Source organism: Colossoma macropomum, unplaced genomic scaffold (assembly GCF_904425465.1).
Source record: "Colossoma macropomum unplaced genomic scaffold, Colossoma_macropomum, whole genome shotgun sequence".
NCBI lineage: Eukaryota > Metazoa > Chordata > Actinopteri > Characiformes > Serrasalmidae > Colossoma > Colossoma macropomum.
Genome location: NW_023494787.1, coordinates 12,601,786 through 12,673,874, shown reverse-complemented (window position 1 = coordinate 12,673,874; position 72,089 = coordinate 12,601,786). Strand labels below are relative to the sequence as shown.

General features: G+C 38.8%; 2 protein-coding genes across 2 annotated transcripts in view; both read left to right on the top strand.

Annotated features, from left to right (window-relative positions):
• The first annotated feature begins 16,850 nt into the window (after nucleotides 1-16,850).
• Nucleotides 16,851-60,594, top strand: sacm1la (SAC1 like phosphatidylinositide phosphatase a). The gene is made up of 20 exons (XM_036566175.1): nucleotides 16,851-16,933; nucleotides 23,294-23,391; nucleotides 25,024-25,098; nucleotides 27,767-27,894; nucleotides 35,050-35,199; nucleotides 39,309-39,368; nucleotides 40,529-40,562; nucleotides 42,140-42,241; nucleotides 42,358-42,443; nucleotides 44,381-44,467; nucleotides 45,772-45,840; nucleotides 45,954-46,033; nucleotides 46,802-46,900; nucleotides 48,206-48,344; nucleotides 50,299-50,368; nucleotides 51,236-51,308; nucleotides 52,547-52,640; nucleotides 52,751-52,846; nucleotides 53,344-53,401; nucleotides 56,698-60,594. Exons 1-20 carry the CDS (start codon nucleotides 16,905-16,907, stop codon nucleotides 56,832-56,834), a joined length of 1,764 nt encoding a protein of 587 aa, XP_036422068.1. The 5' UTR covers nucleotides 16,851-16,904; the 3' UTR covers nucleotides 56,835-60,594.
• Nucleotides 60,595-65,086: 4,492 nt separating this feature from the next.
• The window catches only part of LOC118805405 (zinc finger and BTB domain-containing protein 12-like), a 13,245-nt gene continuing 6,242 nt past the window's right edge, over nucleotides 65,087-72,089 (top strand). The window contains exons 1-2 of the mRNA XM_036566174.1: nucleotides 65,087-65,226; nucleotides 71,279-71,484. Of these exons, the coding sequence (XP_036422067.1) occupies nucleotides 71,281-71,484 (204 nt within the window). The 5' untranslated portion in view covers nucleotides 65,087-65,226; nucleotides 71,279-71,280. The remainder of the gene's footprint in view (nucleotides 65,227-71,278; nucleotides 71,485-72,089) is intronic.

The window sequence follows — 72,089 nt, the reverse complement described above, 5'->3', positions numbered from 1 at the left end:
CCTTTTAAAGGTTTGTAATGTGAAAATTCAAGAACAATTCAAGGGTTGTGCCTAGAACTATTGTTGTGCCTAGAATCTACATTATGTGTAGATACTTTTATGATTTTAAAGTTTTTACAATCATAGTTTTCATTAACAAAAATTGAAAGGTTTTTAGGGAACTAAAAGTGGTTCTGCTTTGGCTATGTGTAAAGAACCCACTGTGGTACCTTTCTGTTTTTTAAATACTGTAGTTGAACTAAAAACAAGCCAAAATATACTAAAACAACTCAACATGTTACAGTTTGTAGTGACTCTTAAAACTTAATGGTTCTAGGCTTGGATGTGCAGTTCTACGCCCTTAAAAAGTGGTTCTGCAAGAGTTCTTTAGTAAAAGCAAAGTATGAAATCCAGTCTATTGTGTCTGTTGTGGAGTCTGTCTGAATTGGCAACTTTACAGGAGAAGGAAAAACATCCTTAACTTTCAATGTAAGTTCATTAAAACCGTTTTGATTCAGAGTAATTTTGGAACATTTCTATTGGTCCGTTCATCATGAAATTTTGCCAAAATGTAAACAGCAACTGTTATTTTCAAACAATGTCGAAAAATGAAAAACGACAAAAAATAGATATACAAGGGTTTTTTTTATGGAAGTCCAGAGAGGCCATGAGGTAGTTACAAATTTCTGGATTGTTATCTTGACATAACAAGTTAATTATTATTATTATTATCTCAAGATGACAAAGTTGTTATCTTGAAATATCAAGTTAGTTATCTTGTTATCTCAAGATAACAAAAGTTGTTTTCTTGAGATAATGAGTTAATAATCTTGTTACATCAAGATAACAAAGTTATCTTGACATAACAAGGTAGTTATCTTGTTATCTTGATATAGCAAAAGTTGTTTTCTTGAGATAACGAATTAGTTATCTTGTTATCTCTAAATAAAGTTTTTATCTTGAGATCACAAGTTAATTAACGTGTTATCTCAAGATAGCAATCCAGAAAACTGTAGCGACAGCTCATGGCCTCTCCGGACATCCATAGTGTGCTTCGACTGCAGCGATATTAGATACCGGCTTGCATTGTAGAGCTCACCGGATGGATTCCCCACTGACGTATAGAGCTCATTCCCTCTGCTGTTAGATGTGATTGTGCTGCTGTGCTTGTTTTATTTCCATGTGTTAATATTTCACATATCCACGAGTCACGAAAGGAAAGCCTGGGGGTACACTTAGTTTCAGGCTCGTTTTCTGACCCTCAGTTTCCTTCCTTCAACTAAAAAAAGCGCCCTAGTGCTAATAGAGCTGTTCCTCACCAACGTGTTGCAATCTGCAGTTTTTTTAAGCTTAAAATACTTCATATCTGATGGCATCTTTTTCACAGCAGTTGACAATAGTGTTGTGTTGTCATCAGGCTCTAGGGACTCTTAGCCTAGTAGACACAGGTAGCTGCGTGGCTTTGAAATACGTTTGGCACGAGTTACAGCTAAAAATAAGTGAAGTAGATCTGAAACAAGGTAAAGGTTTGTGGCGGCTGATGGACTGGAATCTGTGAGACAGCTCAGCGCAGCCAGCTGTATTCACTGGAGTAGACGGGGACAGTAGGAAACCTTCCTAGCATGATAGCAGTGAAATAATCACAGTTTTCACAGTGTTACTGTATTATTGTGGTATTAATAAAACATACTGACGATGCTTAAAAAGCACTAAAACAGAAATCATTTCTCAAACATATGAGTAGACTTTCTATTGAACCTCCTATTTCTTTCTAACACCAATCAACTTGAATTAATCTGATAGTCTGAAATGACCACCAACAGTGCAGTTTATTATTCAGATTATACCTGAAATACTGTGCAAGTCAGAGCACCCATTCATTTGTTTCATTTCCAGTCGAAACAGCCTGATTTTTCTGAGGAGGTGAGATGTCAGATAATCCACTTGCACAAGAGAGGAAGAAAATCAAGGATCAAGAACAGTGGTTTTAAGGTCCAACTGTGCACCTTCAACAAGTTTTTCCAGGTAAAAGTACATATTTGGACCTTTTCATAATGTAATGTTTTAAAACAGAACAGTAAAATAAAAGCCTGGAGACGAGACGGGGTGTGTGGAGTCAGTACAACTTAGAGAATATAATTTCAGTGGATTGTGGTACAGTTATGTTCCCTGACTAAAGGTACTGAGATGTACCCTTGAGGGTCCCACCTCAGTGCTAAGAGGGGAACTGCCCCAGTGACAGTTTTATACCTTTTTGTCTGAGAGTGAACGACTAGCTGCAACACCTGGTAGACACCAAAACTGCCCCCATCAGATAAACAGCACTTAAAGCTTTCATCTCTGAGAGAGAGGAGAAAATCAAGCTGCTTCAGATCTGAAAACATCCACAGGTGTTTCTGTCCATCCTTCCACTGTGAGAAGACGACTCAGCGCTGTGGGTCTGGAAGGATGTGTAGCTGTTCAAGAAGAACCTCACTGAGAAAAATAGACATCAAACAAAGAAGCTGAACAATGGACTGACCACCACTGAGTCCAGACCTCAACACCACTGAATGTGTTTATTACTCAGATGGTGAGAAGCAGAAAAAGCAAAACCAACTTCTAAGACTGAACTCTGGAGGTGCATCCCTGCAGATTTCTTTGAAAAACTGAAAGTAAGTCTCCTGAGAAAAACGGAAGCTGTATCAAAGGTGAGGAGCCGACAGACCAAACACTGAAAAGCTTTTTAAAAGATGGTTATCATAATAATTAAAAACTACTCTGAAACTCCACTCTCAGAAATAAAGGTATGAAACTGTCGCTGGGGCAGTCCCCCTCTTGTCACTGGGGTGGTTCCCTCAAAGGTACATCTCAGTACCTTTAGTCAGGGAACATAACTGTACTATAATCCAGTGAAATTATATTTTCTAAGCTGGACTCCACACACCCCGTCTCGTCTCCAGGCTTTTTATTTTACTGTTCTGTTTTAAAACATTCGGTTATGAAAAGATACAAATATGAAATGGAAACCTGGAAAACTTATTTAAGGTGCACAATTGGACCTTAAAACCACTGTTGTACCTTTGAGGGAACATTTACATTGTTTGTACCTTGATGAATGAAAAATGCACACACCTTTATTTCTAACAGTGCAACTATTTATGATTCTCATTGTGGTTCTCAAAGTAATAACCACCTCATCAATTAACTGACCAACCTTCCCACACATATGAGAAACAGGATTGCTGTGAGAACCAAACCTACAGAATAACAACACACAGGGTGATTAACTGTGACTGATGCAGTTCCTTGTAGCAGTACGTAAATAGCAGGGGAGGAAATGAACGCGTGGTGTTCAGCTCATCAGAGATTCCCGGGTGACCTCAAAATCACATTTACATACGAATGTAATGCCCTTCTCATGACATGACCATGCCATCATTTGACTTCATTCATGCAACAAATGTTGGCATTTGTTCTGACTCTGGTAAGTTTAGGTCTTTATGAGGCCTTTAAAGGAACACTTCACCAAAAAATCAATTTACAGTTTTCCCCCCAAGACCACCAAATGTAGCTGATCAGCCAAGACGTCTCTTGTGTCCAAAATTTGCTTCTTTAGCTTTGCACTGGGGCAATGAGGCTAATATAATAAAAGCCTTCTATATCTCGTTAGCTAAATTAGCCTCATAGTTCCAGCATAAATCTAAAAAAGCCAACAGACATGTTTTGTTCCGCTTTAAGGGGAAGCCCATCTAAATTAGATTTGAATGTGAACCATCCTTTGCCAACATTTGGTACAATTCACTTCCGTTCGTCACTCCATTATTCACATTAGTTAATAATAACTCCATCATTTGGCATTTTTTCTGTGTAGTTGCTGAGAAATAGGCCTATAAATTCATGCCTTATTCTGTACTTCGCACCATGCCCAAATAAGGAACTCTGAATCTAAGCCATTTTTCTCTATGGGAAAAATGAATCATGCTTTCGAGGACTAATGCCCTGTGACAAACAAAAATGTTCCATTTTATGTCATTTTTTTGTGTATTTCTTTCCTTCAAATGTATCTGGAACCTCTGAATTATGAGCTTGTTTAGCAGTTATAATAGAAGTAATGCTACATATTTTCACTGAAATGATGAAAGTAAGTCCACTATTAAACTTCAACACTGTTATACAGCAACACCAGCTTTTGTAACTGTACATACCACTGCCAAAACATCTTACATAGCACATTTCAGAAAGCTCGCTGGTTTGCGGTTTTTGGTGAGGTTGTCAGTCCTATGATGTGCAGCAGTGTTAGCGTTCCTGCAGCAGTGTTCATACTTCAACTCCTTAACAAGCTCCTCATTCGCTACTTTTCAAAAATCACGTCATATTTGCATTTTTGTTATTATATATACAAAAATAACTTCTATAATGTGGATTTAAAGATTACAAACTCTTCACCAGAAGGCATTCTCAGATTTTTTATTGCACATTTTAAGAACAAATTCTGTGAATAAAATGACAATATACTGTAATTTTCCATTTTTTCTAATGTCTAACATTTCTTAATTATTTAGCAGCTTTTTAGCATCCTAATAACTATTTGAAAGCTGTGAAGTTGGATGCAAATTACATATGAGAACCAATCTGCAACCAAATTTGTTATATATTTTTGAAAACATTAATTCCAAACTTTTGAAGTGTAATTCAGAAGATCCAGTGACATTCTGGACAAAATGGATTGGGTTTGGAATATTTTTGTACCGCATGAAGAGAAATAGAGAAATATTTTTTTCCGATTCACTTTGGACTATTTATGTTGGTTCGTTTATCATGAAATTTGACACAACACGAAGGGCAACCGCCTTTTTCAAATTGTGTCAATGATACAAGGTTTGGTCCTGAAAGCAACGATATTGATCTTTCTATAGGAAGAAGCTAATGGGAAGAAAGAAAGAAAGAAAGAAAGAAAGAAAGAAAGAAAGAAAGAAAGAAAGATATGAGGAAAGAAAAAATTGAAGACTTTCTCTGGTTGGTTAACTAACTTCAACAGGTGAGAAGAAAAGATGGAGGCCATGACACACTCCGTGGTTAACAGAGCTGAGATGACAGCACTGTTTCCACATTATTTGAAAGTAGTGAGTTACGCTACAGCTAGTATTTGCAGCCTAATTTGGAACTGGACTTCAGTTCTCCGTAAGGGGGTGTTTAATGTGGCGGCTGTGGCAGGCCCCTATTATACTGTACTTTTTCAACTACAGATAACATCAGACTGAGATAGCCAGTGAAAGAAGTTTTTTCTCTTTTGTTTCTGAGCAGAACTTCATATAAACCAAATGATGCAGTTTGGCCGACCACACAAGAGAGCATGAGTGCGTCCTGTTGGCGGAAAGGGAGGTGGTGGTGTGAAAGAGACGTAAGTTTCAGTAGAAAACTTAGGACCTGAAAGTGGGGCATTTTAAAATGCTACTGTGGATCTGAGCGCTTCTCTGCAAGCGTAGGTGGAGAGTTGTAGTGTAGAATAAGGGGCTGGATGAGGGAGATCCCCAGCTGTTTTACCTCCGAATCACCTTTATCTCTCATTTTCACCTCAACCTGAGTGGAGAAAAACTACACAACATCTTTAAATATGGGCCGGGAAAACACTCCACGCTCACTTTCCATTTTATCAGTTTCACTGACCACATAGGAGCACTTTGTAGTTCTACAATTACAGACTGTGGTCCATCTGTTACTCTGCATGCACCCTTTCACCTGGTTCCTCAGCGGTCAGGACCCCCATGGACCCTCACAGAGCAGGTGCTATTTGGGTGGTGGATCATTCTCAGCACTGCAGTAACACTGATGTGGTGGTGGTGTGTTAGTGTGTGTTGTGTTGGTGCGAGTGGATCAGACACAGCAGTTCTGCTGGAGTCCTTGAACACCTCAGTGTCACTGCTGGACTGAGAATAGTCCACCAACCAAAAATATCCAGCCAACAGCGTCCTGTGGGCAGCGTCCTGTGACCACTAATGAAGGACTAGAGGATGACCAACACAAACTGTGCAGCAACAGATGAGCTATCGTCTCTGACAAGGTGGACTGACAAGATAGGAGTGTCTAATAGAGTGGACAGTGAGGCTAACAAAGTATGCAGAGAAACAGATGGACTACAGTCTGTAATTGTAGAACTACAAAGTGCTCCTGTATGGTCAGTGGAGCTGATAAAATAGACAGGGAACGTAGATACAAGAAGGTGGACTTACAGAAGTGGCTTGTCAGTGTTATATATATGCAATAGTATATGTACAAAGTATATGTAAAAGTTTGGGCACCCCGGTCACTTTACATGTTTACATTTTAATGCACATTTACTGTTTATTCACTGAATTTAACATATTGGGGGAAAAAATGCACAGTTCAGCTGATAGGCCTTCAAAACAGCCGGACATTTATAGCTATTGTTAAACTAAAGACTAAAAAGATTTTTTTTTTTTGTATCTTCTGTTCTTTACATCATACTGCATGCAATATAAGTTATATTAACTATTTTATATGATTCGATTAATTTCAAATTAGAGTTAATTCTACCAGTGGAATAGCCTTTAGCGGCCTGCAGAAGGGAACTACACCAAATAGCTTGTGAATCAAAGATGTAGGTCTATAGATACAAAATATGGAAGTCCGGAGAAGCCATGAGGTAGTTATAATTTTCTGGATTCTTATCTTGAGAAAACGAGTTAATTATCTTGTTATCTTGAAATAACGAGTTAATTATCTTGTTATCTTGAAATAACAAAGTTGTTGTCTTGAGATAATGAGCTCATTATCTTGTGATCTCAAGATAACAAAGTTGTTATCTTGAGATCACAAGATAATTAACTTGTTAGTTGTTATCTTGAGTGCACAACATAATTAACTCGTTATTCTCAAGATAACAATTTAGAAAATTATAGCAAAAGCTCGTGGCCTCTCCGGACTTCCGTAACGAAAAAATACCACATTTAGGCCACAAATTCATTGTTCAGCAAATTCATCCTTTATAATGTTAAAATTCTCACAATTTCTCATGAAAGTTTCTTTTCGTTCGTTTTGAACATCATCGTATATGTTAAACACATGCTGAACCTTTTGATCGTCAGTTCCTTGATTCTCTCTAAAGATTCCCCTGGAGTGAAAACAGTGGCATTTGCATAATGTTTCATGTCCAAGTCAGGTTCATAAAGAGCAGAAGTGAAACTGGGTTTTTGTCCTAAGCGGAAAGGGAAAACAAAAATGATAAAGGCAACACTCAGAATCAGAATCAGCCGTGAGTCAGAACGATCAGCGATTGGAATATATTACTTCATAATCACGATTTAGTTTTTAGTTTAAACTAATTCGATTCTGGAAACAGAGGTGCAGGCCTACAGACATAAAAGGAGCACACGTGTGGGCTACATTCAAAGTGATCTGAGCTACTGCAAGAAAAAAGATACAATGGATAAAGACTCATTTCCATAATCACATTCTGTGGAATCAAATCTAATCACATCCTGATTCTCCACATTCAATAGGGTTCTATAGTATAAAGGTTTCCATCCTTTTCTAGTATGTTAAACTCAGCAAATAGGCAGTAGTAGTGCATTAAATGTGCAGAAGTGTCTTCTCTGTACAGGATGTGCTCACTTATTTTCACTCCACTTAAATTTCAAATCACAAGGTGTAAATTTTCAGTCGCTTATCGTTTTCTTTTTCATTCTTTTGAACTCTTCAGTTCCCATGAAAGATACAACATTTAATGTAATATATCATGCTGAACGCTACTCTAATGAATTTGAGCTACTTCCTCAGTGCTCTTTAATGTCAACCTGAAATCTAAATTGACTGTTGTTAGTTCATATTCCTTCTAATATTAAACACAATTCATCAGAGCATGGCATTTTAATGACAACACACTTATTTCACTATTGCACTATTGAGTTCAAAGGTGATATACTGGAGAGCTGTATATTAAATATTAGTTTTTACAGGTTTGCCACAGTAATCTTACATTTGGGTAGGCTGACACATGTGCCAACCCAAACTCAACGTGCCAGCCATAGATATACATACCTATATATATACAGAGTCCTGACCTCAACCCGATAGAACACCTTTGGGTTGAATTAGAGCAGAGGCTGCAAGCAGGACTGAGGCGTTTATCTGCTCAGTCTACTCAACAATCTGATGGAAAATCTCTGTTTACATGCTCACTACAAGTAATTCCTTCCAAAGTTATTCGCATGCATAGAGTACCACTTAGTGTAGACGTTATCATGACAACGAGCATCTCGTAAGTCTAGTCAGAGTGAGATGAGCAGCAGTGAGCAGTGCTTGTGGTTTTAATTACTTTAAAATGATGTCAGACTCAGGAAAACGTCCTTCACATGTCCTTATTAAAGAAGGGCGAGAGGAAGACGTCGTGTTCTGAGACACATAAGCTGGACGTCCGTCCCACCGCCGTCTTTTAAAGATCAGAGCATAAACTCCGTCTCCTCTGCAGACCAGTTTCTGCTCCGCCATGTTGAACGGTATAAACTTTCACTATGACGTGACGAACATGATCAGAATGGACTTAAACTTTCCGATTGGGAATGTAATCAGATACAGGCGTTTACACGGCTGTTATACTTCTATTTGACAGATTATTTACAGGATTACCCACCTCACTCAATTGGATAGAAAGTGTATTGTAATGGTCTCAATCAGACTAGTCTATTCCGATTGAGGTGTATACATGGATGTATTCTATTCCGATTGAGCTATTAGTTGGATTATTAATCGATTATTAGGCTGCATGTAAACGTGGCTATTGGCTTTTAAATCTTAGAAATATATCTGATTGCCATTTCTACTAACAGAAAATTCAAACGCTGTCTCTAGTGGAAGGGTTGCATTCAGAGCATTTGACAAAATTGATAAAGAGGTGAATTATTTTAATGTTACACTTTTCTGACCAACTGACCAACATTAAAAATGTTTTAGTTACTAAATATTTAACATTACTAAATGTTAATGACTAAAATGTGAGTAAAACTGTAGAACACTTTCCACACAAATGTGCTTTGAGTAAAAGTATTATAATATTTCTATAATTTGTAAATGTTATAATGTTGGAAATTGCTTCATTACACGTAACTGAGTAAACATAACTACTACCCACTTCTGGTGATAACATTGACATTTGTATGACGTTTTATTCCAGATTCCCAATGACCAGCAGAAGTGAAACTGGACTGAGGAAGGAAAAAACAGGAAAAGCATTTAAAGGCAGCAGAGATTACAGTCGTGAGTCAGAACTGCGAGCGTCTCGGCTGTAATATCATAATGATGGTGAAATAAATGCTGTAGAGTTGTTGCTGCCATGTGATCAGTGACTTCCTCTCTGTGGTTTTTTTCATCATGGGATACGAGTGACCGCTCTCCGTGACAGCCTGTGATGTGTGATGTGTGTTGGATGATGGATACTGAGGTGGAGATTTGAGAGAGATAGCTGAGGGGAATTTAAACATCCAGCTAACCTAACTTCCTGTCGTTCTTCAAACCTAACCCCAATCAAAAAAATCCAGGCTCAAAACTCACTTTTCAACTTTATTATTATTATTATTATTGTTGTTGCTGTTGTTGTTGCTGTTGTTGTTGTTGTTGTTGTTGTTTTAGTATTGTATTTGTTATTTTCTATTATTATTGTTATTTTTATTATTATTATCATTATTATTACTGTAAAACATTTTTATTTTTAATGTTAATCATATTATTATTAATAAGGTTTATTTGCTTTTTATTTGTTTTTAATTGCTACTAATTTATTTATTCATGCTATATGTTTATTACTGTCTTTATGTGCACTGCAAACACCCATTGACTTATGTTTCTGAGCAGTTTTAATTATTTCCTACTGTTATTACTATTATTAGTATTATTATTGTTGTTATTGTTGTTTTTATTGTTGTTGTGGGTAAGAAATATATACTTTTATGTTTATAATGCTCATAATAAAAATATTATTAATACAGTTTATTTATTTATTTATTTTTTTATTTCTGTCTATTACATCAAAGCCAGTGTCGTAAGTTTCCATTATCATCATATTTACATCTTAATACCAGATATAACTGTTCCATCATCTAAACTGCATCCTACCTGTGCTTGTGTGTGTGTGTGTGTGTGTGCGTGTGTGGGGCTTGCCCAGCTCTGCTCCTGACCCACACAGGTTTTCAGCAGAGGGGTGCTGTGACCTGAGGAGCCTCAACAGTGCAGTGAGCAATACACAGAAACAAGGAAACTCAGGATGTGGACGAGGTGAGGCTGTGGAGGAGGGTTTCTGTGCTTACTCATACCCTCAATCCTATCACACACTGGCAAGCCCCCCCTGCTTCTTTTTCCCTTTCACAGGGCACTGATAGAGCTACATAAACGCTTTAGGCATCTGAGGCACGTTTTGCTTCAGAAAGGCACTAGATAAATTGTGCTTTTATGTGCATCAGTGTCGTCATGAAGGTATTTTAAACGTCTCCTCAAGCAGGTCCAGTGTTATCTGTAGTCATCACCCAATACCTGGATTGGTTACTCATTGCTTCTTTAGATTTTTTTTTTTAATAAAATGATTTCAAAGTTGGTTCGCCTTCTGGTCCGTACAGTTCTTGAGTGGAAACAAAGTTTTTTGGAAACAGTGTTTTTTTACTTAATTGTTTTTGTGATTTGTCATTGCTCACCTATTCAGCCTACAGCAGTTTAGCTCCTCCCATTCACTCTGATGTTATAAGCAGTGTTTCATCTTGGACAACGTTTTGAATGGGGCAAAATACAGCGCAGCCAATCAGCGCAGAGCTTATTTAAAGATGTCAGTCTCAGAAAGTGGCCTGTGTAATTCTAAGGAATAGAGAGAGGTCAGAAAATGGTCATGTAAAGTGAATTATGACTGTGTGGCATGTACAAAATATAGGATATGGGCCCTTTAACTCAGGAATGCTGATTTAGGAGTGCTGAACAAACCCATGAGATGACTGGGGGCATCGATTTACCACATTAATGTTTGGTTGTATGTTAAAAGGCGTTCTTACAATCATAATTACACATACTGCTCAGACTTTTGCACAGTTCTGTGCATTTAGAAGAGGAATCTATCAGCAGACAGGTGGAGCTGACAATGCGGCGCTTTATCTGGATCCAGCGAATTAAGGAGGGTACTTTCAAACATGTACAAGTCATCGGTGACTGCTCTGCCTAGCCTCTGTCTATGCATGCATGTATGAGTCTGACTCACACACCTTTCTTTACCTTTAGGTGGAGCTGTAGGCGGAAGCACATCAGGTTGGGGGTTGGAACGAGAGAGTGCACTGAAACTCCTTCAGACTCGGAGTTTCCCTGTGTGTGTGTATGTGTGATAGGGTGCTCTCTGTTGCCTAATTACACGAAGACAAGCTCCTTTCCCCATCACTCAGTGAATTTCCATCCACATTTAGAAGGGACGTATGATTTGTCATTAGATTAGTATAGCTAGGACTTTTTCCTAGCAGTGCTCCTGTCTGTGAATGTCAAAGAACTGATGAAAACCTTCAAAATGGAGTTCAGTGATGTAAAATGATCATTTTCAAGATGTTTCACAACACACAGTATGTCACAGTTGGAACAGTAGTGCCACATTTTAAAAATACCATCAAAAACTACAAATCCAATGATTGTACTAAACCTTTTACATACTGTGCTTGACTAAATCCAGTTAAACGGGACAAATGATGTTCTATTTTTAATCAAACATGCATTTGATAAGTGTTTTTTAAGTACTGACAATACCCACAACATTCTCAGAAAGGTATACTGTGACACAATGTAACATATTGTGATGTAATTTATCACAATAACTATAAATATTGTTATATTACTCAGCCCTAATACAAAATCTGCACGTCAGCCAGTGCTTCACCTGTCAGACCTCCAAATTCTCAGATGTAATACTGTAAACTTCTGTTAAACTGATGCTATATGTTCTGTAGATTTTTAAAAATTGATTTGATTTATTTGAAATAGTGGCCAAGCCGCTTATTTTATGGTCAAATTAGAGTATTTATCAAAGGATAAATCATGCATCAGATATGTCCTTATTATTTACACTTGAAAACAAAAACTATGTTTAACATTATGATTGTTAAAGGTCCCATATCATGAAAAACTGAATGTTCCTTGCTTTTGTTAAATAAAAGAGTTTCATATACAAAAACTAAGCTGCCAAAAACCATTTTGAATTCATTCTTTTTGTCATGTTGCAAAAAACAACTCATGTCCAGAAATCCACTCATCAGACCTACAGTAGTTTAGCCCCGCCCATTTACACTGAAAAAGAAAAGGAGTATTTAATTACAAATTTCAAATTTAGAAATAAAAAATGAATAAATGTTAGATGTGTCTAGAACGACCAAAAGAGCTGTGGATGTTTCTAAAATGCAGATAAGTTAATGAGAAAATCTTATAATTAGATATTTACAGTGCCTTCATTATCTGTGGAAAACCTCTTGTTGTACTATGGGCAAATGGAGTTCCACAAGGTTCGGTATTTGGCCCGCAGGAGTTTTTGCTCTGGGATAAGTACAAGCCCCTCAAGCTAATCATTAGAGATCATCACTTCTCGTGCCATTGCTACAGGGACGAGAGCCAGCTATTTACTTTTCTCCAGAGTTAGGAATTAATTAATTTCAGCATCTTTGCATGTCTCAACAACATTCATCGTTTCTGGATGACAAAATATCACCTTGAGCTTAAACATGACATGAGAGAATTCATTTATCTGTCAATCAAAAAGTCCCAATGCCAGTCCTTCTCCGTTACCTCCAGACATCTCTCAAATACTCTGCAATGATATTTTTCCAGCTGTGATTTATCTTGAATGACAATCAGTCATTAGGAATCGCTATCTGTCACTATCTGTTCCGCTTCTCACAACATATTGAGCACAGACCTGCTACAAACCACAATCAGTTTCTCTTCAAATTTGCCAGAATTTCAGGTTGATTTCATGTGCGTGAGCAAAATGAAACTACGTAATAGTTAATTCACTTAATGTCCTAGTATTTGATTTTGTATCACTCAGATCAGTATGTTGTGTAAGGATGCAAAAAGTATGATATTTTGAACTTGCAATCAATTAAAAGTGTACTTTAGAGATGACACATAAACAGCAATTAATAATGTCAATCATAAAGGCATCATACACACTGTAGAGTTACAGCAGATAAGGCAAAAGGCCTGGTAAACAGAAAATAACTGATGCATGCTAGACTGTTTAGGTCATAACATATAGGAGATAAATCCTGCTGTTAGAGATGTACTCTGTGTGTATATATATATATATATATATATATATATATATATATATTTATGTGTGTATGTGTGTGTGTATATATATATATATAAATTGTATACTCCATAATGTTGGTCCAAATAGCATTATTGAAGTCTAGGCACTTGTAAAGGGAGAATGCTAGTCATTTAGTTGTGTTGTTCCCAAATTGCTGCAAATCTGGCAACGACTCAGGACGGTAGAACAGTGGCTACTTCCCCATCAAAAATACCACTGAAGTTCCCAAAGGCCAATATGTTAAGCTTTATGCCATATAATCTTTGTTATTCTAGATTTCCAGGTAAAGTACTGGTGACCACTGGGGTTCATATCCACTGGCAGCGTTGCCAGCCATCCAGCATTTTTGGTTGTCTATCCAGGAAAGAATGAATTCCATTCCTGGACACAAAAATGTGCACTGTTGGTGACATTTAGGCACAAGGCAGCACTACATTCAAATAACTGAGAAGATTAAAGGGCCCATATCTTACATCTTTCTTGTATATTATATTTTTACCCTGAGGTCCACTTATAACATTTTTCCTAATTCATAAAAAGTCATAATTTTTTACATGACCATTCTGCAACCTCTCTTAGTTAGGCCTTAAAGGGCTGTCGGGACTGAAACACTCCTCATAACTTAAGTGTGAATGGGTGGAGCTAAACTGCTGTAGGCTGAATAGGTTTCTAATGACCTCACAATTTTGCAGTGAAATTCAAGTTGTGCTGTTTTTGCAGCTTAGTTTCTGTATATGGGCTGTATGTAATGTTTTCTTTCTATATAATTTAAAATAGTGAGGTAAATTTGGATTTCCATGATACAGGCTCTTTAACCCCTTAAAAGGCCACACCCCAAAGTTTTATTACACACCTCTATAACCTAAGAATATCTTAACCAGTTTGCATTGAAGTCCCTGTAGTTACTGAATAATAAGCCTTAGTATACAATAAGCCTGAGATTTTAAGGGGTTAAATTGTTTAGCTGATCTGACATCTATTTACATTAGAGTGCATTGTAAGAATAGCTACCCATCTACTGAATTTAATAATACATCAAACCACTGTGACAACACACACAGAGGCGGTGTGACTTCATTAGTCCACTATCTTTACATGGAAAATAGTTGTTTGTTGTTATATTAATGTTTAAAATGTCATACATAGAGCCTTTAACATCACATGCAAAAAGAGTTAAAAAGGTTATATATTTATAAGCTTGATATTTAAGTCTCAAATCCTGCAAAATCAACATTATACTGATGAAGATTACATTAGACATTAGATAATGTACTCACATTCTCAGAAAACACATCCTTCACCAAGAGTTCTCTTTGAATTGTCTGTCAAAACACTCATCAGTCATCAGATTCATCTGCTTGAGTGGGGGCTCTGAAACACAACACACGTCAGAGAAGGCTCTTCTGCCTGTTGCATGCAATTACACATGTCCACCAGAGAGGTCTCCAAATCCCAAAACTAACATAGTGCAGCTTTACAGATCTTAGAATTTAAAGGATTCAGTGATATTCAAGCCAGGCGGCACAGTGGCGCAGTGGGTAGCACTGTCGCCTCACAGCAAGAAGGGCCTGCTTCGCTTTCCGGGGTCCTTTCTGTGTGGAGTTTGCATGTTCTCCCTGTGTCTGCGTGGGTTTCCTCTGGGTGCCCTGGTTTCCTCCCACAGTCCAAAGACATGCAGTCAGGCTAACTGGACATGCTAAATTGCCCCTAAGTGTGGGTGTGAATGTATATGAATGTCTGTCTGCCCTGCGATGGACTGGTGACCTGTCCAGGGTGTATCCTGCCTTCCACCCAATGACTGCTGGGATAGGCTCCAGCTCCCTCCATGACCCAGAAGGATAAGCAGCTTAGAAGATATGTGTGTGTGTGTGTGTGTGTGTGTGTGTGTGTGTGTGTGATATTCAAGAGAAGAATGCAAATAGAGCAGAACGTAGCAGTTTTGGAACATTTTAATTTTCCACAGGTTGTGATACAGACAATTTTCAAAAAAAAGCTTAGACCCGCCGTGCCGCTGACTACAACAAAATGCTGCATAGCCTCAGAGGTCTGTGGAGGTGGGCAGTGAAATATAGGAAAGGTAAGTTAAGCAGAAGTCTGTTGAGAAAACAGTGCATCTGATTCTGTCGAGAGAATCAGTGTCCCAGCAGGCAGCATTTTTGTGTGAAGGTTGTTCTAAAAAGGAATTTCATTTGAGTTCCCAAGGCAGCGATGGCACAGCGTTGCCAAGAGACTGACAGTGCCGAAGACAACAGAGCAAATATTCAGTGCCTACACTGCCTGTTTCTCAGTAGAACAATTCTTAATTTAAAATGATTAAAACATTGCACTTAGGCTCTAACTGATGTCTCTTGTCTGTGTTGCTGCCAGGGCCTTCACTCGCCATCGTTTACACCTACAGGCTGCACACGATTGTGAGACGTCTTGGCCGAGGAAAAGCTACATCTAGACTGTCTTCAAAAATGGGACTTGGCGCTTGGTTAGATGGCCTCAGTCCCTTCTCAGTAGACAGACCTGTTGCCAGCTCCTCTATCAGCAGTGTGCTGACCAAATTCTTTGCACATTGTAAGGTTTACAGGTATTACTCTGTGTGTGTGTGTGTGTGTGTGTGTGTGTGGGTGAGGTAGGTAGGAATGCATGTTTTATTTTATTTTGTTATTTTATTTTATTTTATTCACTACATGTCTGTCTGGTACTGTGCACCATGAGCTCCTGTAACCAAAACCAATTTCATTGCATGTGTAATCATACCTGGCCAATAAAGCTTGATTCTTAAATCAAATAAAGACTCAAAATCATTTTAGCAGGACCTCAGAAGGGGCCTTGTTGCATTTGTAGTAATGTTTCTTCTGATGATTCATGATGAAAATGGGTAAAAGTTTCTGACTAAATACATCATACACTTATTTTTAAAGAAGGTCACAGATTTGGCATGAGCCTTTTTATTACTATCTAAGGTAAATTCGCATTCATAATTGTAGAAGGGCAAAGTAGGCAATTCATAACTGAAACAGAATTGTATAAAAGGGCACACATTATAATTGTAAAGCTGTTTACTTAATTTAAATAGTTTACATTATATTTATAACGGGCAATATACAGTTTGCCCATCTGTAGATAGTTTTCTGTTTCGCTCTTTTAATTGTCTGTAATTTTGGTAACTTTGTACTTTTTGTTTGTCAACATCCATTTAAAAAGCAAATAAATAATTGCGTTCATTTGCTTATTTTTCTTCCTTTTTATTTTTTTTACTAATGTGTTTATATATAGAATGAAAGAATCTGCAAGCCTGCCAATGTACATCAAAAATATTACCCCAAAATAAATAAATAAATAAATAAAAATAAAAGTGATCAGAAATGCAATAAGAAGCCAAAAACAGCACAGCCATCTTAGCGACAATTAGAAATGATATAGTTTTACTTAATTTAAGAAAATAAGGGTAACACATATTTTAATCAGCATTCAAATAAAATTAATGTATATTAATTTTAAATGTGTATGTATATTTAAACCTAGTCGTAAACCTTCGGAGGCCTCCGAGCTCTGACGTCTTACGTCACGTTCGGCAACGTCACTGGAGGTCTGTGCAGTGCAGGAAGTGAAGATGGCGACCGCCTACGAGAGATTCAACCTGTGAGTTTGAACTGAATTTGACTTTTTCTCAGACCGAGACATCCTCAGATAGCCTGTCGTGTTCGCTCTACATATGACCCGCTGCGTGTCTTTTAGCTGAAGCGCTGCTTTGTGCTGTTTCTTTAGCTGTAGGTCTGCCTGGGTGAGGGCTGTTACTCAGCTGATCAGTGCTGAGACCCTTAAAGACGTTTGGTCTCTTCATTTCACAAACATTCCTCACATTTCCACTTTTCTGGACTCCAATCTGAACAGATATTATCAGTCTCTGGCTTGTCAGGCTACGAGACTGAAATTGGCTGTCTCACCGCCAGCTTCTTGTTCGAATTTTTCCGTTCCACCTTAAGCAGTGCAGACACACGGTGCAGCCTCAGGCGCCAGAATGGAACTGCTGCGCCATTTAAGGTGGAACGGGAAAATTCGAAGAAGCTGACTTCAGCTTTATTTCCAGGCTGGATGCTAACAGTGGCGGTCAGTGTGGTTGTGCACGGTTTTGCTGCTGCGGTCAGCTGGACGGGAAACCAGGCCTGCGTTTGTGTTTCCTGTATCTTTTTTTATTGATCTATGTTCACTTGATAGAGTGATTCAGATCAGTGTTTCTCAACCCTGATGCTGGAGGCCTCCAGTATTAAGATTGAGAAACACTGCTTTAGACTGTAGAATATAAGTAACACTAGGGGAATCAGATAACAAGGTAACAGTATAATAGTATTTCACAAAAAGTAACACAATTCAAGCACATAAACATGTAAACAAGACAGACATCATGTCTTGCATGAGATCAATTCCAGATGACTTTAAACAAATTTAAATTTTGTTAATACTTTTCTCAGTTTAGCTGCTTTTTTGCAATACGTATGTTGAACTGGGCAGACATAGTTGTAAATCTTTTTAAAGTGAGTTGAGGGTTTTATTTGTAAGTTTCATTTTATGGATGAAATATTTACCAAGAAAAATTAATATATTAATTAAATAACAAGTATCCTTATTGCAGTCTGTGTTCCCGTACTTTTATACTGGATTTATACACACATCCCTTCTATCTGTCACCCATATGTATCTATTATGTATTACACTATTGCACTATTCCAGATTTTCGTAAGTGCTGACTGTTTGGTCATTTCTGAAGCATGACATTAGACATGTGGTCATTACTGTTGCTGCACTGTGTAATAGAGTTGTCACCCCCTTTGCCTCCCACTCAGAGTGGATGGCCAAAGCCTGTAGTCATCAAACTGTTGCGTGCCTTCAAATTGTCATATCAGGCTGATATCAGCAGAAAATGCTGGATGGGATATCAGAGGGGAAAAAGAATGAATGTGACCCAGTCCTGTAACAAATCTGTCCTGAAATAGCTCTCGCTCACACTTTGTGATGTAATGCTGTGAGCTGTGGAGTGAGAAAATCTCAGATCTGTAGTGGTATTGCCTGATACTCAAAGTTTTAATATCAGTATTAGAGAAGGACAGAGTGGTATTGTGTCATCTGTAGATATAAAAATACACATTTTCAGGTTCGATGGGATTTTTTTTTTTTTTTGAGATTAGGGTTTGATTTGATTTTCAATATTTTATGTGTTAAAAATATCTGAGCTCTGATTATATACTGCACAGATTGGCTTGGTAAATAAAGTTTCCCACACACAGGCTATACTTGGTATATTTTGCTCTCTTTTACCAAATTTCAAAATATTTTATATTGTTATGAATAGTCAAGGGGGCAATTTGTATAAACTGAAACAGTGAAAGAGCTGCAGTTCTGTGGTTCAGTGCAGCACGCTCTGTAAAAACTTACATAACAGAATTTCATGATGGTGCACGACTTGTTTCTTTTTTAATTCCAAACCATATGTCTTATTTGAATACCCATTTAAATACAAAAGAAAAACTGAAATATTGGATATATATTGGATGGCCATATAAATGACAGTAACACAAGTCCTCAAATAAAACGTTTTCAACACCTTGCATGCTGTCCTCTAACAAAATACGCCCCAAAAAACCCAAATTCTCTTAAATTTATAAGCGACTGAGGAAAAAAAAAAGGTCCATTCCAAGTGACACACCAAGATGTCTAGTTTTAATAATCAACAATAGTTTACACAAAAAAACAACTGGGGCTGTTTGATTCCTGATTCTGAGTCACGAGAATCATTCTCAAGAGTTGATTCCATTTTGATTCAATTTTCTCTGTTCTGAAAACTGAAGCACAGGGAAGGAGATCTGGCAACATGAAAAGTAAATTAATCAAGTACATCATACATTTTATAGTGGTATGAATGACATACCACTTGCATTAACTAGATCCTAGTAAGGCAGTTTGGAGATCTAATCTAACTCTAGCCAGATTATTTGCTTGACTGGCTGCCTTGGCTGACTGTCAGAGGGCTAGCTAAACTGTATCTGATTCCTCTGTCAACTCCCTTGAACAGGTAGGTACATTTTCAGCGCCTGCAGGTTTGTTGTAAGCCACAGTGCAGTTCAGTTCAAACTTTGTTAAAAGCAAAATATAGCTAACAGATATGTGAGTTCTGGAAGGATGCATTTTTCAGGCATGCTGTTTATACAGTCACGGTAGAATGTCTCACACTCTGCTTGCACCATTTTGGGCAAACATGACCATCACTGTGGTCACTATTGAGTCCAAAGCTTTTTAGTCGACTCCCAATTTCCGAAAATTCCTCAATCAGAGAATCATCTCTTTTTGGGACCAACTCCCAACTCTGCAGTAAATGAGAGACACCTGGGTGAGGCAGAGGGGAGTATCAGCAATATGGTTCAAAATGGAAATGCAATTTTTTTAGATTTAATATACTGTGTTGAAATTATTTGGCTATTACTAGTCATCACTAGTCATGCTACATTGTGTAGTAAAGGGTTTTCCAGTGCTCCCCCATCGGTGTAATTAAATTAAATTAAGAAGTTTATTTCTGAGGCATGTCAGAAATTGGTCAAATTTTAGTGCTGATATATTGCAGGCTTTAACTTGTGGTCCTCAAACTAATGTGTGCATTTAAACGGCCCAAAAACGGCAAAAATGTTTGTTTTTTTTTTATTTGTTCGTTTTCAAAACTGTAAGCATTTAATGTGGTATGTAAACATTGTTAAGGTTTAAAATGCATGGCATACTTCAGAGTCCGTGCAGGCCATATGTGGGAAACAGCCTCTTTCGAATATTTTGTTTTTGTGACGTCACAAAGATCATCACATTTGTACACGTCCCCCTATTCAGCCTACAGCAGTTGAGCCGCTATTCACACTGAGCCTGCATGGCCTGTTTCATCCCAGACTGCACAACACAAGGCAGACAGAGATCATTTACTTATACAGTCATATGCAAAAGCTTGGGTGCTCAAGATCAACTGACTGTTGATTTTCTAAGTGAAAATAACTTAAGACATCCTAATTCACCTCTGCACATTTTAATGCTCAATTACTGTTTATTTGCTCATTGTAACATATTTTGTGGGGGGGTGGGGGGCTGTATAAATAAAGATAAAATGTGGAATATGCAAACTTTATTTTCTGTTGCTTGAAATATTATGATGTTTTATTTAATGTCATTTGAATGGGAGGTGTTCAGACTTTTGCATACCACTGTGTCAGACTTAAAGGCATGGTAACGAGCGCAGCCTGTTCAGTTCTAAGGGATAAAGAGAGGTTGGAAAATTGTCATGTAAAAATGAATTATAACTGTTTTTGTTGCATAAAACAAGCCGAATGTTTCTAAGTGTCTTCAGGGGAAGAAAATATAGGATATGTAGCCCTTGCCGAGGATGTCTCTTGCATAGGGAGCATATTGCTTCTCACTGCAGTGCTGGTGATATGTGTATTCTTGAGGCAAGGTGGGATGTGATTGATCTACACTCGATCCGTCAGCCAAAAGATATTAGAATTTTTTAAATAGCTGCAAGTTATGTGTTGTCAAGCCAGAGAAAAGACACAGATTTTGACCTATAATATTAGGTTTCAGCCATTTAATCACTATAAAGACAATTTTCCCTTCTTAGGCCTGTATGCATTTTATTTGAGGTCATGTAATCCTTAAACAGTGGTCCTTTGTGTGACTGTCATAAGCATGTAGAACAGCACTAGGCCAATACTAGTATCACAAGGGAAGGATTGGCTCATGTTTATTATGTAGGCTAATGCTGAAGCAGGGGGTATGCTTGCACTTCTTTTTGAGTGTAGGTTGTGGTCAGGAGCGATTTTAAGTGAACAGGAAATGTGCTGATCAGCACTTTCGCAAGGAAGGAAGACTTAACCAGATGTGGCCCATGCAGTCGGTTTGGCGGTATCAGTGTAGCTCTGCTCTGCTGTGTGTTTGACATGTTTAAATATGTTTGACCTTGAGAAGTATTGATTTAAAGCCTCGGTCAGGACTGAATCAGTCTCTCTGAGAGTTCACCGAAGGCAACCAGCCAAGGTAATGATCAGCCACAAATAAGCGTGGGCGATTTGACATAATGTGACATCACTTGAACACCTGTTCATCCTACGTATCATCACCGTATGTAGGTTTTCTTAAAACAAACTGGAACAGACAAAGTAAAACACTGGACAGTATTGCTACAGTTTTAAACATTTTATTTGGTGGACCTCCAACATTGAAAAGCTATTTTTATTTTATTTACTTTTTTTTAAATACATTACATCAGAGGTGTGGAGCTGAGGGCCAGAGTCCAGCACAGTTTCCCACCCCTACGTAATGGGAGGGAAGTGCAGGGAGATCCCCACGCCTTCGTTGCGTAAACAGCATTCCAAAACGTACCATTCACTCCACAACCGAGATGCAGTACATTAAAACAGTAAAATTAAACAGCCTTTTGAAATGAATTGTTTTTATGATGTCGTGTTAAACTTGAGATGTGTACAACACAATTATAGTCATTTTATTTACTACCCTAAACCACCAGTGAACCTAATTGTGTCCTCTGAGCTTTTGTTTGTAATGTTGATGATGGTAAAATAGTGGTGGATCTGGGGGGAAAACATTGCTATTTTGCTGTATATCACGCTGCATTTAACACTGAACCATGAAATGCTTTTAAAATTTGTTTAGTCCCTCAACATTCCAGGTTTATTTCATACAAAGGCTTATTATTTAGCAACTAAAGGGGCTTCATTGCAAACTAACTGAGCTTTTCTCAGGTTATAGAAGTGTGTAATAAAACTTTACACACTTCTATAAAACTTCACCACCGGCCCTTGGCTTTTTAGGGGTTTAAAACAGAAGGTTTTTAAAAACTGTTGTGAAACAAGGCCCTAGGAGTGGTTACATATCTGTTATCATTCAAAGCTTATGTCAAAACTACCATAAAACAATGTCTGAGACCTCAGACAGGGCATTAGTAATCATTTCATGTAAGAACTTTCTGTGAGGGAGCTTTTAGAGGCTTTAAACTCTTTAGATGTCTAGTTCTTATCACCATCAGTGTGAACAATTCTGACTCACAAAGTTTCTCTAGAACACAGCATTTCACACCAAAGCACTCAGAATGACTTTGTTTACATCTTAAAGATTTAATTATGCTGAAGTCTTGAATAGTTGGTGGAATTTCCCTTTAAATTCAAAGTAACATAAATAAAGTTTAATTCTGATGCATAAAGAGAGGTTAGAAATGATCATGTAAAAGATAATCATAACTGTTTTTGCTACATAAACCAACACAAATGATATAAGTGAACCTTGGGAGAAGAAAAATACAAGAAAAATGTAGGATATGGGCCCTTTAATCCAGTGTTTGCAGGAGTAAACTGTTTAAGAAGCCACAGGAGGAAACATTAAACAACTGGTAAAAATAAATTGAATAAAATTAAGATGATGGCATGAAGAGTTGACATCCAGTGCAGTTGCTGTACACTAGATGCTGTTGTTTACATGCTCCCCATAATTGGTCTAATGTAGGAATTGTGTAATTGTGGGAGAATTATAATTATATTGTACAGTGAGGTAGAAAAACTGATCATAACCATCATATAGTCAGAAAACAGCATTGTGACGTAGTTTCCCACAACAATAACATACTGCCACATTGCCCGACTCTTTATCTACAAGTTCCCCAAAGCTACTTTTCATTATTACTGTGCAAAAGCTTCTGCTATTGCAGTTCCAAAATCAGAGCTGCCAGCTGCAGCAGTTTCTGCTTCTCAGAATGCAAGTGATGCAAGGAAGTTCAGTTCTGCAAGCGCTTAGATTGACCACACTGAGAATTGAGGCACTATATACAGATTTAATTAGCCGGAACGGAAATGGTTAGCATATCAAATATCTCACAGAATAGTTCTGAAATCCTTTCAGGGCAGTTTTTGCATGTCAGAGATGCAGATTCACATTTGCATCCTCTCTGTTTCCCTTCCATAGGCATGCAACCCCTGAAAAGTTCTACATCGAGGCCTGCGATGATGGATCTAATGACGTCCTGGTCATCGACCGGGTTTCCACAGAGATGACTCTTACAGGTGGGTCCTGAGAACAGAACCAGGGAAAGATTCTGCTGATTTGTGTTCAGAGGTGGTGCACAGAATGGGCTTTGTTTTGAAAGCAAACTGAGCTGCACATATAAGCCTATAAACAAAGAGAGAACGTACAGCACTGTGCACCAGTCTTAGGCACCAGAGCAAGTTGTTTAAACCTGTTTATCTGGACAATGACAGTGTTTTTGCTTGTAAAAACACCATATATATTAGAATAAATACAAGCAGATATTAATGCAGTAAAAAAAGAATTTCTTGTTTTCAGAAAAGTAGCTGATATCCTCCTGAGCTCAGTGACCCCAGCCATCACATAGTATTGTTCAAATCGACCATCAGCTGACCTTATTTAATTCAACCACATGCCCTGCCCACCCGCATGCCTATAGTCCATATCCACTCCCACCTGTTTGCCCTCATCCTGCTCCGTTGTTGTAGGGGATGTCCACCCAACCCCCGCGACACTGTGGAACAGCCTCCAGACCCATTGTACCTCCGCACACCCAGCCGCAAAAATAACAGTTTCGGTGTTGCTCAACAGAAGGAAGCATTTTGTGTTTTTTATAGGTTAAACAAAGCCGTGGGAAATTGCACAATGATTGTTCAAGCCCATCCCACCCCAGCCAGCCATAACGCCCCAATGCACAAGCCCACAACCTGTTGGCTGTTTACCTGTAATGACTGTGATACCTCAAAATGAATCCTGTCCAAATATTATTTCACGCACAGGTGAACACGCCTTGTGCAGACCTCTATCCTTAACTTAATACAGTCATATGCAAAAGTTTGGCCACCTCCTCTACAAAGAACACAATTCTGCACATTTTTTCCCCCAGTTTTCTCCCCAATTTGGTCATATCCAGTTCCACCCAATAGTTAGGACTCTCCCCAGTCACACGTACCACCAGTGGTAGAAGGGCGAAGGCTAGCACGGCCGTCCTCCGAGACCTGTGAAGTGCCACCGCATCTTTTCGAACTGCTGCTCATGCAGAACACTAACCGCCAGTTCTGTTATGTCAGCTAACAAACGCCTGCACTGGCTGGCATCGCGCTGAGTGATGGGGGAGAGGCGGGGGGGCCGCCCTACCCGCTCAGAAAGCAAGGCCAATTGTGCTCTCTTTGACTCCTGGCCATAGATGGCTGTAGCATCACCAGGGATCGAACTCGCATTTTCGTAATGTTTGTTTACTGAATGTGACATTTTTTTATGCATTTTTATGCATTTAGTTCTTTTTATTCCAGTGAATTTTGTGGCGTTTTTTATTTGGAGTTCTAAGATATGACAGTGACAATATGAATGTCTGGTGATTAGTAGTCAGTGACCTGCTCTCATAATAGCCTCTTTAAAAAGTTTTTTATTTCCTCTGCTTGTGTGACATTTGATGAACAGTTGTGTGAAGGTGGCAGTTTTCAGTATTTTCTATAGCATAAGTGTAGCTAGATATATTTAGCAGTGGCTCCATCAAGTTTGTGAATTTTTAGCATTTTCTTTTACTTATTAACAAAAAAAGCCGTGCTACTCTCGGCCTTAGGCATAGCGAGTTATATTTAATGAGACTAAAGGCTGCAAGATTGGCTGCTTTCATTTGAAACGTACTGACATGTCTTTATCTTCCAAAGGCATTAAGGACATTCCTCCATCAGGAGTAACCAGACCGATCTGTGGGATCATGGGAACCATTCGCCTGGTGGCTGGTAGGTCCCACACCGTTGTTGTAGAAGGAGGTTCAGAGGTTCCTCTGGAGTGTAATTCCAACCCTAATCTCATGAAATTTATCCAGGTTATCAGGAGTATAAATGAATAGTAAAACAATAGTTTGACAGAAATCAAATTTGGGTCGTTCTCACGAAACCACTTCAGAACATGTTTATAAATCTTTGATTGTTATAAGCATCGCACAGATTAACATTTATTCATATCATTTATTGAGTCATTTGGAGTTCTATATGGTACAGAAAAAAATGTAGTTTATTTTTCTTTATTATTTATTATTTATTTATTATTATTTATTTAATTATTATTATTATAATTATTTAATTATTTATTTATTATTTATTATTTTAGTGTTTTTTTTATCCCATTTCTCATTACCATGTATGTATGAATGTATGTATATGTTTATGTATCTGTCTATCTATATATATGTATATACACACTGCTGTGAAAAAATATCTGCCCCCTTCTCAACTTTTTTTATTTTGGCATATTTGTCACACTTGAATGTTTCACATCAAACTACTTCTGATATTAGGCAAAGATGACCCAAATAAACACAAAATGCTGTTTTTAAATGATTTCCTTTGTTGAAGGAAAAATGCTGTTCAGTCCTATCTGGCCCTGTGTGAAAAAGCAATTGCCCCCTTATCTACTAAATCAACCAGTTAACCAAATTCAATTAACTGTTGAGTTCAATTTTACCAGCCACACCCACGCATGATCACTGCCAGTCCTCTTGAATCTGCTTGAATAGAACCTGTCTGGTAATGTGAAGCAGGCTAGTAGGTCTCAAAAAGCAGCACATGATGCCACGTCCTAAAGAGATTCAAATACAGATATGAAACAAAGCGATTGAAATCTGTCAGTCTGGAAAGGGTTACAAAGCCATTGATTGCTAAGGCTCTGGGACTCCAGCGAACCTCAGTGAGAGCCGTTATCAACAAATGGAGAAAACTTGGTACAGTAGTGAACCTTCCCAGGAGGGGCCGGCCTAATAAAATTTCACCAAGAGTGCATCGACGTCTCGTCCAGGAGGTCACAGGAGAACCCAGACAAACATCTAAAGAACTGCAGGCCTCACTTGCCTCAGTTAAGGTCAGTGTACATGATTCCGCTAAAAGAAAGACACTGGGCAAAAATAGCATCCATGGGAGAGCTGCAAGGCTCAAAGCACTGCTGACCAAAAAGAACAAGAAGGCTCGTCTCGCATTTGCCAAAAAAGATCTAGGTGGCCCCCAAGACTTTTGGGATAATATTCTGTGGACTGATTAGTTGAAAGTGAAACTTTTTGGAAGACCTGGGTCATGTTACATCTGGTGTAAAGATCATACCAGCCGTCAGACATGGTGGTGGTAGTGTGATGGTCTGGGGCTGCTTTGCTTCTGCAGGACCTGGACGACTTGTCATAACTGATGTAACCATGAGTTCTGCTCTCCATCAGAAAATCCTGAAGGAGAATATCTGGCCATCAGTTTGTGACCTGAAGCTCAAGCGCAATTGGGTTATGCAGCAGGACAATGATCCGAAGCACACAAGCAAGTCCACCTCTGAATGGCTCAAAAGAAACAAAATTAAGATTTTGGAGTGGCCGAGTCAAAGTCCTGACTTAAATCCCATTGAGATGCTGTGGCAAGACCCTAAACGGGCAGTTCATGCTCAAAAGACCTCCAGTGTACCTGAATTAAAACAACTCTGCAAAGAAGAGTGGGTCAAAATTCCTACACAGTGATGTAAAAGACTCATCGCAAGTCTTCACGAATGTTTGAATGCAGTTGTTACTGCCAAGGTGGCACAATCAGTTATTAGGTTTAGGGGGGCAGTTGCTTTTTCACATGGGTGATAGAGGTTTTGAATCAATCTTTATCTTCAATAAATGGAACGATCATTTAAAAGCCTCCTTTAAGTTTACTTGTGATGTCTTAAAATTAGCTGGATGATCTGAAACATTTCAATGTGACAATTTAGTAAAAAGGAAGAAATTGGGTGGGGGGCAAATACTTGTTCGTAGCGCTATATTAATTGAAAAATGTCACGAAAAATTAATTTAAAGTCATTGAAATCATTTGGGTTTATTTTTAACTATTCAACGATTGTTTGTATAACAAAAAAAAGAACATTACATTTTAGTCATTTTACTTCTTTTCTAGTTGGGTCCCAGTATTTACTATGTTTGTGAGAATAACCCATTTACACAGTTTCTCCCTGACACCACAATGCAGTCGATTAGCCTAGACTTGTTTAGTGTCTGAAATTTCCTTTGTCACTGTTGCACTAGAGCTATAAGGCTAATGTAGCTAAGTATATAGCCTTATAGCTCTAGTGCAGCTAAGAGATTAATACAATATAGCCCCACCAATTAGCACTGTGTAAACTTACATGTCTAAATCATCCCACACTGACCTCAGACCACATTGTGTTGTTAAGTATACATCTGATACAGATTAGCTTATGTGGTTTCTGGCTCTGTATCACTGTTATCTATTAAAAAGGACACACATTTCTTGGTTGATTAAATACATTTGGTGTAAAGGGGGAAACTGCATATACTAGATTTTTCACCAGGCTATCAGTTTAAGTCCAGGTACATAAGATGGTTGGTATAAAACTGTTCCATTGTGGTGCACTGACTTGCTTCTGTGTGTGCAGGGATGTACCTCATAGTCATCACTAGGAAGAGGAAAGTGGGTAGCCTGTTCGGTCACACAGTGTGGAAGGCAGTGGAGTTTGACATGATCTCCTACAAGAAGACCATATTACACCTCACAGACAGCCAGGTAAACATTTTACTTCTATCAGTGTAGAACCACAGATGATGCACAGCACTAGGGAGTGGCATTTTAACCATTTTTGCTCTTCAGATGTTTGACGAACGATGTTTGAATAACGCAGTGAGAAAATATCTATGTATATAATATATTTCCTGTATGGACAAAAGTATTAGGACACCTGCACATTACACCCACAGCAGATTTTATGACGTCCCATTCTAAATCCATAGGCATTAATATGGAGTTGGTCCCCCCTTACAGCAATAACAGCTTCCACTCTTCTGGAAGCTTTCTACAAGATGTTGGAGAGTGTCTGTGGGTATTTCTGGTCATTCATCCAAAAGAGCGTTTGTGAGGTCAGACAATGATGTTGAACGAGAGGGCCTGGCTTGCAATCTCCGTTCTGAATCATCCCAAAGGTGTTTGATGGGGTTGAGGTCAGGGCTCTGTGAGGGCCAGTCAAGTTGTTCCACACCAAACTCACCCAGCCATGACTTTATGGACCTTGCTTTGTGCACTGGGGCTCAGTCATGCTGGAACTGAAAAGGTTCTTCCCCAAACTGTTCCTACAAAGTTGGAAGCATACAGTTGTGCAAAATGTCTTGGTCTGCTGAAGCATTACAGTTGGCACAATGCAGCCAGGCAGGTAACGTTCTCCTGGCATTCGTCCGAGACTCGTCTATCAGACTGCCAGATAGAGAAATGTGATTCTCTTCTCCTCAGAATACGTTTCCACTGCTCTAGAGTCCAGTGTTGTCATGCTTTACACCACTCTATCTGGCCCTTGGCATTGTAATTGGTGATGTAAGGCTTGCATGCAGCTGCTCAGCCATGGAAACCCATACCATCAAGCTCCTGGCACACATTTTTTGTGATGATGTTAATGCCAGACGAGCTCTGCGGTTATTGAGTCAGCAGAGTGTTTTGGCAAATTTTATGCACCATATACCTCAGCGCTCAGTGACCCACTCTGTAACTTTAAGAACCACAGCCACATAAACACCTCCATGTTTCAGTAATACCACTCACAGTTGCTCATGGAATATCTAGGTGGTAAGAAATTTCGTGAACTGGCTTGCAATGATGGCATCCTATTACATTACCATGCTCGAATTTACTGAGCTCTTTAAAACGACCCGTTCATTCACAAATGTTTGTAAAGGCAGGCTGCATGGCTAAGAGATTTTAGACACCTGTGGCAATAGGACTGAATAAAACACCTGAATTCAATGATTAAGAGATGTCCCAATACTTTTGTCAATATAGTGTGTGTGTATTTACATAGATGGAAGGATACATGGATGGATAGATGGTAGATATGTGTATATATACACATAGATGTACAGATGTTTAGATATCTCTTCTATTTAGAATGAGTTTATTACTTTTTGTTATATAGCTGTAAGTTATTATTTATATATGCCAATAATGAAGTGATAGTTATAATTTTATTTTGGCTGTTTGTTAATTTGTTGGATTTTTCTACACGTCTCCCTCCTGCACTGAGCTGGTTAAATGAATGCTCCTGAAAATTCACCCAGTGCCGCAAGATACTGTGGTTGGTCCTGCAGGCCCTGCGGTACAACTGGTATCCCCGGTACCCCTAGTACTGCAGTGGTAATGCAGACCTGTAATGCAGCAGCAGGATTTCAGAAAAGATAGCCATCATTACCATCATTAGTGTTTCAAGCTCAGCACACGGTGGTGCCGGTGTTGAGTAAGTTCCAACTTTTGCTGATGTTGCTTTCGATGAGTCGTGTGCACCACAGTTCAGAAGTTTCAAGTAATATAAAAGTTTGGTTGCAGATTATTGTACGAATAGTTTCTAATGTAGTCTTTCTGGTTCAGATAATTATTAGGAAGTTGTTAAAACCACTTTTAGATGTGTCCATGAAAGCATAACAGATCTGTAGAAGATTCTAAAATTACTGAGAAAGCTGTATAACACTGAGAATGAATAATAAAATTAATCAGAATGCCTCGTATTTCAGAAGTGGCGATCAAATCTTGGTTAAATTGACTAAAAATTTGTGTTAACTGAAAATTACTAGTGGTGTCAAAGTTACATGAACATGATTGATTAATAGATTTTTTTAAAAAACTTTGTTAACGCATTAATTTAATCATCCAGCCCGGCAGCCCACTTGATTGCATGCTGTGTTTTTCATTTTGTTTATTTCCCACCGCACCGTTGCTATGACTTAGTCACTAGTCGTCTCATTCAGATACAGCTTTTATATGGCAAGTTCCATTATGGCTCTCTTGATATGAGTAAGTGAAGTTATTAAGTTGTAAGTTATTTCCAGCTACTGCCACACCGTGAATGTCTATCACTTACAAGCAGGGCACACCACTGATGCCAGCAGTATCAGGAACCCTGTTGGCTGCACCGAACAGTGCTCTCGGTAGAGAAACTAGCAAAAGCAACAAAGCAAAAGCAAAGAGAGAGACTATAATTAGGGTAGTGTTGAGCCATTGTCTGTATATATCATACATATGACATTCACTCATTTGTTGGAACATGCAGACACTGTTGCTCTGACAAGACATCATGATCAAATTAGAACATTGTCATGTTCACCCTGCATTCATGTGTTTTACTTGTTCAGGTTCATGTGAACATTTTTCAGTTAAGCAATAGAACACGAGAGGGAGTGTGATCGTCACAGCCGTGATGTTATAGTGATAACGTGACCTCGTGTTCTGTTGCTTTTATACAACAGTTAAATAAATAAAGTAAGAAATTAATAAACTGGGCCGTGAACGCAGCGTTTAATATGTTTTAATGTTCGCAGCTCCTTCCACCAAATTATAGTTTCTTAACAAGCAGCTTGTTGCTGCTTCAGAGTAACGGACTCTTCTCACTCACTGCACAGCCGGCAGTTCGTTCTCCAGCTCCACACAGACAAACTGACAGTTTGGGAATTTAGTGTAGTCTGTAATCTTCTGAGTCTGACCAAATCGACTGTTGGTCAAATGTGATCTTAAAAGTATCTATTTTCTGTTTGTGGCAGTGTAAGAAGTAAAAACGTTCAAATGGCTTGAGTGTCTCTTACAGCTGTCAAAGTCGTTGCTTAGCAACAGCGTCTCAGCAGAGTGACAGTGTTTGCGAAAAACCTGTGATGTTATGGCAAAATAACAGCACGGTTAGAACGCCTCTCAACCAATCAGCTTGCGCGGGTGGAACTAACTGTTGTATAATATCTGTTTTATAACATTTAAATCTGGATTGTTACTGTAGAATATAAAATGACAAAAATTATTCATATGAGAAATGATTCCAAACTTTTGAAAGCTAGTGTAAAAAAAAAAACCCAGCTCCATTCAAACAAATGAACAACATACTCACAAATCCTTTTACTGTGATGATGTGAACACTGCTTCACATTGTCTTTGTGAGTGTATGAGCCTTGTAGGTCAGCAGATTAATAGTCCAAATGTTACGACTGAGCGTTTCACTGTTGTATAATCTAAACGCTGAAGAGTTTTCTGCTTTCCACTTTACGTCTGTTTTGCTTAGCAGTCTTGTTTTTAGATGTGTGCATTGCTGGAGGAAGATGCAGCAGTAGCACACTTTTATTGGAGCCCATGACAACCATATCTCATTACAGTCAAGCAGACGTGGTGCATTATTTATCAAACCAAAGGCTTTAATTGAAATGCCAGCTATGGCTGCAGTGAGTTGAGTGAAAGGGTGTTTCTCCCACAGGAGCTGAAGAGTGGGGCCTGGCTCCAGACAGACCGGCAAAGCCAAAGGGTTCAGTGTAAGGGCATGAAGGAGAAGTGTTAATGACCACTGTGTGAAGCTTGACTAATCAGCAGGGTGTATATCCTGACCTCATAACAATGCGGTTTGATTATGATTGCCTCGGAAATGCTTCAGTGCATGAATCATTGATTAGATTTAAATCTGTTTGAATTGAAATTAAACAGAATTATTTAAAAAAGATACATTGTCTGTATAAATGTTGCTGGAGAAACCACACAGTACTAAAATGTAGACAATAATACACTTTTGTCATTTATTTTTATATATATTTTTTTCGTTTTTTACAAGTGAAAATAGTGGTTGGCTGCTCCCTAGTGGTGCAATGGTTGGGAGGTCACAACTTCAATTCCCTGGCAATGACGTAGTCATCCATAGCCAGGAGACCAAGAGAGCATAATCCTCTGTCTTTCTGGGTGGGCAGTGTGGTCCTCCCTCGCCCCTATCACTCAGCGCGATGTTAGCCAATGCCAGCATCTGTTAGCTGACGTAACAGAATTAGAAGTTAGTGCCCTCTTCCAGGCATGCTGGTCTTCCGTGACGTTGCGTTGGCAGCGTTTTGAAAAGTTGTGGTGAGACTCATGTGTCTCAGATGTGCTAATCTAATGTGACTCAGATAGTAGCAACTTGTAGTAGTTCGGGGATCCACCTTCTGGGTGGGAATTGGCTACGACTAAACTCTGGGTGGTCATGCGGGAGACCAAGGTTCACTTCCCCAGCCAGGCAAAACGCACCACCCTATACCAATAAGAGTCCTTGGGCAAGACTCTTAATGCTACATGTAACACAATTAGCCTGTCTGTTGCTATGTATAAGGTGGGGTCGGCATCCCAAATGTTAAGAAGAGCTATTTTGTCCTTTCAACAAAAATCAATCCACCTTGGGAGCCACAATATTTTATGTCCATTTTAAGTAATGTTTTACCATCTTTGCTGTAAATATGTCTCAGTATGTGCTAATGGCAGACTTACTTTGCTCTGCTTTAAGCTTTAGCTCAGCTATAGCTGCTTTTCTCACATCTCTGGCAGGAAACTTTTCCACAAAAGTAGAACAGTTTCTTGTAAAACATCTCTTAATGTTCGACTTCTTATGAGGCTGAGGACTGCTGCAGCATTGAAATGAAATTTGAGACAAGAATCTGGTGAACGAGAAACTGACTTCAGCTTCGTGACTTTTTAGTGTTGGACAGTTTCTCATTGGAGATTAAGTGTATCAGGACACCAGCTGGAGTGATTATAAATGCAAATAAGTCGTCTATAAATGATCAATGTTCGTCTTAAATCTCTCTCTTTGCCGTTTTGTTAGCTACTAGCTAGGTGAGATTGTTGTCTGAGTTGCTATGGTGACCAGCACTCTGCGCGCCAACCTTCAGGGTTAAAGGGTGAATTAGCAGTTCTACATTAAATTCAGAATTTAAGACCATTTATTGTTAAAACTGTGTTGAACGACCAGCAGAGCTTTATTTTACTGCAAAGGAGGATTATTTTATTTTTACCTGAAAATCTGATTCTGCTGTGGAGCCGCAACAGGGCGGTAAAAGAGCCGCATGTTGCCGACCCCTGGTACAAGGGTATCTGCTAAGTGCCATGACAATTTTTATCTTGGCCAAAAAGTGAGCATACATTTTATTGAATATTGATGCATCGATACATTTTAAACCCCTTGTAATAAGCCATTTGCGTTGTGGTCTAAGATGCACCAATGATAATGTGATCTAATGGTCATTTTGACTGAAAATGAAATAAAGAATGGGTGCTGACTTTTGCACTGTACTGCATAAGTTTGAAATACTGGTCAAATCTAAACATCTGTCCTATGCTGATTCTTATTGTATCTTTCAATACCAGTATGATTCCGATATCATTGCATCGGCGCACCCTTATTGTGGTATTTCGAGTTTAGCTTAATTCCATCTGTGCCTCCCCACACTGTGTAGTGAACTGATAAACATTTAACAAAACGCTCCTGCTTGCATTATGAATTGTGTGGCTGCTGCAACATGTTAGCAAGAGATGGGCCACAGCTGTTGTTGAGTGGAGCGAGTAGCGTTGAGTGCTCTGTGCATGCTGTGAATGGCCGTCCTGTCAGGTCTGTACAGCCTCTCTCATCTCTCAGAGCTAACTAGCTTAGCGTTTAGATCCTCTTACCTCAGACAGAGGAGAGGTCCCCAGGGCCTGCTGGTATTGGTTGGAGGGATTAGCTGTCAGGCTGCTAAATGCATGGGCTGGTTCCTCTTTGTCCAGAGTGAATCGGAGATATTTTAGAGCAGGATTAGCATGTGAATGTTTTTTATGATGTATTTGATTGGGTCTCATCGTGCACCTACAAAGCCCTTACCTCAACATGACCTTTCTGTCTTGTGTTTCAAAACAGTTGCCTCTACATACAGATACCTGCTACGTTCCTGGTGTGTCGTGCATGAGTTTGTATTGTACACTGCCCGTCAAAAGTTTGGGAGCACCTCGTGTTAATGCTTTAATTTTACTATTCATTTATTAGTGTAGTAATGAAGGAAACGTTACTGTAAGGTGGCGTTCAGGCTGCACCGTTTCAGACTCTCTGAAGTGTGCTTATTTTCATTGTAGTATATGGAGAAACATAGGCACTCCCTTAACCGTGTGTTTAATTTGAAAAACCATCCACTTTTCTGCTGGGGGGCATGAAAAAGCACTATACAAGATCCACAGCTGGTCAGTCAAAATCAATAATGCCCTCTCTCTCTAGTCCCCAACAGAGAAAAGGCTAGTTTTGGCTATTTTACAACACCCAGAGCTGCACAAAACTCTGCACAAAGATCAACACCATCCGAACATGAGAAAAGTAGTTTTCTATTATGTTGCACTTTATTGATCCTACAAGGGAAATTGGTCATTTTGCTGCCTAACTGTGCCCAGTCTGGGAGCAGCACAGCGTCACCAACAGGGCAGCATTGCCAGCGGCGGGGGGGGGGAGTTAGGTGCCTTTCCCAAGCACACAACCAGGTTTACCCAGTCAGTCTTGGTATTTGAACCTGCAGACATCTGGTTAATGACTCACCTCTCCTGCCACTAGGCTGCCAGACACCTCATTTGATGATGCAGAATTATTTTTAAGCCTCTGAAATTCCCTATGAAGCATGGCAATAATCTGTTACTGATTTGGGGTCATAGCAAGCATTTAAAGTGGGATCTATTATTCCCAACGTAGCATGATTACTAATATTTACATGTTTGATAAATAAAATAACACTGAGCAGTCCTTTAATATGTTTACTCATTGCAAACCAGCAATTAAAACATACTCATTTGTAAACAGTATTTTAGCTAGGTGTCCCCAAAGTTTTGATGGCCATTGTATGTTCTTTTACTACAGTTATGCTAGTATTTATAACTTCACTATTATTTATTTTTACACAGATGCAGGACAACAAAACATTCCTGTCGATGATCAACAGCGTTCTGAACACAGACGGCTTCTACTTCTGCACCGACTATGACCTGACTCACACCCAGCAGCGGCTCGCAAACACCAGCCCTGACTTCCAGGAGATGAGCCTGCTCGAGAGGGTGAGAGACAGACGGGAAGGGGACGGGGACAGGGAGAGAAGATATGAATATTAGAGAAGAATGAATATCACAATCAGAATTCAATTTTTTTGTAAATCAAGTACATCTTCTCATAGAAAGGAATTTGTTCTGAGAGGTGCTCACACTTGACGTTGTGTATTAAAATGACCCCTAACGGATAACAAATTTAGGCTGTTTCACTCTGTGTAATACAACGCATTTGACAGGGAATCACAGATTGGCTTAGTGAATCTACGGCTTAGGTGCGCTTAAATTAGCCCAATTAGCTCATCTTACAAAAACACATGTACTTCCTCTCTAACCCATTAAAGTATCTTTAAGGGGAACTCCAGCAATTTTTCAGAATTTATTTAAAGTGGTGGTGATAGAAACCAGGAGTCGTTTTATTTGCCGTCCATAACAACCAGTAAACCTATATATATGTACAGTGTGTATATGTGTACATGTTTGTGTATATAACATACTTTAAATGTTAGTCAATGGGACTTTTTCAAGTTATTCTGGGCCACTTCTTTTGGTCTATTCATTGTGAAATTAACACACTATGTAAGGAAAAACAAGCATTTTCAATTTGTTTGAAAAAGTGAACAACAGCGAAAAATGGAGATGCAAGGTTTTGTTCCGACAGCAGCGAGATATATATATATATATATGTGTGTGTGTGTGTGTGTGTGTGTGTATATATATATATATAACGAAAAGAAGGAAAAAAAGCTTTCTTAAATGAACATCCAATATAATTTTAATAATATTACACAATATAAAAGGCAACTGACATTTTCAAGTAGTGTAAAAATAAATAAAAAAAAACCTGAAAACAATGGAGTTTTCTTATAACAGGACCTTTATTATGATGTGTTCAGACGCTGCCTGCTGTGTTCTGCTTTGTGTAAGAATAAGAAAGGTGATGGTTATCTTGCGAGGAATCTTGCACCCTGCACCAAAACCTCAAACACATTTTCTAACATCGTCTCTTCATCCTTTTATCTTCCTTCCCTTAACCCTTCCTTTGTCTCTCGCTGTCTAAGTCTTTAGCCCTCTCTCTGTTTCCTGGTCTTTTTCTTTCTGTCTCTGTGTGTTGTGCAGTGTTAAGACATCAAAACTCCTCTCCAGTTCTGCTCTGGGGCTTTTTATTTCTTCTCTCGTGGTTTGTTTCTGTACTATAACCTTGTTGAAATTTGTCTGCTGTGTCAGTTGTTTGGTGGTTATCAGGTGGTAGATATGACCTTATAACCTTTAACACCTCTACCACCATTTTTTTTTTTCACCTTTCTTTAATTCCCCCATTTCTATTTCTGTTTATCTGTCTATCTATTACTCATCTCCCGCTCTTGTTCTTTTTGTTGCACATTCTCTGTTGCTACATCTCCCTTTTCTTTTCCTTTGTCTTTACCCATGTGAAGTCCCTTAGTGTGGTGGACCGGTTTGGTCAGGACGAAACACCTGTTTAGTTGAGTTGTTAACATCATAAGCTTTTAATGTATTTTAAGTGAGAAAAGCATTTAATAAGGCAAAAAGCCCCAGGAAGTTGTGTGTTACAATAGTTTGTGGTAAATCCACCGTAACTCACAGCCTCAAGTGGCTGATTGTTTTTATAAAACAGTGACAGAATGCAATACGTTAGAATACAGTAACGGTAAATGAATAATTTTATTTATCACTAAAACATTATTACTAATATTTTACCACAGTTAGTTCCGACCACACGATCGGAGGTGGTGAGGAGCGTTCTGTCATTTGTGATGTTTTTTCCCCCGATAACTGTATCAAACCACTGAGCACCGGTTGCCAAGTAACTCGCTTGATGCTGCAGATATGTTACCAGGTTTCTACTTCAGCAAATACAAAAACAGAAAGTGGTTACATTAGATAACATCTGCAAGATAGTATTTGATCTGCAGACTGTTTGGTCAAATTCTGAAGAAGAGAGAGATGACAGGAGTATGTCAAATTTCCACAGGGGAACCCTCAGGGCCTTCAGGGCCCTCAGAGAAGGCCTAATGTTTTCTGAGAACTAAAAAAAATTCACACGTATAATTTATTAACTGTTTTTCAGTTTGCATTTAAACATGTAGCATTACAATACTATTCTTGTGTCATTGTTAAATTTTGGGTAGAAGCGAAAAGATAAAATTCTTCAAAATTGGCCTCTCAGGAATTGTTTTTCTCAGCGGTATCTGTATTATCTAACTGGTGTCTAGCTGAAGAGAAGGCCTAATGCGTGAGATCAACCACCAGCATAATTAGGAAGTGGCAGAGGAATCAACCACTCACGTTTTTGATAACATCACTCTAGACCTTCTAGAAGCCCTAGATACGTCACTAACTGTGCCAGCGGCAGACCATTTTTAAAAAAAAAAAAGCGTAAACGGAAAACAGTGGCAGCTATGCCAGGCCTCTCTACTGAAAGAGTGCATGTAAAACTGATACAAGGTCAAATTTATGCAAACACGTGCCACAAACTTCAGAAAACAGAAAGTCTTTTAAAAACTTTAAATGTCTGTGTTTAATCTGCTAAAAATTGTTCATGTGTGTAGCTTAGCGCTAGATTCCCATAGGGATGCTCGCGTTATTGTAGAAGTGGGCTTTTTCCTTATGTTTTTACATTAATGGCCTGGATTCAACGGGCTAGAGGTTTCAGTTCATCACTGAATGAGGCATATCTTACCTGAACGTCTGTTACAAACAGATATAAGCTTCAAATGTCCGTGTTTTAAGCTTTAAAGGTTTGTGTACAGCTGCTATTGCACTCCTGTTAACCTATAAAGTGCCTTTTGGAAATTAGCATTGTTGCAGTGGTGTAAATCAAATAAATACAGGCTTCTGTGCTAAACATTGCCATGTAATGACGTTCACAGTTTGACTGTGTCTGACTCTGTGTAAACAAACTATTTTACAAGCCTCAGTATCCACACAACTAGTACTGACTAAAGCCTGTGACAAGGGGGAGCTGGACATCATTGGCTTTAAAAAATGATCCCAAGCGGATAACAAATTCAGGGTGCTTTTCACTTGTAATACTTTGCAACGCGCTTCACATGGAGTCACAGGTTGGCTGAGTGAATCTACAGCTTGGGCGAGCTAAAATCAAGCCAAGCTTAGACAGTTCATACTTTTCTTAAGACCTTTTGGTGTTGCTGCAGTTCTTGGGTCTACAGAGGTCCAAAATAATAAGCTTCTAGTCATTTATTGGCAGCAGATAAAACAACATGGATGTCGAAAATGAAACCTTATTTTGATGCTTTTTTTCCCCCATTGAAAGAGAGGGAGCATTTAGGTGCTAGCAGAGCTGGTTTATGAGGAGCGTGGTCTCTTCCTATTTCCCCTGTTATATCAAAAACAGGACTGCTAAACAGCAGAGGGTGCCCGCGAGCGAGTCCTCAATGAATGGGGGAGAATGGAGCTAAACGGCTAAAAACAAAAAGTTAAAATAGTTTCTAATCACTCGCCCAGAACTTTCCTTTAATTTTAGAAAGTAGAAGGATGTATTTTACTAAATAAGCAAAGAAAACTTCCCTGTATGTTTCCTTTTTCTACAGCAAACTGTAAAAAACTTCTATGACTCGAGTTTGAAAGCACTTGAAAATATAACAGCGGTGTCAAAATGTTTTATGGTATTCTGTGTTCAGGATATGAATGCATTCTTTTATTTTAAAATGTTTAAGCATTTTACTCAAACGCTGCATCTTAACCCATTCATTTTGGACTCGCTTTGCTTTACTTTTATCTCTTATTTTGCAGAACTGTTGCATAAAAGCAATAGAACACTCACGATTGTGTGTTACTGCAAATAACGTCCTGTAATGATCCACTGAAGACGCCTTCGTCTCATTGCCCGCGACTAAATCACAGTCGTGATGTTACTCACAGGAACACACTACCGTATATATTCTAAATAAACAAATCTGCTGACACTGTTCGCCAACATTGGGCCATACTTGCCTACAAACACAAGATTTTTCAGTGAACAACACAGTGCTCTATAATACCTTGGTGCATCAATACAGTCATATTTTAGAACCAGCGTTAAACTGTTTTCATACTTAGTGAGGAAGATGTCTTCACTGTTTGGTTTCTTCTCCTTACAGGCAGATCAGAGGTTTGTGTGGAATGGATATCTTTTGAGGGATTTCTTTGCACAACCAGAGGTGAGCAGATTTGCGCTTGACTTTACTATAACATATGTCATACACTATGAGTTTAAGCGCCACAAATACAGATTCACTACACGGCCAAAAGTATGTGGACACCTGACCGCCACACCTGTGTGAAATTGTTGGACATCTTTTTCCAAAACCATGGGCTTTATTATAGAGTTGCCTGCCTTTGTGGGCATAATAGCCTCCACTCTTCTGGGAAGCTTTCCGCAAGATTTTGGAGTGTGTCTTTGTAAATTTCTGCCCCTTCAGTCAAAAGAGCATTTGTAAGGTCCGGCATTGATGTTGAATGACAAGGTCTGGCTCACAGTTCAAGTTCCAATTCATTCCAAAGGTGTTCCAAAGGTCTTCCCCAAACTGTTCCCACAAAGTTGGAGGCATATAATTGTCTAAAATGTTTGCTGTAGTATTAATATTAGCCTTCACTGGAACTGAGGGACCCAAAGCCTGAAAAACAGCCCCAGACCATTATCCCTCCTCCACCAAACTTTACTCTTGGCACTATGCATTCCGGTAGGTAGCGTTCTCCTGGCATATGGTAAACCCAGATTCATCCATCAGACTGGCGGATAATGAAGTGTGATTCATCACTCCAGAAAACATGATTCTACTGCTCCAGTGTCCGTTGGCGACATGCTTCACACCACTCCAGCCGACACTTGGCATTGTGCATAGTGATCTTGGGCTTGTGTCCAGTTTCTTGTGCTGATGTTGCTTCCAGAGGCGGTTTGGAACGTGGGTGATGCAGTAGAAGATAGGCGATTTTTATGTTCTGTGCACTTTAGCATTCGGCGTCCCTCTCTGTGAGTTGGTGTGGTCTACCGCTTTGTGGCAGAGCTGTTGTTCCCCTAGATGCTTCCATTTCACAATAATAGCACTTGCAGTTGATCGGGGCAGATCTAGAAGGGCAGACATTTCACAGACTGACTTGTGGAGAAGGTGGCTTCCCATGATGTGCAACGTTTAGTCAGCTCTTTGTACGACCCATTCTACTGCCAGTGTTTGTCTATGGAGATTGCATGACTATGTGCTTGATTTTATACACCTGGTAGCAATGGGTGTGGCCGACACACCTGAATTCAATAATTAGGAGGGGTGTCCACATACTTTTGGCCATGTACATTATAACTTGTATGTTTTCTCTCTTTTAGCTTCAGAAGTTCGCTTTTCCGGTAGTCCATGGCTGTATCCTTTGAGTCTGCTGTGTAGGTTTATTTGCCAGGTTTGAGGACACTTGGTAATCTTCAGTAATGTGATTATACATTAGGGGGCAGCACTGAGCTGTTAAATGTGTTTCTCAGTGTCCGTTATCAAGACTGAGAATTGTGTGGTCGATCGGGATGGGTGATATACCAGTGTGATATGGTTATTATGATAAATTACCTCATAGTAACCTGTGGGTATGTTTTCTTATTCATATTGAGGGAATCTTCTTTGAAAAATGCTCACCGACTAACTGAGTGTCATTAAAGTGATTTAGCCAGGCATTTTTAAGATGTGTAAGGTTTCTCTCTTTTGTCAGATCACGTGTTTGAATATGAGCCTGTTAGCTGGCTAATAACGTTGCTGATAATGCATTGATAATTACAGATGCTTCTCGATTTGAACTCATGATCTCTTGACGAAAGGCTGAAGCCTTAGACAGATGTGCCACTTCGGAAAACACTATCTTGATTCTAATAACAAAAACATGTGAAGTATATCCAGACCTTTACTGTGTGAATAACATATTAAAAAAATGTTGAAAGAACAGGTGAAAGTAAGATGTCAGCAGAAACCAAAACCACGAAGAAATCTGGGTAGATTCCCAGTGTTGCAATATTTGTGCTATTTAAGAATATGACTTTCTGTAGTGTGTGTATATAAATGTGTATAGCATTGTTGTCAGAACAAAACCTCGTATCTCCAAAATGGTAACTTTACAGGAGAAGGAAAAAACCTACTTTACTTTTTTGGGTAGTTTCTTTTCGTCCATTCATCATGAAACTTACATATGATGTGAAGGGTAACAGGTATTTTCAAATTATGTCAAAAACTCAAAAATAGTGATACGAGGTTTTCCTCTGACATCAGCGATATATATGTATATATGTATATATTTGTGTGAGTGTGTGTGTGTATTTGTATTGTTATACTTGTGAGGACCCCATGTCCTTACTATGATAGGACTACATGAAATTTTTGCTCAAGTGAGGACATTTCACTGGTCCTCACTTGAGCATGTGTTGTTTTCACCACAATTACTTTTTTTATTTGAAAACTAAAAGAGCAAATTCCTTTTGGAGATTGAGGTTAAGGTTAGGGTTAGGTTTAGGTGTAGTATTATTAGCTACAGTAACACAAAAATCAAAACCTTTGTATGTCCTCATATGTATAGCAAGACAAACGTGTGTGTGTGTGTGTGTGTATGTGTGTGTGTGTGTGTGTGTGTGTATGTATATATATATTTTTTCGCTTTAATTGGGAACTGACAATCGTATTGGTCAGCAAGGCTTTGTGTAACTAAATGAACTTTAATTATAAGTTGCCTGTCTAATGTCCCTCCATAGAAGGGTACGTTTTTGATGGGCATTTTTAAATGTGGCACTATTTGGTGCATTGTATGTTTTCCAACTCATCAAGCCTCAGAAAAAGTGAAACATAATGATGCATATAGTGATGTTATATTTTTGCCCCTAGTTCTGCTGTAAGTTATATAGAAGGTGTATAAGGTGTAAGTTGTTAGTGAGTGGGTGGTGTTGAGCCTTAACCGTGGTGAACAGTTATTGCGATGAAGCCTTGCTGTATCAATGGGAAGATATTTGAGTGGATCCTCATCTCCAGGAGAAGCTGTTTCAGAGCTGGGGTACGATACTACGTCCGAGGTAAGCTGATACCTCCTGAGTATCTCCCACACAAATATACACACAGTCTTATGTGTATAGTTATGGTTTGAATAACATCTTCTTTTCATTATCTTTTTTTTACCTTTTTCCCCAAGGGATTGACTCAGAAGGACATGCTGCTAACTTTGTCGAAACAGAGCAGATAGTTCAGTATAATAACTCCAGAGCCGCCTTCGTGCAGGTTGGTAGAACTGAGTGTGGATCAATGTACTAAGCCTCCGAAACATCTAGAATAGGGTTTTACATGATTCCAGAAGGTTTTTCGCCTAGAAGGATAGAAGTGCTTCTGGAGCTGTTTTAAATGTATGTGTAGTGGAGTTCCTGACACATTACTGTAGAGCTAAATAAAGGGACCCTTTCAAAAGCATAGTTGCATAGTTCTGGATGAAAGAACCTCTTATAAGAGTAACCCCTTACTGTAGGTTAGTGCTCATAAGACTGCACGACACCTACATAAGCTTGTCATGATAAATGACACAAACCTACATAAACATTTTCTAAAGTCTATAGATGTCTGTAGATGTCACACTGCAAAAAATGATATCTTAACAAGAGAAGTCATCTTAAATGTAAATATCTAATATTTAGACTAGATTTGTTATCTAATAACATTGTACAAATGTTATAAGATTATGTAACTACTTTCTAGATGTTTTTACTTGTTTAAAGTAATTTTATTAAGTAAAGTTATCTCACTATTTTGGCAGGTAAGTTTGCTTGTATATATATATATATATATTGTATTTAAATTCTATAGGGGGGCTACGCACCTAAGATTCACTCACTTTCCACCTGTGTAAATGTGATGTGACAATAAACATGATTTTGATTTGAAATAAGTTGAACAATCTTATAAGCTGACAAAAATATTAACATGAGGTATTTAGATATGTCAGATAGATTTAAGACAAGGTGCAACCTTGCCAAGGTACCATTTTTTACAGTGCATCTGACATAAAGGCTGCTTTTGTTAGTTTAGATGCCAAGTTTTTGGATCACTTTTTTGGTGAAATGACATAGCATGTTATAATAATTGATTTTGTAGCTTAGTGTATATCAGACATATAATTCTGATTGTATGAAGCTGTGGCATCACTTACATTATATACATGGAACAATAACTTTCCTTGAGGGCCACAGAAAATGCTCACTTTTCTTCAACCAGCCTGACTTGACAAGCGATATCAGTATTGTACAGTATGACATACACTAAACAACAAATCTGTCATTTCACCTCAGAAAGTGTCATCGCAACATAATGTCAGCAAAAAGTGTCACCTGATCACCGTCGTTTGTAGACACCTGCGCTTCATTTCTTCTGAAATAAAGGGTATTTATTACATAGCTTGTTCCCCCGTTTGCTGCATTAACAGCCTCTACTCTTCTGGGAAGGCTTTACACTAGATGTTGAACATTGCTGTGAGGATTTGATTGCATTCAGCCGCAAGAGCATTAGTGAGGTCAGCTACTGATGTTGGATGATATAGAGAACATAGTTCTACTGCTCCACAGCCTAATGGTTTTATGGCTTTATACCCTTCAGGCCAACACATATGGTGACCTTAGGCTCATGTGTGTCTGCTTCGCATTCTATTTTTGGTCAATGCTTTTTCTATGGAGATTATATAAGCTGTGTGTTCAGTTGAACGCCTGAGTCATCAATAAGTGCACTTTAATAGCTGTATTCACTAATGAGAAGGGCTGTCTGGATACTTTTGGACATATAGCATAGGTGTTATGTCAGTTTGACTCCAGTGTTGGCCAACCTTCTTGACAAATCACACCTATAGGCATAAGTACACATGCTTATGTAGGTCTGTGTCAGTTGTCATGAAGGGCTTATGTAGGTGTCATGTAGCTTTATATATACTTCCCTACAGTAAAGTGTTACTCTTATAAGCACCCAAGGAAACATACTTTATTTGTATTGCTTTTAAGTTTTATATATTATTATGTATTATGAAGGCTTTTTAAGGTTCCTCTGAGATTTAAGAACATTTTGTTATTACAGGTTGGACAAAACTGGCTTAAATTTGCAGTCTGGTTTCAACACTGTGTTTCATATTTAGGGAGCTTTGATTAAACTCCCTCTGACTCTTTCTCCATCTCTTCTAACAGACTCGAGGCTCCATGCCGTTCTTCTGGTCTCAGAGACCCAACCTGAAGTATAAGCCAAAGCCACAGATCAGTAGCACCACCAATCATGTGAGCCTTTGATTCTGCAAACAGTGTTTGATAAAATTACATTTTGTCGTCCTCTACAAGTGATTTAAGCATTTTCACATTTTCTTTGTACAAAAGTCAGAAACGACCCTTCAGTGATTTCATTTCCAGTCAAAACAGCCATTAAATTTACTTACAAAAGTTATTAATTTTCAAGTAGCAAGAAAAAGCAGAAAACTTGCATTTGACAGAAAGATACTCGGCTGCCTCAAGAACTAGATATAATGTCACATTTTTTCACTATTTGGTGTGTCCGCCCTTTACCTTTCTTACATTACCTCTGTTTAGGAGACTCACTTTCAGTCTTTTAAAGAAACCTGCAGGGATATTTTTCCACACCTCCAAAGTTCAGTCTTAGAAGTTGATTTTGCACAATCCAAATAATCCCAAACACATTCAGTGATGTTGAGGTCTGGACTCTGGGGTGGTCAGTCCATTGTTCTGAGAACACCAGCAGCTTCTTTGTTTGCCTCCTTTTCTCAGTGAGGTTCTTCTTGACAGCTACACATCCTTTCAGACTCATAGCGCTGAGTGGTCTTCTCACAGTGGAAGGATGGACAGAAACACCTGTGGATGTTTTCAGATCTGGGGCAAATTTCGGGCTTGAAAGTGCTGTTTATCTGAAGGGGACAGTTTTGGTGGCCTGCCATGGTCAGAGACCCATTTTCTCGTATGTTTTCAATCATGTTTTTAAACTCCAGTTTTGCAAACTTTCCCACTTGTTTTCTCTTGATTTTCACTTCCTTTATGCAAGTTATGTCAAATGTCCTCAGAAATATCCCCTAAAAAAATAAATTAATAACTTATATTTAATGGCTATTTGGACTGGAAATAAATGAAGGGTGGTCTCTGACTTTTCCACAGTACTGTAGATCCTGTGATCCACAGACAAAACAGAACTAAGGCTGTCTGTTCAAAATCTGTCTGGATAACTCATTAGACTAAAAGCAGCCGATGTATGTTCACCTACACGATCTTTGCATGTCTCAGCGTTTTATCATCCTCCACAAGTTTTTTTACCGCTGTGGTTGTTGTCAAGACAAAAAAGTCCATAAAAATGATGACTTATTTTGCACCTTAATCTCGTGTCTGTCCTTTGACCAGAAAATGGTCTTTTATTTCATCATCAGCAGGAGTTTTGAAAAGTGCACAAGGGTCATTTCGTCAGAGTAACAGCACCATCTGCTGGTGAAGACTCGGAAACTCAAACAGACCTTATTTATAAACCTATGACCTGCATGTTTTTATACAAAACGCACTGTAACATGTATGTTTATCTCTCATAGCTGGATGGACTTCAGAGGCATTTTGACTCCCAGGTCCTCATTTATGGGAAGCAAGTGATTCTTAATTTGGTAAAAAAAAAAATGTATTTACATACTTTTTGGACTTTGAAAACAGTTGTGTTTGTATATTGAATGTTGTGGAAGCCTTTAGAAAGTCTTTAGTTTTGGTTTGTGTGTTTCAGGTCAATCAGAAGGGTTCAGAGTTGCCCCTTGAGCAGGCATTTGCCAAATTGGTGAATAGCATGGAAAATGGGATGATCAAGTAAGTATCCTCGCCTGTTATTTACAATGCCCATTATCCTTTCTGTTTGTTTTAATTTAGTGAATATAGCAGCTTCATATCTGTAATATACAACCCTGTTTCCAAAAAAGTTGGTACGCTGTGCAAAATGTAAATAAAAACAAAATGCAATGATGTGCAAATCATTTAAAACCTGTATTTAATTGAAAGTAGCACAAAGGCAACATCTCTTATGTTAAAACTTAATATTTAATAGTTTTTTGGAAAATATATGTCATTTTGAATTTGATGCCAGCAACGTATTTCAGAAAAGTTGGGACGGGGGCAACAAAAGAAAAACTGTGTAATGCTAAAAGAGACACACCTGATAAAACATCTCACAATTAATTAGGTTAATTGGCAACAGGTCAGTAATATTTATTTAAGTGAAAAAAGGCTAACACATCCTCTACAGGAAGAAATTTTTCAGGAAATTTTTAAAAACGCAATTTCCATTTTTTTTTAGGTTAACATATTGGGGGGAAAAAATAAAGCATGTGCTTTTTACTTTTGCAGAGGTCACATTTTATGTTATTATTTTATGTTATTTCTTCCTCAGTATGTTAAATTCAGCACATAAACAGTGCACTAAAATGTGCAGAAGTGTGCTCCCTGTGCAAATAAGTGTGCTTATTTCCACTGATCATCTCACTTATTATTCCAAAATCGACAAAACATGTCATTTGACCTGAACTTTTGTTGCATATTATTACATATGGGTGTAAATTGACTGACCTTTCTTCATTCGAGGTACATAGCCTTTGACTTCCATAAGGAGTGCAGTAAGATGAGATGGCATCGCCTGCAGATTTTGGTGGATGCTGTGGCGGAGATGCAGGATGAGTTTGGGTAGGTCTATAGCACTGTTCCCCAAAGTTAATGGGACGTTATGGAATGATGATATTATGTGATTATTTACATCAAGACACAAGCCACTAATCAAACCAGCCAAAAAACTGACAGCCAGCTCAGTTGCAGCATTTCATTCTAATAAATGTAGTAGTGATGATACATTTTTATGTTATCACTGTTTAAACACATTACACATTGACTTCTTTGATTTTTGTAGTTTAATACAAAGACAAATGAATTTCTAATAATATGAACGTGTGAATTTGAGTTTTTATTTAACATTTTGTATTTAGAGCATATCTTTGTGTTACAAATCAGGACACACTGCCTGTGTTAAATAAGTAAACACATTTGGTTGTGTTGATGGGAAATTCCACCAACTTTTCATCAACATTTCTGCGTAATTCAGTGATTGAGTTGACTTACAGACTCAGATTTCTTTACAGTGGTGCTGATAGGAACCAGAGGTCACCATGTCTACAACACAAATATAGCCATTTTATTTACTATAAAAACCATCAGTGCAACTGCACACTTATAATTAATGGTTCTTCAAGGTTTCGTTAGTAAAGAAAATGGTTCTATATAGAATCATGAACACTCAAAGAACCCTTTGCATGATTAAAGGGTTCTTTGCATCATGAAAGGGTTCTTCATCATGGTGAAAGTGCTGTATGTGGTTCTGTATGGTTCTAAATGAAACCTTTTTGAAAAGGGTTCTATATAGCACCAAAAATGTTCTATTGTTGTTATGATGTGAAGCTTGTAACAATTCAAAAAGGTCCTATATAGAACCATATACAGCACATGCGCCATCAATCTGAAGAGCCCTTTCACGATGCAGTAAACCCTTTAATTATGCAAAGGGTTCGTTGAATGTTTAAGGTAATATATAGAACCATTTTCATTACTGTAGAACTCTTGAAGAACCATGTGAGTTTTTCTATGTAATGTTAAACACCTTTTTAGGCCAAAACTTTCTCAGAACTATCACAGAACAATGTCCGGACATCAGACAGTATATTCACAACTATTTCATGTAATAACTTTGTTAAATAGCTTTTAGAGGCATTTAACTCTTGTAGAGACATTTTAGTTGACATTAAGCTCTTCAGACATCTGGTTCCTATCGCCACTACTGTGAACGATTCTGCAAAAGTTTCTCAGCAATGGAAAATTTCATATCAAACAGCTCTGAAAGACTTTGTTTACATCTTACGAAGCGCAATTCAGTAAAAAGGATGTGGAATTCCCCTTTAAAATGAACTAATTACATACTTTATAACTTGTTTATGTCTGCAGGTACTTCATGCTGAACTCGGACGGCAGGTTGGTATCTGAGCAGTCCGGAACGTTCCGCAGTAACTGCATGGACTGCCTGGACCGCACCAACGTCATTCAGAGCCTTTTAGCCAGACGCTCTCTGCAGAGCCAGCTCCAGGTAAGAGCCGGTGGCCGGCTGATGCCATACACATCCTTAAAACAAGGTGTTGAATAATCTCAAATATACTGTATGACTTTTGTTCATATCTATAAATAACAGAATGTTCTACAGTGTCAGAAACCTCGTAACCAAGTCTATTTGAGATGACCCAACAACTCACCGTGGTTTGAGGCAAATGTGTGGTGATTTAGGCCTGGAGTTAGCATGACGCTAACTGGTGGAATATATGCTTTCATTGCTTTTTAGCTACATTCAACTCGTAGCCCCAGTGCAAAAGTATAGAAGAAAACTTCAGACACCGAATATGTATTAGCTCACAGCTGGTGTAAAGGGGAAGTTGGGTTAAATTAGTCTTATGTCAAACTACTATGGGTACCACTTTACAATAAGACTACAGTCGTATGCGAGTTTGGACACCCCAGTCAAGTGACATACACTACAGAGAACACACTGCTGTACATTTTAAATGCATGATTACTTTTTATTATTTATTTGCTGAATTTTACATATTTGGGAAAAATTAATAAAAAACTAAAATATGCAGGTTATGGTACATTTTTATATTTTGTATGTTTCCAATATGTTAAACTCAGCTAAGTTTGTTCTATGTTGATAATGTGTTCCCTTATTTTCACTTAGAAAATCAACTGAACATGTCATTCAACCAAGTGTTCAAATTTTTTTATACAGCTGAGCCCTCATAGTTTATGAATGATTTTAAAATAAGTTTTTAACTGTTGTTAATTAGATCATAAACGTCACAATAAGAATAATAACATAAATAAAAAGGACATCAGTGACCTGTGAGCATACATATCTGATGAATAGGAATATCTGATGAAGCTGACTGTAAGGGTCCAGCCTGCGCCGCCGGCCACCAGCAGAGGGCAATTGCGGCGAGGTGTCATAATTTCAGGGAACTCCAATTCCCAGAAGCCCTCGAGCTGATTAGGCCCAACCTGGCACACCTGTGGACTCCTCTACTTAAGGCTGTGGCAAACAGTAGCCCTTTGTCACACCTTTGTGGAGGGGTGACCAGTACGGTACTTAGGCCAAGTGGGTTTTTAAACAACAAGAAAAGAAAAGGAAATGAAAAAGAAAAGAAAAGAAACGGAAAGAGGGCTGGAAAAAACAAAAGAGAGAAATTTCCTCAAAACTACTTAAAAACCACAAGAAGCCCTGAGCAAGAAAACGGCTCCAAGCCATACAAAAGGTATTTGCTCCACAAAGAGCAAACAAGTGAAACATGAAGTCTGCCTTCCTCTCATAATTACAGAGAAAGTAATTTTTGTTTTCTGATTATTTTTTATTTCACTCTTCTATTTCAGTCTTTGTTTAAGCACGCTGTTTTCAGCGTCCCTTTTGTTTGCCCTTTTCATTTCCCATTCGTTGAGGTGTTTTTCCCGTTTTTGCCTGTGCTAGCTCCGAGCTTGGCTCTGGGTCACCTCAACTCCAATGTGCACAATTACCAAATTCACACTCCATCACCTCAAAGTCATTTAGGACCCTTTTTCACGAGATTTCCCCTCTACACTTGGGTCCGCCTCCCTGCCGTCCTGCAACACTGACAGGTTTAATGCTGACTAATGGAGAAAATAAAGTAAGATATGTAATCAGAAAAATCTGTAGTTTACCAGTGTAGATGAGTGTGGGCTCATTATTTGACAGTCAACAGGTAGCTGTTGCCCTTTTTACTTATTTGTTATAACTGCTTATTGACAATTTTTTAAGTGTTTGTGACCTAATTAATAACCATTTGTAAACTAATTCTAAACCATTCATAAACCCTTTATAAGGGTAGTCTTATTGTAAAGTGGTGCTCTGCCACTTTAACGCTGTAGCTTTTGGTTCAGGTCTTCAGCTCAGCTGTGTTCACTGTGTGTGAGTACACATGTCCTGTACCCTCCATAGCCCTGTTAGCTGATCATGTTTGTGTTGTGTTTCCTTTTAGAGAATGGGTGTCCTCCACGTTGGCCAGAAGATTGATGAGCAGGCTGATTTTGAGAAGATTTACAAAAATGGTGCTCACTTCTTTATAACCCTCTTACTGTACTGTAAATGCAGAATTTAGTTAGCTGCAGTATAGTGGCGTCTCGATTTGATCCATTTTTAGAAAAGCAAAAATTAGGAGAGCCTGAAAATTTGCCTTATGGTAATATATGTTAATATTTTCATTTTCAGTTTATTACAGCTTTCAACATTGTTAAAGTTCAGTATTTAATGATAATGCGCTAGCTGCAAGCTGGTAGAAGTTTCTGAGGAGTGTGCTGTTCCTCCGTGCTCTCGATTTTCAGACAAAAGACGAAGCAGTTATGTTTTATTTGAACTCTGCTACATAACATGGTTGCAAGCGTCAAATGCTGCCATAAGCTGACATTAAGATGACATTATAATAGTGTTATGTCCGTCAATATAGCATCATCACATTACCATTACCATTAATTGTCATGATGGATGTTGTGGCATCAAGCATTATGACAGTTGTCTTGGTAACGGTAACATGACTCTGTTATATTGCTGAACAAAAATCTGGCATGACAGCTTTATGACATCTGCCATGACCTGTTCATAGAGTTCAAGTGATTAAGTAATACTTTCTTAATAGGGAGAAGGGTCCGCCCTCACTGTGGGCTTGATTGTTTCAATTTTTATTATACTTCATGCAATATAATCAGTATTACAATGAGTGCTTTGTTTGCTCCAGTCTGTTGTTCATTATTCCGTATTTGTGTGTATTGAATCAAGAGGCTCATATGAAACGATACGATACATTATGTTGTTACACTCCTACTCTTTGCCATATTCTGTACTATCAAATGAGCTTGATCAGTGCAGTAGACCACTGTATCTGGCTTTAATTGATCTTGTTGTCTCTCTCTGTCTCTTAGCCTGGGCTGACAATGCCAACGCATGTGCTAAACAGTATGCAGGCACGGGAGCCCTAAAGACTGACTTTACCAGGTAATCAGCACTTGTACTTGTTAGCGATGGGTGTGGTCATTCATATATACAGAGATCAGGCATCTTCAGTTTGTGATAAAAAAATATATATTTTTTTTTATTTTATTTGTATGATGTTATTGTTGTTATAAATAATATATATAAATAAATTTGAAATACATATTTATTTGTATAACAATATTTTAACATAAAAAAAAAAAGACCAAGCATGCAGTGTGAGAATGTGGGGACACAAGCAGCTGATATTTCATCAGATATCATATTTTAATCCAAAAGATGTCACAACTGTGCAATGCAAGTTGATGAGATTCATTATTTAGTCAACTGTTACTGTGTTAAAGGGCCCATATTATGAAAACTAAATTTTCCTCACATTTTTTAAATAAAAAACTTTGAAGTTGTACCTGAGCTTTATTAATATTGTAAAACATATCATTTGCTCGCCACCTCATGTATGGAAAAAGAGCTGTCCGTTCAGAATTTTGTGTTTTTGTGACCAACATATTTACATCAGTGGTGAACTGTGACTATTACAGCAAGGCCTTCACTTCAAGCCATAAATGTCAAAACTCGGTCAAAACGTGAGGCGGAAAAACATCTCTACGATAATGCTGATAATGCTAACTTCTGCTAGCGTCCCTATGGGGTTCTAGTACATTTTTAGCACTAAGCTAACAACAATTTGCGTGAACCTTTTGTAGCCATTCTATATTACGCACAAATATCTGAAGCATCTAAAAGACACTCAGTGTTTTACTTGAAGACTTATTAGCCTGTTTTACCTTGCAGCAGTTTCACAGTGACTTATTGGGTAGAAATAACTGGTATAGAGCTGCTGCTGGTTTCCTTTTAAATACAAGCATGATGAATAAAAATGATCTAAAAATTACAGACATGTTCCCACAAATCATGATTTACATTATACACCTATTCTGCTCACTGAGGTTCAGCCTCACCCATTCACACTGAAATGTCATAAGGAGTCTTTCAGCCCGGACTGCTTTTTTTTTTGTTTTTTGTTTTTTAATAATGCAGTGCAACTAATCGGAACAGAGATCATCTACATGTCCACAGTAGTAAAGACACCCTGTTTAATTTTAAGTTCATGTAAAAATGAAATGTTTTAATTGCAGGAAACCACACAAACGTTAGTAATAAACTTGCAAAGAATTAAATGCAAGGTTTATGCTTATGAAGTGTGAGGGCTTCTTCTCCTAACTCTCACTGTTCTTCTCGAGGACTGGAAAGAGGACTCAGTGGGGTTTGGTGATGGACGGCTGGAACTCCATGATTCGCTACTACAAGAACAACTTCTCTGATGGCTTCAGACAAGTAAGTGTGAATTCATTTGTTCATTTAGTGCTTTGCTGTGCATTCATAAGGCTTAAGAACCAGCTCTCTGGGTACTGTAAATCAGAACAGATATTTTTTTTCTGTCCTAGGACTCCATTGACCTCTTCCTCGGTAATTACACTGTGGATGAAAGTGTGGAAGGCCTGACACCTCTTCGAGTGCAGAAAGATTGGAAATTCCTCACGGTCAGCTTGTTATTCCCTTTTCTGATCCAAATTTCATTACTATACAGTTGCTGTTACTTTACAGAGTTTAGTCCTACACTGTTAGAAATAAAGGTGTGTGCAGATACACTTTTTATTCATTAAGGTACAAACAATGTAAATGTTCCCTCAAAGGTACAACAGTGGTTTTAAGGTCCAACTATGAACCTTAAATATGTTTTTCCAGGTGAAAAGTTCATATTTGGACCTTTTCATAACCAAATGTTTTAATACAGAGCAATAAAATAAAAAGCCTGGAGACGAGACGGGGTGTGTGGAGTCAGCACAACTTAGAAAATGTAATATCAATGGATTATGGTACAATTATGTTCCCTGACTAAAGGTACTGAGATGTACCCTTAAGGGTTCCACCCCAGTGACAGGAAGGGTAGAGTGTAGGTCATAAGTTAATTGTTGGATGGATATGTTCTTCATCAGACAGTGATAACTGATATGGTTTGTTTCTGCTGTTCTTCTAGCTTCCCATTGTCATGTTGGTGGCCTTCTCAATGTGCATCATCTGCCTTCTTATGGCTGGTAAGAAAAATAGTCCATCATTCCTTCACCTTGAACTCCTGCTAGGGTCTGTGTTTGAGTGGCTGATGGTACAGAAAACTATTCAGTCTTAGACATTGTACACCTCCCTCACACTATTCTGAGTCCCTTTTCTGTTCATGCTAGCAGGTCCTCACGGCGATCATGGATTACATTCTTATTCTTTTAGATGACCTCTGATCTGAGTGTAAAGTTTGGTGGAGGGGGGATTATGGTGTGGGGTTGTTTTTCAGGAGTTGGGCTCGGCCCCTTAGTTCCAGTGAAAGGAACTCTTAATGCTTCAGCACCAAGAGATTTTGGACAATTTCATGCTCCCAACTTTGTGGGAACAGTTTGGGGACGGCCCCTTCCTGTTTCAACATGACTGCGCACCAGTGCACAAAGCAAGGTCCATAAAGACATGGATGAGCGAGTTTGGTGTGGAAGAACATGACTGGCCTCAACCCGATAGAACACCTATGGGATGAATTAGAGTGGAGACTGCGACCCAGGCCTTCTCGTCTAACATCAGTGTCTGACCTCACAAGTGCGCTTCTGGAAGAATGGTCAAAAACTCCCATAAACACTCCTAAACCTTGTGGAAAGCCTTCCCAGAAGAGTTGAAGCTGTTACAGCTGCGAAGGGTGGGCCGACATCATATTAAACCCTATGGATTAAGAACGGGATGTCACTCAAGTTCATATGCGTGTGAAAACAGACAAATAAAGGGAGAATGAGTCCCCGTGCCCTCTCACTAAAACCAGGTAACTGTGTTCTACGTGGCGGCTCTCGCTTCATGAATCCCCTCTGTCCCAAAGTTCAAACACTCAATTAAACTTTGACCCAGTTTGCTGACCTATAATGTTGTGCTGTCATTCTGTAGTGCCCATGCTAGCAGCTCTAAGTGGAAGCTTGACTTCTGTGTAAGAAAAATAGATCAAAAAATAAATCAAAAATCTGATTAAATCTACCTAATGTGCTTTACTACTGCCAAAACAAGTTGATGACCACATTTGATAAAGCTTTCTGGTTTGTGTGGGGTATTTTTGTGTCGTTTCCAGTCTTATGATGTCAGTTTAGTGGGTTGCAGTATTAGCTTAAATGTAACAAAATTCATATTTTGACTCAGTGACCTCGTAGTGACGTCATAACTCTGAAGATCCTGTGACATTTGGAGGATAAATGTATACAAAACACTGTTTTGACCCGTTTTGTTAACCACAGGACACAGTATTGGTATTCGGAAATCACCTTGGTTTTTAACATAGAGAAATCCAGCTTAGACCCAGAGTTCTTAACAAGGGCATGAGTTCATTTGTCTATGAGACAAAGTGAGAGAAGTGTTATGTATGACCACTTTTTTTTCCCAATGCATCTTCTCGACTTAATGACCAAAACCATATCCTTATTTTTGTTTTTAACTTGAATACATGTTTTCCAAAACTGCATGTAAATACACTGTGCTAGGTTCATGTTTTCCATCTGCGTAGTGCCATTCAAACCCGGTGCTGAGCGAAGTGGCAGTGCGTCCACACACTCGCAGTGCAGTGCAAACCAATGAGCGCTTATCATCTGAAAGCGCCCCAACTTCTATTACTGTTGTTATTGCCTGCTATCCGGTGTCGACCAGAGGAGGATGGGTTCCCCTTTTCAGTCTTGGTTCCTCTCATGGTTCTTCCTCTTGCTGTTGGGGACTTTTTTTCTTGCAACTGTCATGCTTGATTTTCTCATTTAGGGCTTGGACATGGATTTCCGAAAGGCTGCTTTGTGATCACACTGCTTGTAAAAATCACAATACAAGTTAATTTGAATTTAATTAAATAAATGATTGTGAATGCAAGTAATTGGAAGTAAATTAATTTACTTAAAATTAAACTAATTTTGGCAAAATAAAAAACTATGAACAAAACTCAGGCTTTAATCTGGCTGCTGTTAATGTTTTTAGCTATGCTACGCACTTTGGTCCAGATTTGACAAATAAAAATCAAAAATGACATTTATTTTCTTGTAGATACAGATGCAAATAGTCACAGTTGGGAAAGCAGGGTGGGTTTCATTGGACTAGCTGATGGCAGTTGTATCCCATGATGATTTGTAGCTGATTTAGCTTTATTTATAATTGCAGTATTCTGCACAAGGGAAACAACATCAAAGTGGTATAATAGCCATTGTGCCGACAGTTGATTGAACCGGATTGTCCGCTCTTAGACCAGCAAAAATAAAATGTTTCTGGTCTAACGTGAAAGAGAAGGCGTTTCAAACTTTTGGACATAACACACAGATGTAGCAATACAACATATTGGTTTGAATTGTATCACAGTGTATTGTATTGTAATTGCTTATGGCCCATGTGTCAAACACAAGGATAGCAGGCCTGATCTGACCTGACAGTCCTCTCCGGCCCACAAAATATTAGCCCGGTTTACATGCGCTGCATTACAGACCCCAGCATGCACTGCAACGTAAGTGCGCTCTGACTCTCCTACCCCAACAACAATCTATGAGACAGGGTTACACCTCAATTCTACGCAATTCTACACAATTCTATGCAATTCTATGCAATTCCACACCAGTCAGAGCACCTGGGGACATTTAAATTTTTAATATTTCAAATGTGCATGTAATATTTAAAGGTCTACTACAAGTGTCTATATTTTACTGTTGAAGTTTTGCATATTTTGAATCAACAGTGGCCAGTTTGGGTTACGGCACAACATTAATTAAAAATGAAATTAAATCTGGCCCACAGATTTGTTGAGATTTTTTAATATGGCCCTTGTACTGGTTGAGTTTGACACCCCTGGCTTATGGTTAGTGTTGCCTTTGGGCTTATGTATTAGCTTGTGGCTACAGTGAGAGAACTGTAGGAACTATAAGCTTTTGGTTCATATATTATACTTTTATAACTGGAATACTAATATACTGAAATATACTGAAAATGGACTAATAAAGGTTTTAATGTAAGGCACGTTTTCAGCCACTATTTATTTTTGCCGCATCGAAATTTTAATTGATTTGTGACACCACTGTATCGTATCGAATCGAACTTCAATTTTCTGAATCATTACACCCCTGAAGTACCAGTGTGTTATCCATAAGCAAGTCTGTCATTTTGTGGTGATGACCTGGGCATCCATTACTTTTTAGCTACATTAGCCTTGTAGCTCCAGTCCGAAACTAAAGAAGCCAACTTCCGACACCGAACATGTCTTGTCTGATCGACTACGTTTGGCCAAAGGCGAGAAACCGTGAATTCGATTTTAGGCTGAACTTAAACACTCTCTCTCTTTTTTCAACAGGTGATACCTGGACAGAGACGCTAGCGTACGTGTTGTTCTGGGGCACGGCCAGCGCCGTCACGGCCGCAGTCATCCTGTTCAACGGGAAGGAGTTTGTGGACGCGCCGAAGCTGGTGCAGAAGGAGAAGATGGATTGATTGTGCGTGTGTGGAAAGCAGCTCGGTCCTGCAGCCCTGCACTCCTCCTCTCTCTCTCCCACCTCTTCCTCCTCTTCTTTCTCCTCCCAGCTGCATCAGGCTTGGAGTCTGTACTGATCTGCTCTCCACACTGTCCTTCTCGTACCGTAGACCGCGGCCTTCCAGCAGGAGCTCGCCTACGCTGAAGTTGTTTAACCATCCTGTCCCACCTCCATGTGTATGCAGTCTCCCTCCTGCACTGCAGGACGTAACCTTCTGAAGCAAATGGTACAGTGACCAACCGTAAGGGAACAAGGCACACAGTTCACACATCAGTTGCGTATGCACTTCAGTAGAGTCGTCAATTGTGCACCACAGTAGTTCGAGCAGTACTTTGCCAGTAAATTCATTGTGAACCTCTTCGTAATATTGCAGAGTAGATTTCCTGAGCAATATTGTTACCAAAGTTATTTTGGTTGGCATTCAGCTGCCTAGATGTGTAAATGTTGGTCCATGTGTAATGAAGGTTTTTCCTTTCAGAGAATTGTTAATGTCACCATACATGCTGAATGTCACTCATATCAGGAGGGATCATAGATTTCTTTTTGCACTGCGTTGGATTGGGGCCCTTCGGCAAACATTTAAAATGTGATATTATCCAATAGCACATAATATAGCATCTCAACCATGGTCTACCTTGATTCTATATCTCTCCTGTTAGCTGCTCTACTAGTTATGTACTGTGAATTCTCATGTAGTTAACATCTTATTTGCTGATATGTTTGAAGGCAGGCATTCTCATGGGTTAAAGGAGAGATCCACCAAAAAATCAAATTTACAGAATTTTACATCAATCGTAGTCAATTGGGCAAGACATGTTTAGAATGTGAAGTTTGCTTCGTTCGCTTTGTGCTAAGCTAAGAGACTAACGGAAGTCTATTTTTTAAAAGGTTTTAGTGACCTAGAGATCTGTACCACTTTCTTCATGTTCAAGGTATCAACCAGGTAGGAGTGCGATACAAACTCCAAAGTACTAGGTAATTTTTTTGGGTGACGCGATGGCAAGTTTCAAGACAATTTAGCAAAGTTAGGTATTAACTGAGTAAGTGTAAGCCACAAACTCCAGAGTACTAGATAATTCTTATGAGTAAAATGGGCGTACATAGACAGGCTAACTAAATTACACTGAGAAAAAGTCTAACAGGTTCTAGCTATTATGCAAATAAATGCAGATTTCATTTTCATGTTTAAGCAGGATATTTATTTGGAAACATCAAGCACCAGCTAGATATTATGTGGTAAAAAGGCAGTAGAAAGACCTAAGAGACTTACATAGTACAGTTGTGTACAAACCAAAAAGTACACTTTGTTGATTTTCTTAGTAAAAAAAATAGATAAATAAATAAAAAATCCAACTATGAGATATTTTACTAATGCTAGAACCTGTTCAGTGTAATTTAGTCAGACTACCTTGCTGAATCTAACTACACAGTACTTTGGAGCTTGTATCTCATACTGGTTAACTTAGGGGCTGTAAACGAAATCGTTACTGACATTTATTATATTAGCCTCGTAGCTCCAGTGCAAAACTAAAGAAGCAATCTTCACACTCCACAGACGTCCTGGCTGATTGACTGTATTAGGTGTAAATTGTGTAAATCTGATTTTTTTTGAGGAGTCATTCCTTTCCGAGGCTCTGCTATGAAGGGGCGGAGTTTTTAACGCACTGTTTCGGTAATGGTTTACGTAAATTTCATCAGCACTTTACTAATGATTTCCATTCGTGGACCACAACACTAAAAGAGATTCCAGGAGCATGAGCACATTCCCTAATCGTTTGTTCTTTGTGGTTGCTGTGTTATTCTTCCATTGCCAGTAGAATACTGAGAGCAGATTTGCACTTCATGATATAAATGGTTGATGCTGAGGTCTGACTGCGTGTCATGTTACAGATTTCCTGTCCTTTGCGCTTTTCTGTTATTCCTATTTAATAATATGGAAGCATATTTGGCAAGTAACTTTATCCTGGAATGAAAGTTTTAATGGTTCCTTTGGGGGCGATGATGGAGAGAGTTTCTATTAAATTCTGTTTAATAAGGCTTCTTAAAATTGACTATGAAGGCATAATTTAAAGAATCTAAAGGTGGTTTGGGACTAGATTGGCAAAATGTGGAACTCCAAGTGTTTTTTTCTTGTCTTCCCTCTGTTTTGATGAAATAATGCAAGCACATGCACACAGATATACTGGACACTCAAATTTAATATGGCAGACTTATTTTAGTTTGGTGACTTTTTAATAAAGCTCATCAAAGTACAGCTTTTTAACACTTTCTCTGCTAGAAAACTGCACAATGAGAACGGCAGCCAGGTGGTCAGATGCATTGGTAGCACAGCTGCTTACAAAGCGAGTTATTTGACCTCAGAAGGTGTGATTTATAAATTGTACATTGGAATAAATAAAGATTTTACGTCTGTTCTGAATATCACATTGTAATTATGTACTGTACTGTATAGTTTACAATAACAGAATCAGCACCTGATCATCTTACTGGGTTAAAGGAGAATTCCGCAGATTTCTTTCCCAAAATTTCTGCATAATTAAGCGATTAGGATATAAACAAATTCTTTGAGGTTTGTTGTGCAGTAGTGCATTGTAGACAAGTCAGAATTGTTCACAGTGGTGGTGATAGGAACCAGTCGTCTGAAGCGTTTATTGACAAAGTTATTGCATGAAATGCTTATGAATTTGTTGCCTGATGCCTGAGTCATTGTTTTAATGATAGTTTTGAGAGGATTATGGCATAAAGCATTTTTTTTTAAAATATATTATTGGCGGAGAGACACATGCTGGGCGCTGTAAGGCAAAATAGTGGCCAAAGAAAATGGATTTTTACAGATTTACCACTATTTTACCAGCATCAACATTATATATAAAAGCTCATTTCACATCAAACCATTCTGAATGACTGTTTACATCTCATCCATTGAATTATGCAGACATTTTGGAAAATAAGTGGAATTCCTCTTTAAGCAAAAGGGAGCAGTGCTCTTTTAAACGAGCGTGCAGTTTTCTTACATGTCTGCTCGCAGCTGGGGTGGGATCTTCACCGTGCAGTGAGGATGAATGTAAAGGAACATGGCAATGTGGTATTTGTATTTTTGGACCTGATCAAACTTGTCACTGTTCTCCTGAAAGTGAACTCATTTCTTGATCATTTTAGAGAGGTTGTGTAGGCCTCGACTTTGTAATAAAGTGTTTGATTACTGTATGTGCAATCTGGACTGCGGATATGGTCAGTTCTCCAATCAGCACACAGTCTTGGTTCAGTCTTCACATCTGTTCTAAACCAAGCGTGGGATCATTAGAAGTGTCAGTTAGTCTTCACAAAGTGGCAGTGGGTTCAAAGACATAATAACCGTTATTAAGCAGATATTGTTAATTCTCATCTAAGAGACATAAATTGTAATCTTGTGAAATCTTTGTTTCTGACGTTGTGGTTCTTTAATGATACGAATCATAATTAAGCGGTTCTGATTTTCTCTCACAGAAATTCTTAGCAAAAAATGACATTTATACAGTTTTGCCTGTCCCAACGTTACTGCTCTGTGTGGTGTCGGTGAAGTTGCCCTTTCGCACTGAAGTTCTCGCAGTTTTAGGATTTGGGTGGATTCTTCCACAGTAGCCTAAAGGGCAACTCTTCTGCTGTACTTTTATGCATTAATGTTATACCCTTTTTGAAAGTGTGCAAAAATGACAATAAAATAAAAAAAATTAAAGAAATATAACATAACATGTTTATTTGTATTTGTTTATATTCAGTATCTGAACAACACCTCCAAAATGGTGACTGTACAGGAGAAGGAAAAAACATTCTTGACTTGTAATGGAGGATAATGTGACAAGATTTCTTTTATATATATATATATATATGTACAGTGGGGTGGGAAAGTTTGGGCAGCCTTGTTAATTTTCCTGATTTACCTTTATAAATCATTGATTGTTTGGATAAAAAAATAATAAATATATCATATAGGGGACAAACACAGTGATACTTGAGAAGTGAAATGAAGTTTATATGAATTACAGAAAGTGTGCAATAATTGTCTAAACAAAATTAGGCAGGTGCATAAATTTGGGCACCAAAAAAAAAAACCTTAACTCAATATTTAGTAGATCCTCCTTTCGCAGAAATAACAGCCTCTAAACGCTTCCTATAGCTTCTAATGAGAGTCTGGATTGTGGCTGAAAGTATTTTAGACCATTCTTCTTTACAAAACATCTCTAGTTCATTCAGGTTTGATGGTTTCCGAGCATGGACAGCTCTCTTTAAGTGACACCACAGATTTTCAATAATATTCAGGTCTGGGGACTGAGATGGCCATTCCAGAACGTTGTACTTGTTCCTCTGCATGAATACCTTAGTAGATTTTGAGCAGTGTTTAGGGTCGTTGTCTTGTTGGAAGATCCAGCCCCGGCGCAGCTTCAGCTTTGTCACTGATTCCTGGACATTGATCTCCAGAATCTGCTGATATTGATTGGAATCCATGCGTCCCTCAACTTTAACAAGATTCCCAGTCCCTGTACTGGCCACACAGCCCCACAGCATGATGGAACCACCACCAAATTTTACTGTAGGTAGCAGGTGTTTTTCTTGGAGTGCTGTGTTCTTTTTCCTCCATGCATAACGACCCTTATTATGCCCAAATAACTCTATTTTAGTTTCATCAGTCCACAGCACCTTATTCCAAAATGAAGCTGGCTTGTCCAAATGTGCTTTAGCATACCTCAAGCGGCTCTGTTTGTGATGTGGGCGGAGAAAAGGCTTCCTCTGCATCACTCTCCCATACAGCATCTCCTTGTGTAAAGTGCGCCGAATAGTTGAACGATGCACAGTGACTCCATCAGCAGCAAGATCATGTTGTAGGTCTTTGGTGCTGGTCTGTGGGTTGACTCTGACTGTTCTCAACATCCTTCGCTTCTGTTTATTCGAGATTTTTCTTGGTCTGCCACTTCGAGCCTTGACTTGAACTGTGCCTGTGGTCTTCCATTTTCTCACAGTGTTTCTCACAGTGGAGACTGAAAGCTGAAATCTCTGAGATAGCTTTCTGTATCCTTCCCCTAAACCATGACGGTGAACAATCTTTGTTTTCAGGTCATTTGAAAGTTGTTTTGAGACTCCCATGCTGCGACTCTTCAGAGAAGATGCAAAGAGGAGAAAAACTTACAATTGCCCCCCTTAAATACCCTTTCTCATAATTGGAGTCACCTGTGTATGGAGGTCAAGGGTCACTGAACTTACCAAACCAAATTTGAGTTCCAATAATTAGTTCTAAAGGTTTTGAAATCAATAAAATGACAACAGTGCCCAAATTTATGCACCTGCCTACTTTTGTTTAACCAGTTATTGCATACTTTCTGTAATTCATATAAACTTCATTTCACTTCTCAAGTATCACTGTGTTTGTCCCCTATATGATATATTTAACGGAATTTTTTTATCCAAACAATCAATGATTTATAAAGGTAAATCAGGAAAATTAACAAGGCTGCCCAAACTTTCCCACCCCACTGTGTGTGTGTGTGTGTGTGTGTGTGTGTGTGTGCGTATATATATATATATGTATATGTGTGTGTGTGTGTGTGTGTGTGTGTGTGTGTGTGTGTGTGTGTGTGTGTGTGTAAAATTATGTGTGTGTGTATTTGTATTGCTATATATTCTTGCTGCTGTCGGAACAAAACCTCGTATCTCCAAAATAGTAACTTTACAGGAGAAAGAAAAAACATATTTTACTTTTAATGGAAGTCAATGGAACCAGACTTTTTTCCCCCCAAGTAATTTTGTCATTTCTTTTGGCCCATTCATAATGAAATTCACACAATGTAAAGGCCAATGGGCATTTTGTCAGGTCCACTTGTCATATATACAGACTGTAGTTTCTCTGCATACTTAGTTAGCCCCCTTTTACACTGTTTTTCAGTGGTCAGAACCCCCACAGGACCAGGCGGATCATTCTCAGCACTTTTTTCACATATTTTCCTTATGCAAGTGGATTATCTCACATCTAATCTCATCAGTAATATCTCCTGAAAAATGAATTGTTTGTACTTAATGGCTGTTTTGGTGTTTTCAAGTTCGTCACCATTAGTCTGTAGTCTTCTGAGACATTGTATACCTGCCTCACGCCACAATCGTTAATTGTTCAAACTTGCATGTCCTTGCAGAAATCATGGATGTTATTCTCATTCTCATTTTTTAAATACCTTCTGATAGTCGTTGGTAATCTAAACATTTCTGCACTTTGGTCAGACTCGCTTATTTTCCCATTAATTATTATTGTATGTTCCTCAGTCTTCTCCTTTTCAACTCTCATAACTCTTACTGCTTTTATGTTATTGTTTGGCTATCTGGTGTCGACCAGATGAGGACGGGTTCCCCTTTTCAGTCTTGGTTCCTCCCAAGGTTTCTTCCTCTTGCTCTTAGGGGGTTTTTTCTTACCACAGTCGCCCTTAGTTTGCATACTAGGGTGTTGGACCTTTGATTTTTGCAAAACTGCTTTGTAACAATGGCAGTTGTGAAAAGCACTATCCAAATAAATGTGTTGGAATTGGACAGTTCAGGATTTGCTGGACCCATTTTCATGACGTTGGAAAAACGGAATGATCATTTTGCAGTTTCCTGAAATTGCTCTTAAAAAGATGGCTAAGATTTCTTTAGTAAAGAAAATGGTCCTGTATGGAACCATGAACACTCAGAGAACCATTTGCATGACTGAATGGTTGTTACGATGTCTACAATCAAAAAATTTTACCGTAATTTTACCGTTATCAGCAACCTATACAACCTATAAAATTACCTGTATAAAATCAGGAGAATCGTGCAGGTTCACTGGTCATTTTGGATGGCTGTGGTTGCGCTGTAGACACCTGGTTACCATGCTTGAAATACACTATTTCTCATCAAGCCACTCTGAATGATGATGTTTACAGCTCAGCGGTTGAGTTAAGTGATTTTCTAAAAATCAGTGGAATTCTATGTACAGAGAATACGGAGCCCTGCTGGTGATATCCTGTATGAATAAAAATAATGCATGGCCATGACTTATTAATGCGTGGAAACGAGATCCTAATGCATGGCCACAACTTAGTAAGGTGTGGGAATGAGATTGTGCCTTATTAAGCTGTGGTCAAGGTTAGCCGTGATCTCATTCCCACACATTACTAAGTTGTGGTCACACATTAGGATCTCGTTCCCACGCCTTAGTAAGTCGTGGCCACGCATTATTTTATTTATACACGATATCACCAGCAGGACTCTGTTCTACGGAGCCCTGATGATGACATCCTGTGTAAATAAAAAATAATGCGTGGCCATGACTTAGTAAGGCGTGGGAACGAGATCACGGCTTACTAAGTCATGGCCACGCATTAGGATCTCGTTCCCACGCTTTACTAGGTCGTAGCTACGACTTAATCATCTCATTCCCATGCCTTAATACGGAGCCCCGCTGGTGACATCCTGTATAAATAAAAATAATGCGTGGCCACGACTTAGTAAGGCGTGGGAATGAGATCCTAATGTGTGGTCACGACTTAGTAAGCCCTGATCTTGTTCCCTTACGAAGTCGTAGCCACGCATTAGGATCTCGTTCCCATGCCTTACTAAGTCGTAGCCACGCATTAGGATCTCTTTCCCACGCCTTAGTAAGTCGTGGCCACGCATTATTTTTATTTATACAGGATATCACCAGCAGGACTCTGTTCTACGGAGCCCTGATGATGACATCCTGTGTAAATAAAAAAATAATGCATAGCCACGACTTAGTAAGGTGTGGGAATGAGATGATCAAGTCGTGGCCATGACTTAGTAAGGCGTGGGCGCCTTACTAAGTCGTAGCCACGACTTCATCATCTCATTCCCACGCCTTACTAAGTCGTGGCCACGCATTAGGATCTCGTTCCCATACATTAATAAGGCGTGGCCACGCATTATTTCTGTTTATACAGGATGTCACCAGCGGGGCTCCGTACTGTTCCATTCAGAGAGCCCATAAGGTACTTGTAATTGTCTGGACTGTTATCTTGAGATCCTGACTTAATTGTCCTGTGATGTCAAAATCACAAAAGTTGTTTTTTCTCGAGATCACGAATTATTTTTCTTGTGATTTTATTAATCTTGTGACATTATAACTACCTCATGGCTTCTCTGGACCTCCGTAAAATTCTCCTTTCACCGGGCTAAAAATTCGGTTTTTTCGGCATTTCAGTATTTTCAAACGCGTCTCAACCCGGCTGCCGTAGTCGAGGCAACTGTAATGGGGAAGTAAACAGTAGCGGCGTGAAGTTAATTCAGCTTCGTTAAAGCGCTTATTTTCGTTTTCGGGACTGAAGGGATCGCTCGCCGCAACGTTAGAGGTAAGTTTAAGACAGGACGGCGTGGGAAAACTAGCTACAGTAGCGCCAACGTTAATTAAACATCGATTGCGGGCGCAGTTAGCATTAGCACTAACGGAGACAATAGATAGTGCCGTTAGCACGCATGCTACAGCTACCAGTTCCTCTTTTTTACATTAATACATACAGTGTGATGCATAATTTATATATCTTAGGAAATCCAACCCTCGACAGATTTCTGTCTTTCAGCTTGGAGCTGCAGTCATAGCCTTAAAGTCATTCAGCGAGTAAAGCTAACAGCTAACTTAACACGAACTTATCCGCTAGCTTCTTGTTCGAATTGTCCCGTTCCACCTTAAATGCTGCAGCGTGAATGCAACTGCTGCATCATTTAAGGTGGAATGGGGAAAATTCGTACAAGAGGATGGCGGATAAGAAGCCGACTTGGGCTTCGTATTTTTTTCAGTTGTGGGGTTTTTGTGGACTTTTGTTTAGGCTGATACCGCTAGAATGGCGGGCCACTGTCGGCCTCGCGTCCAGTTTTAGTGAACTCACCTCTCTCACGACATTTAAACACAGACATAACGCACCGATGGGGCTTCATATAAAAACAGGCTTCAGAAACCATGAATACAGTAAATGCTTGTTCAGTGTTTCACACACAGCACAGCGCCACATCCAGTAAAGCAGTAAGCAGGACCGATCCAGTAAAACAGGACTGGTTGTTTCCAATGAAACATGCACTTGTTCAGTCTTGTTATAGTGCTGAGGACGATATGCTCGGGAAAGTGTGTCGTAATACTGTAATAAAAGATTTAAAAATGATAAAACAGTAAAAAAATATCACAATAATTAGGGCTGTGTATTGTTATCATGACAAATGATGTCACTATACGATACAGTATGCTTTTCTAAACACATCATGGATATCATCAGCCTGACCAACTGCCTGTCTAATTTAAAGGGAGGAAGATCTTTAGTCCTGTTTAACTGCTTTTTGTTCAACACAGTATGCGAAATATTGAATAAAATTAATCGTTTTTGATAGTATTTTTTTGGCACTACTGTTTATTTTTTCTTTGTTCCAACTGATCGTATGTCTGAAAAAAAAATATCGTGACATTTCGATTATCATGAAATGTTCTTAAATATCACAATATAATATTTTTGCCATATCACCCAGCTCTAACGATAACTAAAATGGAAAGTTATTGTAGGCCATATTTTTCATTTTCAGTGGCACAAACTCTGTAGTGTCACGCCTATGGATTTTACATACACAGATGCCACTTTGGGTTCAGCCAGGCATGTCCGCAGCACTGCCATCGTGGGGCGGTCAGCATCGCTCCCGGACTGCGTTCAGTACAATTACAGAACAGCAGTTTAGGAAAGGTACTGTCCAGAATTAGACTGTTTGAAGAATATGGCACAGGTTGGATTGGATTATATAAAGATGGCATTGTAGTGATGTTTGTGCCTTGTTTAGGTATTGATATGTTTATTTGGTGTAATTGTTTTTTCTCTGGTTTTGTATGAAGCCTGTTTCATTTTGTAACCCATACATTGCCAGAGTCTCTCCGTGGTGTCTTAACTTGATGTGAACTGCAGTTATAATAGTTTATTTACATTGGTTGTTAGTTTTGGGCAAATGTGCATTGTAACTCCAGCCATACCCTGATCCAGTCTGGAAACCTCACGTTATACTAACACCTTCTTACTCTGCTTTGGGGGTTTACATCCCATACATGTGTGTGTGTGTGTGTGTGTGTGTGTGTGCATGAAGCTTGGAAGCAATTGTTGTGTTGATGCATGACTGTTTCTACCAGAGCTTGCGTTAAACTCAGGAGCATTAAACTCAGTTTTCTCATTCTAGCTCACGATGTAGTCTTTAAATTTATTTTTGCTAGATCACAACGTGTGTGTAAGCAAATAGTCAAAATAATTATGTTCCCTGAAGAGATCTGCTTGGCGCTTCTTGGTCATTTCTACAGACTCAGGTTAAGCTCGTCCGTTTGACTTAGTCCTTACACTTCATATCTGGTATGTATTTACATTAATTACCGATTTTTATGACAGTTTAACGTTAATGTTTAGGAACGTGTTAAGATGTTTTTAATCTAGATTCTAAATGGGTTGGTCTATTTGATCAGCTGTCTCTTTGCTCAGTGGGATCGTATCACTATCAGTAAGCATTTAAATGATTGTAAATAATTGTAATTGTAAATAATGCTTTTAGGGCTGTTGTCAGCTTCTTTTATTTCAATTTGACAGTTAATACCATTTAAATTGGATGTTGAAATAATCAGCAGGAATGCCCCCAAATTTTAGCCACTTCCACATATTGCGTATTTCCCCTCACTTTGCCAGTTGCTGTGAAGGAATTCACAAAACACAAGCTCCCACCTTAGTAGGGCATTTAACCTCAACTTCATTCTTTCAACAAAAAAAAAATCACACCAGAAAACAGTGTTTAAGTAGTGCTGAAGATGTAATTCTGCATGTACAAAACTGTGTGGAACACACAACACTATTTCCATTTCACAATAAACATTTGTCTTGGTATTAAAGTCTTGCTGGTTGGCTTTCTTCGCTCTGAGGTGAAGAGTTTGCTGCCGTGGTATTGTGTAGAAAATAGGAGGTGTAAGAGCTGTGGAGTTTTGTGTAAAATCATAGTAAAGGCTTAAACATGCACCAATTTTCTGAACAGCATAAAATATTTCAACACTGCTGTTATTTCTAAGCACTTTTGAACTCCAGTTATAGGTCTTCTAACAGTGCCAGATGTACGTTCACAACATCAATGAGAGTGAACTGCTTCACTCAGCCAGTGAGCTCGTAAGCTCGCCAACCAATCAGCCCTCGGTAACAGTAATGCCAACCAATCAGCCCTCAGTAACAGTAATGCCAACCAATCAGCCCTCAGTAACAGTGATGCCAACCAGTCAGCCCTCAGTAACAGTAATGCCAACCAATCAGCCCTCAGTAACCGTAATGCTCGCCTCCTATTATCTAGAACGATTGCTCTAGAAAATCAGAAAGAAAAAAGAAAGTTTTCTTTCATTTTTTTCTTATAAAATACCACTTTCCAAAATTAAAAGAAGATCCCATACAAATGGTTAAAAACAAGTTTAATTATTTTTTTTATTTTATTATTATTATTATTATTATTGTTATTATTATTTTTTTATGTTTAGCTCCTCTCATCCTCATTCACTCAATTGTGGGTGCCCTCTACCGTTTTGCAGTCATATTTTTGATAAAGAAAGAAATAGGAAATGGCCTGGCTCCCCTTAAATCGACTCTAGTATTGTTACATATATGGAGTAAGGGTGCCCGCAGAGGACAAATGTGATCTTGTTGTGAACCATTGAGTCTGGTGAGAATGATGTGGAAACGCATTTGACTGGCACAATCAAACACTCAAAGAACTGGACGCTGCAAACAAGCAAAGTAATGTAAATAAAAACAAACATTATTACAGACATAGCAGTAATATTACTACTACTCCTACTAATAATAACGTCATATCTAACTTTATATAATAATACCACTGTTTCTAATAATAATAATAGTAATAATAATAATAATAATAATGTAGGATTAATGTCGTAAAAACGCACAGAAGCTACAAATACAATACTTATATTCACAGAAAAATGCCAAAGAGAAAAATTTGAAGGGAAGAGGACGTGGTATGGAGGAGGAGGTTTCTGTTGGCATGGCTGTACACAGTGCAGCCAAGCTCTTCAGTGTCCCCCATAACACCTTGGAGGACTGAGTGAGTGGGCAAGTGACCCATGGCTGTTGCACAGGTCGTTAATAGTTACTGGCACCAGAGGATGAAAGGGCTCTAGTGTAGGACTGAATATACTGTGTGCAGCATGGGTTCCTGCTCACTACGATGCAGCTGTAGGCATACGGCAATGCAGTGGGGATGAAGAGGAACCCCAGTGAAGATGTGCCACTGCTGTGTAAGAAGTGGTGGCACTGTTTTAGAAGGAGGCATGCGGATGGACTAAGCGTTTGGACCCCTGACGGCATTGACCTGGGCAGCAGTTTAGCCTGCTGACATCTATGCCGGGGGACCAGACATCGCAGGTACAAGGTACTGACATATACATACCAGCAGGCCGCCGGCACCCAAGACCACATGTCTGTATTGGCCTGCTTCAGTGCAACTGGGGAGGACATTCCACCATTGATTATTTGCACAAAACATTTTCCCATAAGCCCATACACTCAAGGAGGACTTTACAACACTATCTCTGCATTCTCCCCATCACCCACTCCAGGACGCTCAGCCCCTCCCAGTCCCTTTAGGAGAGTCTTTGTTGAGGCCTGGGACATCACTGGAGAGAAGTATGAGACACTGCTGTGGCAGAAGCAGGACTAAGCCAACAAGGCTTAAAAGGCAAAGGAGCAGAGGGGCCTAGATCACCGAGGACCCCACCGCTGGAGCACCAAAAAAGACCTCCTGTGACATCCAGGAGAACCCCCAGCTGCAGAAGCAGTCCCAATACCACCTCCACCTTTTTCTCTTCCTCCTCACTCCCAGGAGAAGAGAGATGTGACAATGTTATTATAAATTCACCACTCTTACCCTGAGATTTCAAAAGTTAATGGTATAAAATGTGAAATGAATGATAATTCAAATGTTCTCAACCTGCATGTGAAAAGAGAAAAGCCCTGGCGCTGAAGACAGGTGACTGACTATTCAGTTAGAGATTGAATCGCTGTTAAGGACACTTGTGGCGGGTGCAAGCATTCCAGCCCCCCTGGGGACGACGCCATTGTGTCAAGTGTGTTTTATCCCCAGTGTGAGGAGTGGTTTCGCTGCAGCTGCGTGCAGTGGAACCTCTCAGAAGAGGAAGACTTTGAATGTTTGATGCTGGAGAACCTGTGCCTGCTTCATGTCCTCAATGCCCTTATCAGTCTAAATGTGTGAGTGCGCGCTCATGTTGTTCTAAAATATTTATAAAGATGTATAAATTCAATTTTTTATATACATTTTTACATTTGAGTCTCATTACTCATCAGATCAAATAATATTTTTTACAAGAACAGGTTAGACAAAACACTAGCTAACCATCTGTGCCTAGAATATTAATATTTCACTGCGTTTTTTGGAACCCAGCCGCTCCAGAGTACAAAGGTGTGGAGGAGAAACATTAGTAAATTAATATTGATGTCTTTTCTCTTTCTCTTAAATATGTTCAGTAAGTGTCAAAAGTAGGGGTCATTACGTTGATTTTAAAGCAAACTAGCTGCCTCAAACAAATCTGTCCAACAATGAACAGATTGTGAGGCCTTAATACTGATGAGCCTAAAATGCAGTTTTCTGAAATGTAATCTTGCATTGTAAGCAGAACCCCTATTCGGGAGCTATGGAAGGAATTACCACAGTAATTTGTCATCTCACTATAATATTTCACTATATTACCATGTCACTTAGAGAGATCATATAGAGGATGAAACAATATCTCTTTTTCTTTTTTAATATCCATATCAAACTCCTAAAGGGCCATTCTGACCTAAAACTAGAGTTGTTCAGGTTTCTGTAGCACAAGCTTTGCAGTTTTGGAGATGCTTCGACTCTGTCGTCTGGCCATAATAAATTGGCTCCTTGCAAAGTTGCTGAGGTCTTCATACCTGCCCATTGTTTCCACTTTCAGCTCATCAGCTGTGAGATCCGACTGTTTGCTTACTGTCTAATACATCCCAGTCCTTGACATGCGCCGTTGATACTGGACAACAAGATGTTATTGACTTAATCTGTTTTTTGGTCACGAGTGGTTATAGTGTTTAGACTCATTGGTGTCTAGTACTGTGATGACGCCACTGAATACTGTTGTTAAAACAAATTGCCTGTTATTACAGTTATTACGACTATGCTATTAAAGTCTACAGGTTAGTTTGTAATGTCATTTAAGGCTGTAACCCAGCCCTGCTTTTAGTGGCTCAGCCAAGAATGACTGCACCTGGCAGACTGTTTGTTGATGCTGCAAACATTTGTGATCTATAAAATCAGCAGTGCTGCTGGAGTTCATTCCTGACTTCATTTCCTGTCCTGCAGAGATGGATATGGTGTGTTTCCGGTTACCTGGGCACGGCGACGTTGCCCTGAGGAACATGAACTCTCTACGGGAGCAGCTGCACTTCTGCGATATCACCATCATGGCTGGAGGCAAGAGGATGTTCTGTGGTCATAAAGTGGTGCTAGCCGCCTGCTCCGCCTTTCTCAGGGACCAGTTTCTGCTGAACCCCTCTGCACAGTTGCAGGTACCACCCACAAGATGTGTGCTAACTTTAAGAGACTTAATAAGAGTTAAACGTCCAATAAGAAGCTAGCCAGCCTGTAAATTGTATGAGAAGTTTTCGCTTCTGGGTACATCATTTCTGAGAGCTATTTTCTGAGTTTTACTTTTCACATTTTTTTTCTCATGCATTAAAGGGCCCATATCATAGAAAACAATTTTTTTCTGACCTGTTTTAAAATTAAAGTAACGAGAAGTAACAGCAGAGGTAATAGACACATAGTCCTGTGCAAACGTTTGGGCACCCCTGGTTTAATGAAATGTTTTGTTGATTTTTTTAAGTATAAATACGTACACATCTGCACATCTGAATGCACAATTTTTGTGTTTTTGCTTAATTTAACATATTGGGGGAGCATAAAATGTGGCATATTTATGGCTTAGTTATGGAACATTTTATGTGTTAAACTATAATAATAAAATAAATAAATGAATAAAAGTTGTGCAGTAAAACTTGCAGGAAAACGCCACATTTAAGTTTCATGTCGTAGATATGTTGACTTATTTTGCTTAGAAAATCAACAAAACACGTAATTTGACTAGGGGTGTTCAAGGTTTTGTATGGGACTG

Coding starts and splice junctions, on each gene's coding strand:
- sacm1la (XM_036566175.1), top strand. CDS start 16,905: ATGGCGACCGCCTACGAGAGATTCAACCT. Junction 35,200..39,308: donor AGATGAGCCTGCTCGAGAGG/GTGAGAGACAGA, acceptor TTCTCCTTACAG/GCAGATCAGAGGTTTGTGTG. Junction 46,901..48,205: donor GAGATGCAGGATGAGTTTGG/GTAGGTCTATAG, acceptor TTATGTCTGCAG/GTACTTCATGCTGAACTCGG.